Raw genomic sequence first — 67,420 nt, 5'->3', positions numbered from 1 at the left:
AATAATATGAATGGAATGATAAATTACAAGTACAGACTCATCATATTTTATACATTCTAGATAGGATTTATTCGGCAAACTTTTGAGCTGACGTCATCAGTTTTTTGGAGAAGATAACCAAATATATTTAGAATAAAAAAAATTATTATGCTCTTTATAACCTTAAAACATCTGCAAGATTTTAAAACATTCGGTTTTGTAGTTCCTGAGTAAATCAGTAAAATAAATTTACGTATTCATTAATTTTTTTGAGTCACCCTGTATATGCAAATTCAAAAAATATGAATGGAGTGATAGATCACAAGTACAGACTCATCATATTTTGTACATTTTAGATAGGATTTATTCGGCAAACTTTTGAGCTGACGTCATCATGTTTTTGGAGGGGATAACCAAATATATTTTGAGTAAAGATTTATGATGTTCTTTATAGCCTTAAAACATCTGCAACATTTCAAAGCATTCGGGTTAGCAGATTCAAAATTAAATTGCAAAATGTTGTTTTATAATTTTGATTTTTTTTCCAAAAATCTGGACGTTTCGGGTAAAAACTCAATTCGAAGTCGTAAACTACATGTGTAGGACTATGTTATTTTATACAATTTAAAACCCATTTACTATGTACAATTTTGAAGTGACGTCATCGCATTAGTGGTGGGGATGATTAGAAAAATTTTGATTAGCGTTCTACCATCTACATGATATTCCTATTATAAGTACAAAATTTCAGTATCGGTTCAGTACTTTCGGAGATTATCTGTCTAATAAAAATCCAGGACGGCAGACAGACGGACAGACGGACAGACGGCCAGACGGCCAGACGGACAGACGGACAGACGGACAGACGGACAGACGGACAGACGGACAGACGGACAGACAGACGGAAATGGCAGACCTATTTCTTCGTCTTCTAGGGGCCATGAAAGATCGAAAAAACGTAAAAGTAGAGAGTTGGTCGACGGACTCGATTACAATACTTCCTTTGCTTACGCTCGGGAAGTAAAAATTGGTCGAAAGTTGTTTCGACAGAACTTCCCTCGCACCTAAAGTACAATGAAACATATCCAGCATTTTGGAGTTGAGTTTTTCTTTGCACAATTTTGTGATGACGTAATTTATTTTTGCAAGGACGCGTATACCAACTTGGATTGGTGCCTCATTCATACATTTTTTTGACCCACTTGTTTAAGCAAATCTAAAAAATATTGAAGTAAAAATTCAGCATATTTTGCACATTTTGGGTAGAATTTTTTCGCCAACACTTTGAGATGACGTCATCAATTTTTTGGGGTTGATAAACAAATACATTTTGATTAAAAAGTTACCATGCTTACAGTAATTTAAAAACGTCTGCAAGTTTTCAAAGTATTCAATTTTGCAATATTATTGATTTAATCAATAAAATAAATTGACTCGGTCATCACTTTTTTTGAGACACCCCGTATTAGCAAATCTAAAAAATTGTAATGATAAATCACAAGTACAGATTCATCATATTTTGGACATTTTAGATAAGATTTGTTCGGCAAAATTTTGAGCTGACGTCATTAATTTTTTGGAGGGGACAAGCAAATATATTTTGATTAAAAATTTATCATGCTTATCATAACTTTAAAACATCTGTAAGATTTCAAAGCATTCGGTTTTGCAGATTCAAAAATTAAATTGCAAAATGTTGTTTTATGATTTTGATTTTTTTTTTCAAAAATCTGGACGTTTCGGATAAAAACACGGATTCATACACTACATGTGTAGGACTATGTTATTTTATACAATTTAAAACCCATTTACTATGTACTATTTTCACATAACATTATTGGTGGGGATGACTAGACAAATTTTGGTTAGCGTTTTACTATCTATAGTGATATTCATAATACACACATAAAATTTGATAACAATCGGTTCAGTAGTTTCGTAGATTATCTGTCTAATAAAAATCCGGATGGACGGCAGACAGGCGGACATACAGACAAACGGAAACTGGATACCTATTTCTTCGTAGTGTAGAGGTAATGAAAGATCGGGAAAACGTAAAAATAGTCGGTCAACGGACTCGATTACAATATAGAATGGTCAAACACATTTAGCTTGTTACTGGTACTACTTATCTATTATAGTTATTTGTTTTAATATATAAAAGTTATCATAAATAAAGGTTCGAAAAATCTTTTTTTTATTTTTCGAACTAACGGGATTTGTTGGGCTGTAGTTCAGGGGCGAGGGAAGTCCTCGAAATAACATTTGTCCATTTTTATCACGCTTTTATTAGCTTGGGTTGTATGTAACGGAATCTTTGAGCTTAATTTTCATCGGTTTCTAAAAGTCTGATCATCTTGAAACTTTGCACACGTCTCAAGGATCGATGACAATGCAATAATTTGATAACAGTTTCCCATTATCCTTATTAGGACCGCCAGGATTTATAAATTCTTTTATGGATCCTGTGTAGTGGAGTAAAAGAGATAAAGCTAGCGCGCGATCTGCGCATGCCTGTAGTATCTGGTTTACTCTTCGTTGTAATAATTATAGTCTTGATTACAATACAAATAACGGATATTAAATGAAAAAAACAAGAACGGACTTTTAATTAACTAAACGTGTGCAAAAATGGCTGATCGCATCTTAATTGTGTCAGTATATACCACGGTTATCTCTCTCCGTGTCGATTATACCGATCTATACCGATTATTTCTGTTTCAAGGACAATTTCTGCATAGCTTTGGTTTTACAGTCGGTAAAGAAGGAATTAATTATAATTAAAACATATCTAATCATGAATTCTCACCAACTTAAATAAAGATAACAAATTTTGATTCAGAAATACAAACATGGAGGAAAATTAACTATTTGGGGGGTAAAACTAACCACAATGATGAATTGTGTCCCGTTGGTCCGTGAGGGCGATTGATTTCGAACTAATTCCCGTTGATCGATCATACGGAGACCACTGAGTGGTTCTTTCTAGAAAAATCTAAATAAGTAATTAATTCCCCAATTTATGAATTTGTCGCAGACTAAAAAATGAAAAATAAATAATAGTTTAAAAAACTAAAAAAACACGCTTTTATTGCTAATCGAACTAAAAACTAGAAAATAATTTTTAATGACAGAGTTTAATATTACAGTAGTAGAAGATCAAGCAATCAATCATAATAAATCACCTCAAATTAAAATTATAATAAAATTTAAGTTATAAACAGAATAATTCAATTCAGAGTAAAAAGCGTGGGGTGCATTTTACTGCGGTTCATAACTATCCTCTCATAGATAGTTGCCAATAGAATGATTGTAATATTTAAAATATCAAGCACCCCACACTTTTTACTCTGAATTGAATTATTCTGTTAATAACTTAAATTTTATTATAATTTTAATTTGAGGTGATTTATTATGATTGATTGCTTGATCTTCTACTACTGTAATATTAAACTCTGTCATTAAAAATTATTTTCTAGTTTTTAGTTCGATTAGCAATAAAAGCGTGTTTTTTTAGTTTTTTAAACTATTATTTATTACTTCCCGAGCGTAAGCAAAGGAAGTATTGTAATCGAGTCACTTCAAAATTGTACATAGTAATTGAGTTTTCAATTGTATCAAATAACATAGTCTTACACATGTAGTTTATGACTTCGAATTGAGATTTTACCCGAAACATCCAGATTTTTGGAAAAAATTAGGAAACAACATTTTGAGATTTAATTTGGAATCTACAAAACCAAATGCTTTGAAATCTTGCAGATGGTTTACAGTTATGAAAAGCATGATAAAATTTTAATCAGAATATATTTAGTTATCCCCTCCAAAAAATTGATGACGTCACCCCAAAATTTTGCTGAATAAATCCTAACTAAAATGTACAAAATATGATGAGCCTTTTTTTGTGACTTATCATTCCATTCATATTTTTTGATATGCATATACAGGGGTGCCCGAAAAAAATTAATGAATGCGTGAATTTATTTTATTGAATTAATCAGGAACTATAGAACCGAAGGCTTTGAGATTTTGCAAATGTTTTAAGGTTATAAAGAGCATAACAAATTTTTATTCAAAATATATCCCCTCCAAAAAATTGATGACGTCACATCAAAAGTTTGCCAAAAAATCCTATCTAAAATGTACAAAATATGATGAGTCTCTTCTTGTAATGTATCATTCCATTCATATTTTTTGGATGTGCATATACAGGGTGACTCAAAAAATTTAATGAATGCACATATTTATTTTATTGATTTATTAATCAGGAACTACAAAACCGAATGCGTTGAAATCTTAGAAATGTTTTAAATTTATGATAAGCATGGTAAATTTTTGATCAAAATATATTTGCTCATCCCCCCTAAAAAATGGATGATGCCACCCCAAATTTTTGCTGAATAAATCCTATCTAAAATGTCCAAAATATGATGAGTCTCTTCTTGTGATTTACCATTCCATTCATATTTTTTGGATTTGCATATACAGGGTGACCCAAAAAAATTATGAATGGGTAAATTTATTTTATTGATTTAATCGGGAACTACAGAACCGAATGCTTTGAAATCTTGCAAATGTTTTAAGGTTATAAAGAGTATAATAAATTTTTAGTAAAAGTAAAAATATGTTTGCTTATCCCCTCCAAAAAATTCATGAAGTCAGCTCAAAATTTTGCCGAATAATGCTATTTAAAATGTACAAAATATGATGAGTCTCTTCATATTTTTTGGATTTGGATATACAGAGTGACTCAAAAGATTTTATGAATGCGCAAATTTATTTTATTGTATAACCAATAACTACAAAACCGAATGCTTTGAAATCTAATGCGAAAAAAAAACATATAGGTATGCAGTCGTCACGTTTCCGCCAGCGAGGGAAATACTGTCTAAACTCATTAAATCAATTTTTTAGATTTGCTTAAACAGGTGGATTAAAAAAAATTATGAATGAGTCACCAATCCAAGTTGGTATACGTGTCCTTGCAAAAATAAATAACGTCATCACAAAATTGTGTAAAGAAAAACTCAACTCCAAAATGCTGGATATGTTTCATTGTACTTCAGGTGCGAGGGAAGTTCTGTCGAAACAACTTTCGACCAATTGTTTTGATCTGTGTTAAGATATTTTATTTTAATTTTAGTACATTTTATTGGACACACTTCTTCACACCGAGAGGGGAATAAAAACACCATCAAAAACAGCTATGAATGTTTGAAGGTTTGTTTTTGTTCGTTGCATTTTCAACTCAAATTTTCAAATTGACGATAATCTGACAAAAGGAAAATTCTATCAAAGACCAATCTTCAAAGATCCATAGCTGTCTTTGATCGTGTTTTTTATCGGTCTCTCGGTTTCTAATTCGTGGAATAATCACATTTTCCTATAATACTATTTAATAAAATTTTATTTAGGAAAATATTTTGTGTTTTAACATAATCCCTCATGTGATGATCTTCTTGGCTTTCTCAATGCGAACTTTAATTTCGTGTTGCCCTAAACCTTTTCACTTGAAACATATACATAGTATTAGTATGGTTTTTTACAGCTGAATAGTCTAGACCGTGATCCACACATACCTTTGTTTTAACTTAAAGCAGGTATAAAAAAAAAATAAAATTCGTAAAATCTAATTTTATAATTTTTCTAAGAAACTGGATTTGTTTGATTGTACTTCCGAGGCGAAGAAGGTTCTGTTCAAAGAATCTTGGACCAGTTTGCATATTATTGTATTTAGTTTCTATATATCTTCACTCGTTTCATGTTGCTTTTTTACTTTATTAACTTAATGAAAATTAGATTTATAGAATATATGTGTTAAATACCTAAAGGTTTAAGTTCTCTATGTACTTCAAATTCTACATTTTAAGTAGTGCTGCATTACAAACATCAAATTTAGTTGAAACTTTACTAAAAACTTGTAACTGGATATGTTAGAAAAAAGCTGGTCTGGTTTTTTCTCATACATTTCTTGATCACGAGGAGACCACGAAGTATTAGTCACGCTTCAAAGGACAACAGAAGTACTATTTAAATTGTTTATATCAAACTGTTTGAGCTGCCCAAGAGCACCTGATTTGTATTTTGCGTTTATTGTCTGCGAATCGTTTGAGTTATAGTTATTTTGTCAACTACATTTGAATGTGTCGGATTTAAAACTTCAAGTTTGCATTACCCGAGTTTAAGAACCATTAAAGATAAAACTGCTAATTTTTCTATCAGTTTCCCAGAAGAGACGATTTTTTCTAAATTTGTTTATACTTCATATGTCAAAAATATGTCAAAATTGTTCAGTTGATAAGATTATGGCACCACATTCGTCTTACAAGAAACATGTAAAATTTGCCAAGTCCAGATCCCCAATTCCGAGGAAAAAGGCACCAAATAATGCAGATAGTTATGCCAATATTGTCTTACACTATTTGTCTAAATTAAAGGGATTATTTCAGTCACCGAGAATCTACAATAAAGATCTTGCAAACTATTTTACTAGAGGGAGCTTCGATAATATATCCAAACCTATATTGAAGAAGGACCCTAGAAGAGTCAATTCTTATTCAGAAAGTGAATCAGAGTCTAAGCAAAAAGCCTACGACATTGTCACCGCTGCAATTCAGTATGGATGCGCCAACAATATTATCGAAAAAGTGGGGAACTACTTCTTGGTAAAAAACAAATCGGAGCAAAAAGTTTCCACGAGGAGACCCACGCCAGGACCGGACTACATTAGGTGTGCGAGTTGCAAAAACTTGGCAAAGTATTCCAAAAGGCGTAGTGTGACGAATATGAGGAGCAGAGACAAAATTTCCAGTAGGTATCGAAAAAGAAGTGGCTATTACGACGACGACTACGGACGGACTACTCCAAACAGGCGAAAACGGAGCAGTTCTAATACCTCTGTTGTTAACTATTGTCCCAAATGTTACGCCAGAATGAGGTCCAATAGAAGACTATAATTTATAATGCGTTCTTTCTGCAATCAAACCAACAATCAAAGAATAAACAAATATAATCATTCGTCATGGTACAATAGTGATTCTTAAAACTATTAACAAACTAAATGTATCTATTTATGTAGTTTAAAAATATTCTTTTATCTTTTTCGTATTCTTCAACGGGTTGTTGATCGTGTTCGTGGTTCAGCAAGTGAAGATAAACTGAACCATTGTCAGCCGCAATCATCTAAAAAATTTGGAATAGTTACAAAGTTTGTAGTAAAACTATTAACTTACCATGTAAGTTTCTTCATGGGTGCCATCACTGCCACTAATTATTGGCGACAGTTTCATACACACAATGTTTTCTTTGAAAGGAACAGAATAAATGGGAAACATATCGCTAACCTTCAAGTTCCAAACGTGTATGGTGTTTGTAACATCTTTAGTGTAAAAAACTGATGGGCGGTTGTGTGACCACTGGATTTTCTGTATTTGGCATTTGCCTTCAGTAGCATCTTTGTTAGATAATACCTTCAAAGGTTTTTCCACATTGCGAGAATACAAGTTTATATTGCCATTATCAAATCCAGCCAGGACATAGTCGGAAGAAAAGGGACACATTTCTAGGCAAGTTGCTTGTGACTGGGTTTCTGGAAAACAGTAGTAAAACACCTTATAGATGTTATTTATTTAACAAATAACACCTGGTAGTAATTTCTTTACGCTGGTTTTCCCTCCGTTCGACAAACAGTGAATAATTATTCCATAACTGGTTGAAATGTACAAATCGCTCGAATTCAAAGGACTGAGAACCATATCGGTACAATTGAAATCGTCAATTTCTGGATATAATTGCTTCAAAGATATTTTAGTGTTTATGGTTAATATCACAGATCCCCAATGAGCTAAGCCTTGTTTTTCTACCACTTTTCCTTCATTTTTATGTTTAAAAATGACACTCCACAATATAACATCTCCATCTATGTCCAAACTACACACCTTAAAAACTATTATTAGTATTTGTACAAACACCGATTTAATAATACCTCAGTAGCTTTATGGACGGTAAATAGATGTTTCTCGGTCGATTTGTTTGTTATGGGTTGAATAGTTACAATTTTCTGATAATGGCCATATTTAATTTCACTAATTTCCGTGATGTACGTTGGACTGCGGTAAACAACATCGTCCTTATTATTGCCATAGACATTTTTGTGGTATTTTGAATTCTCTGTGGTATCCCAAACGACTAATGATCTGTTAACTTACTTTGCTAAAACTGTGGCCAAATTTATTGCAAACCTACCCGTTATTCAAACCTCCAAAAAGTAAATTTGGACATTCCAAACTGACAGCACAACAAGTAATTTCGCCATACGCAAACAGCAACATTTCAGGCACTTCAACATTAGATATATTCCACAAACAAATAACACTTTTTTGAAAATTATCTTCACTCTTCTGTCCGTGAACAGTGAAGATTTGATTAGAGTTACTTGACGAAAAACAAACATCAACAAGTGGCCTGTCTTTGACTATATCTTGAATTTGGGTATTGTAACGAACACAACTTTTACTGAAAGGTATGTTGCTGTTATTGTTAGTTTGAGCATTAACTTGTACATCCACTTCTGCTTGTAAATTAAGTATGAGGTTTCCTGCATTTAGCAAAAATTTTTCCAAACTGTTTTCATTGAAGATATCTACACGTTTTTGTCTATCCACGGTATCCCCACCTACACCTAAGTAATTGCACTTGTACACCTCCCAAAAATCTTCACTTTCTTCAAACTGGGGAAAGCAAGGCGGACACTGCGTCCATTTGTTACTGTAATGAATTTCATCCGTTTGTACTTCTTCATTTAGATCGTCTTCTCCCGTTTGGACCGAAGCTTGTACACTATTGCTTTTACCGTAGCTTTTTATGAAAACGTCGTAAGGCACTGGCGCTGAATCATATAAAGTAAAACTATACGTGTCCAATCTAATCATACTCAAGATTTCTTCGCCACGCTTCCGTCTTAGTTCCACGCTTTTTCGATGCTGGTACTTTTTCTGAGCTCCGAGAAAGTTAATGAACTGTAGCGACTTCCCATCTTCGAAACCCTCGTCCGACAGTGACCCTAAATTACTCCTATTGTGTTCATGATTCAAATTTGCATTTTCTTTTTCTATGGACTCCTTAATATTGTCCAAAATTTGTCGATGTCTTGATTCGGGTAATTCGTAATTGCCTGAATCTAATTTTTTTTCGTCGTCAGTACCGGCCGAGCTGACCCGTTTTGGAGCAGATTTGAGCTCCGCCGACTCACTTTCGCTGCTTTCAGTGGACGTAGTACCACTTGACAGGTGTGTACTAGTACCTGAAGAATCATATTCGTCGAAATCAGATTCGTACGAATCGAAATCGTCTTCGTATTCAATTGGTGGTTCTTCGACTTTGACAGCGAGAGGTACTTTGATTTTAGGAACCACTTTGGTTTCTGCAAGTTTAACAGGCAAAGTCACTTTTGTTTTGGGTACGTCAGGACCAACAATATTTTTGTTGACGATACTTCCTTTGCGTAGGGTGGCGGTTCTAGGTCTATCGGACATTGAACTGGTGTCTGGTGACACGTCGTCAACTGCTTTAGGGGTGGGTACTTCGTGTATTAGTGAGCTTTTCGTCGTACTTATCTTTTTACTGCCGTCACGCTTAAGTGCATTTGAGTACATTTTTTTACTGGGAAAAAATTGCGATTTTGTGACCCTAGTACTTGGTGGGGTGGCAGGCCTACTTGACGGTGGTTTGGCAGTACTGACTATTTTTTTACCGGGTGCTGGCTTACTTACTTTTTTATTAGAACTGTGACTAAGAAGTGGCTTTGTTGTAAGTTTTTTAGCTTTTTCGTCTTCATCTTCAGTTTTTTTGCTGCGTATTCTGGAAGTAGTTTTAGTTTTGGATGTTTCTTTTTTCGTCGTTTCTGTTGGTTTCTTGGATCTTGTTGTGGTGGTAGGCGGTGGTGGTTTAGGCGTTCCATCTCTTACCTATTATTTAATAGTTATTATGGTGTTAAGTTAGTTTATTAAATTACCTTTCTCGTAGACATAAATGGGGAAACAATGTCACTCACATTTATGTGTGTCAAGTGAACTGCCAACTATACGGGGAATTAAAATATCCCTGAAATAATCAATAAGAGAACGGAATGTATTTCACGCTTTGGTGCTCCCACAGTGAATCGATATTAAACAGCGGGAAAAATAAAAAGCCTTTTATAAAAACAATATTTAATATCACAGTATTTTTAAGTACTTTTACACGCTTTCGTATTATTTAAAAATGTAAATAAATAAATAAGACGTTAATATTCCTATGACTAATGGGACTTTTATAGACGCCGAAGACACACATTCATCACTTGTGGGTAAAATATCTTCTTGATACAAACGCTGCATGGTATCAAAATTCCTACTTCGTGGGACACTCCTCAGTCTTATAGTGCTATCATGGAACAAAATGTTTGATTTTCCATTGTATGGTCCAAACAGTTGCAATGGTGTTGTAAATGATTTGTGGTTTCGTCCAAATAAGTTATCTATTTGCAAAAACACATCCAAAGTGTCTTGGAACCAAAGATCGGTAGTGTTAGCTCGAATCATTGCTTGACCAGCCGGAGCCCAAGATAAATGACAACCTTCCGACTTCTGTTCACACATGACGTTGAATGTGCTCACTTGAATACTTCCATAATAATTTAGAATAGGACCTACAACTCGTTTGATTAAAACAGAGCCTGCAAAAATTTAGTGTTACCTACTGTTAATAAAGTCAGGGAGGGAATTTTTGGATATAAACGCTACATCTCCTTTGCGATCAATTAAACATTGTAATGCCCCCATATCACCCCTGTATGAATTTCCGTCGCAAACTGCTTCGTTTCCCGGTAACCCAGGAATGCAGCTTGCTCCGAAGAAATTTTTAACTGCTGCAGACACAGGGCAGGAATTTAAAGCCTTTCTTTGGTGTAACGAATGAGCTACTGTATTCCACGCAACTCCATCATAACTGGGAAAACAAGCTTTGTAACCTTGAAGATCGGTTAATTTATTAACGGTAGTATCGTTTCGGGTAATTGCAATAGTAAGGTATTTCCCGTCGTCATTGACGGTTTCGTAAAAGAGAGTGCTCAAATTATATTTCTTCATAGCTGGGTTCAATAGATCTGGTGGCACCATTACAATATCAGCAGCATTATTTGCCACAGCATCCATACAGTGGGTAGTATTATCGGCTTTAAGACACTCCAAATCCGGCTCAATTCCATACACAGCAGCTGATTCTCTTAGCCACGCGCATTTCGCGTTTTCTATAATTGAAGTGGTGCAGACTCTTATTGTTCTAGGAGGATGGCAACCAGAGAAACTGTTTGCATTCAAAAAACCAGTCGCTTTTTCTAGGAAAGTTTCAATTGGTTCGATCGGTTGCAATTTAGTGATGGTCAGATGAAAATTTTCGATGAGGTGAAGTACTGCGCCTTGCCAAGAGTCGCTATCGACATTAGTAAGAGTTGAGAGAAACTCTTGAATGTCTTGAGCAGCAGTTCTGGAAAAATAGGAATTAAAATTGCACGAAGGAACATATGAGAAAAGTACCTTTTCGTGGCCACCACTGGCCAAGGTTTCACCACCCAGACGCACGGATTTGTACTATTAAGAGGTTTCGAGGTGCCATCTGGGCACAGGAAGCTGTAACCCTCCGGAGTTGATTCGTTGTTTCCTGGCACTAAACCAAAATGAAGCCTAACATCATCTAGACGAGCCCAGCTAATATCGCCAGCACCATCGGTTAAACAAAACAGCGAACCGCGTCTTCCCCAATATTTATCACTTATTTCACAAAGGGTTGGATTATCACAAAGAGCGCATAAATTCGGGTATTTAGATTCTAAAAAGGCGTATGTCAGGAATGTTTGTGGGTTTTTCTAAAGACTTACTAAGTTCCAGGTTGAGTTTAGGATTGTTGACCCACGGTCCTGCTTTGCAGGCACTGTTGAAAAATTCCGATGATGCTTTGATTCGATTTTCGGTAATAGTGAGCTTAGTGTTACACATTTGAGGAATGATGGAAGCTTCCAAATACTGAAAAAGTAAAGGTTCTAACATTCAGTTATGACTGGTTAGTACATACATTTGCCAAAATCCTGGTCCAGTCAGTTTCATAGCCATACCCAGGGTGACAAAATCGCTTGCCTTTAAGATCATGTCTGCTTCTAATTCTCGCAGAATTTTGTGTGACGGCGACTACCTCGTATTCGAATTTATCTGCAACCAGTAGGTAAACAAGACGTTGTGTGTTACTTGTGAATACGTACTATCAGTGTAGCGTAGTTCGTCCGTAAGCAAAACTTCAATTTCAGAATTAGTTGCTGTTACTAAGTCTTCTGGTGTAAATACTGAGAAATCGGCTTGTCCTTTGGAAATTTTTCTCAAACAGTCTAATCTGTTAATAATGGGTTTTAATGAACATTTTATGCTAAAACTTTGTCGCTTACCTGTCTATTCCAAGAACGCATTCTACTCTACTGTCTGGTTTATCCAAAGTTGGACAGTACTTTCCAGAACGTTTGAAACCTCCTCTTCCGTCTACTACGCATAGTTTATCTAAAAATAAACAAAAATAGTGGTTATGAAATTTTCTATTCTTGTAGAATATATTGGGATTTCACAATTTTTACCACGAGAGATCAATATTTAAGAATCACAGTAATTACTGTGAAAATAAAGTTAATAGTCTCTAATGAAACTCGAACTCTTACAGTTTTAATTCAAAGATTAAGGGACCAGTAATGTATACAACAACGAATTTTTTATATATATTTGGTAGTAGCACTTTCATCGGAAATAAAAGCAACTTTGATTAAAACCAATAATCTTTTGAGGGGCAACTGCAAGCCGTTTTTAGTACGTAAGACTTTTGCTTCTTTGACTTCCTTGACCTTCGATCAAATTATTCTAACTTCCTCTATTTTGATTTTCTTTGGTTTCTTTAACGGACCTTCATTAACTCACGCCGTGTTCACGTGACTTCTAGTGATTTCATGTGTTTATTTAACTTCCGTTTAATTCTTTTGTCAGGAATGTTGAAAATCTTAGGACGTATTAATTATGTCAGTTCTACTTCGCGGAATAAAGATACGATCTACAATCTTATTATACTTTTTGTATTTTACGCTTTTTATGTAACATTATAAGAGTTTTTTCGGTGAATGTTAATATATAATGTATTTATTAGAAGCTGATTCATCAAATCAGTAAATTAAAGTTATTTAAGTAAAATCTAAAGTACAGGAAAACGCAACATCGCTAATTCATTGCGTGACTGAATGAAGAAAATTGTCCAAAATAATGAAATTACTTATGTAATAATGGAAACAAGGAGAAGAAAACAGAATCCAAATTTAAAAAGAATATTGTGCCACATAAAATTAAAAATAAAAATTATATTTCAAATTTGACGTTTAATTTAAATTTTTTATTCACGACAAAATGAAACATTGAACAAAGTAAATATTGTATTAACAACAATTAATAAATTATTTTTATTTATATTTATTCCCGAAAAGAAAACTGATGGGCTCACTCCAGTAAATGAAAAAAAAAAACTATTGTAAAATATGCTCGGATATTTAAATAACGTCTGATAATAATTAATCATTTAGCAGAATTTTTGGGAAAGAGTAATGTATTCTCCATATAGTAACACAAAATTTATTTTTTTCACTAGCAGCCTGGACGCATGCAAATGTCGACTCATTTAGTGGTAGCAAATTCAACTTTTGCTACCACGGGTTCAAAAAGAAAAATTGAGGTTATGTATGCAGTGTTTGATTTGATTATTTCTTAAAAAATGAACAAATGTGTGCTCCAAACATTACTTGAGTATACGCATGGTAGTTGGTAGACGGTAGAAGATAAAATGATTAACTCGGGACAAGTATAAACGGTTTTCTTTGTGTTGAAGATTTAGATCAAGTTTGATTAGAAATCAAAACAAAATCATGTTGCGTCAAAAAATTGAACGTTTATTTTTCAGTTTATTGTCTTATGGTTTCTACTAGTGAAAAAAATAGTATATTAACCACGGTTGCAAAGCCACTTCTAGACCTCGCGCTTCAGAGCCCTCGACGCTGCGCGTCTCGGGTTCTAATTTGCGCTCGGTCTAGAATGCTTGGCTTTGTAACCTTGGCCAATAATATACTATATTTTTGAATGCAGCATGAAAACATTTATTTATTAGTGTTTAGTTTACAAACAGGAAAAAATCGAGTAAATACGAATTAAAACTTATTTTTTAAATACTCGGCATTTTCAACACAAAGTAATCACCGTTGAACAAAAAACGACCGTTATAACAATATTTGTTAAGTATGATCGTTCTTGAAACACATTTTGCAGCGTCCAATTATTGATTTGTTTTTAATATAACCTATTACAAATTGTGTGTTCTTGTACTACGGAAATAATAATTATTTTTTTCAAAAAAATTGGTTATACTTAAAAGAATTAGATTATTAGAGACATCCAAATAACAACCATCAGCGGCGGCAGAAAAGAGAATGAAATTTGATTAATTTTGTCTTGTCAAAACAGCAAAGGACAGAACTAATTAATTAATTATGCTATAATGGAGTAAAACAATCCGAATATTATTTTAAGTGAGTAGCCGTTATTTTGATAATTACTATGCTATTAAATGGTATTCCTGATTTGATCAATCAAATAAAAAATAGCAATGCATATACATACAAAATTTGACAACAATAAAAACGATGCCGACCACAAACAAATAAACAGACACACAAACAAACAGACAGCAGAAATTCGCCAATGGACCCTATTACAATATTAATAGCTTACGCTCGGAAAGTTCTAAAGGTTAGAATAAAAATAACTAAAAGTGGTGTAAGTTAATTTGAACTTAACTGGCCGATTTTGGGCTTCACTACACACTTCACAACTTCATTTAACGGCTATATTTAAATTATCAGAAACAGAGAGCGTCTCATTTATTAAAAAAAATTAAATTATAAAAATGATTGACAGATGAATACAGCAAATCCATTGGTTTTACCATGTCCTTTCGTAAAAATTACCAACAACGGATCAAATCAATGTAAAATAGAGTGTGACCAACACCATATCAGTAGCAGGAAAATCCGTGTCTTCCTTAATTATTCAAGATAGTTCTTTGAAATTTCTTACTTGCAATATTTATTGTTTAAGATAATTAATTCTTTCCATTTTTTAACTAAAATTGGATACAGTTTTTAGTCTTAAATTACAATTAAATCCGATAAAAGTGCATTATATATTTTGTTGCAAACAAACTATATTATTAAAAACTTAAGGTAAAGTCGCATACAAAATTCAACTACAAAGAAACGTCATTCGTGTCAAAATTTTCGGGAAATTAATATACCGAGTGACTATTAATGTTTCTATTTTTTTTTTGTCAGATTGGCAACATATTTAAAGTTTTATGAATGCCTATACCTAAATTAGATTAAAATTTTGGGCACCATTTCAGTAGCTGCCATCTTCTCATTGGTTTTTGAGACCCGCTCATGTCAAACTGACTACTGTAAACTGACATCGTACCAATAATAATTGAATTGCCAATCCAAACATTAATGGTCACCCGGTGTTATAAGCTGTGAGCAGACGTAGATTTAGCCACAATTCGTCAATGTGGCAAAAATTTAGGTGTTACAGTTATACTTACACGTCAAGTGAATATTCAAATCGACAATAATTAAGATTGATGATGACACATTGGTTACTGTATTGACGAAGTTTCTGTATTTCCTATTGGTGTTGAGAATGAGTCAAAATTTTGAACTGTTCATATAATTTTCTCAGCAAATAATCATATAGACTACTGTAACAGTGTTTTAGATCTATCAGATCTAGAAGAAACTGAGAGACCTCGGCTCCATAGGAAATGTAACGTTAAAGTTTTATGACTGTGTAAACCTCCGCTCATTAAGGATATATTAAGTATTACAATGCTTTGTGTGATAATTAGAATTATTTATTTTAATTATTGTAATTATTCAACCGTATCACAACCTATTTATTCACTGTTTTTTCCTTCATCTTTTCAATACTATTACCACAACCTTTCCAGGCTATATTATAATGTTGCAACTTCGTTCGTTTGACGTAGCGATTTTTTTTCATTTGTATTTGTAGATACAATGAAAAAACAGAGAAACAGTAATAGAATTGATAGAATACTAGTTATACCTACTATTAAGAGTAAATTTTTGAATTATATGTATCCTTCACCTTTCCGTTCATTTTGAAAATAATATCTTATTCTTTTGTCTCATCATTTGACCCACAAAAAACCTTCAGACTCGTTACAGGTTCCTGGAAGGTATACCACCAAACCACTCTTCAAATTAGCGGAACATCAAGACGTCAACAGATTTAATATATGTATGCTAATAAACGAGATTTAAAACAAAATGAAACAATTAAACAATAAAAATTGCAAACACACCTATTCAAAATTGTGAAATTGTGTATAAGGAAACAGGATTTTCGACTTTAGTATTACTTTAAAAAAGACGTCATGCGACCAACTACGTAGCAAGCTTTTATGAAAAATAGCGCGATAATTAAATCTGCAAGGATTAAACAGCCATATTCTTTTTGTTACCGGTTTTGAAACATTAACATTTGGAGTAGTGGTTATAAACGATAAACAAATAAGTTGAGAACCTGTTTTCTACCGCCCCTTGCATATGCGAAAACTACTACCTGAACAACTTCTAGCGACCAAGCGAAAATTAAAATGAAGTTTAACTAAGATTTTATTTTATAACAATTTTGAATTGATTATTTTTATCTTCTTCCAACCGTAGCCAAATGCATTAGATACACAGAAATAAATTATTATTCAAAATACATATATATTTTCGATTAATAGTTCCACAGCACCATCCACACTTTGAAGAAATCGTTTTAAGACGAGTAATGCGATTCTATTATTTACTATTGGCTACAGTTTCAGCTGACTTAACTTTATGGAAAAGTAAGTGTTTTGTATAGGTAGCTAATGAGTTTTGTACAACTTCATGTTTCTATTACGTACAATATCATTTGTATTTTAAGCACGTTTTCAACGTTCCAGCTCATCTTTCACTTTCCTTTAAATACATCAAGTTAAAATGTCATCTAATTTAATTACCACATACAAGCTTGTAGCATGAATGTCACTCCTTCTTAAAACCACACTAATTAGTAATTACCCTGACGTCATCATCATTGTCTATTTTATATTTTTGCCTAGGTCAGTATTTTTTTGTAAAATTTCTTTGACGTACCTGACTGTTCTTTAAATAGTTTTTAAAAGCTTGGTTTTTGTTATATATTGTTTATTCTTCACTTCCAAACCTTAATTTGAACCCAAATCAAAATAAATATTTAGATTTGAATTAACACTTTCGTCAATATCTAAAAACGATACAAGAAATCATGTGGTCAACGTTTCCAAGTAAAAACACATTTATACTCGTATTTGTTTCGATAAGCAAAGCTGGAAAAAATAAATACGAAACGTTTTTTATCAATATTTGTTAACAAAACACGCACAACACATCATTAAAAACGGATTTAAAACATTATCAACCGAGCTGAAAGTTATCACAATTCGTAGCCCTCAGCAACGCACTTTTGCCGCATTCCTGAATTTTGACGATTTCCTTTTCTGAAACTGCATCAGACGGTTTTGTGTTAATAGGACTACTTTAGAGTCATTAGGTTCAAGGTAGCTACAAATTTGACCTTCATGTCTTTATGATCATCCCAAACAAAAAGAAAAGTCGGAATCTGGTCCGAAAGCGATTTTCAAACTCGTTTTCAACGAGAATCCTTTTTCGAAATTGCGTTTTAAAATTTGCTGTCGAGACCCTGGCATACTTACATTTTTCGGCATAAACAGCAGTCAACAAAAATAAAGACAGGACTGCCGTGAAAACGCACGAGGTTCTTTGGATGTTTGCGCACATGACACTAGCTTACTTCTCGGCGGTCTGCACAGCACTGATATTGGTTAATATTTTATGGATGTATGATAGACGATATGTTCTTAATGTGTGAAGGACGCCGCTGCTGTAAGATTAAGTGAAGTGCTTGAACCACCTGAGTTTACACCGGTGATGCGTGGATTTCCCGCTTTGCACTTTACATGGGGATTTACGCAGGTGGGAACAGTGGTTTGTCCTCAGAAGAAATGGGAGTAGCTAGTTTATGAGTCGAATTTCGTTGTTGCTAAATGATATTGATTCTCCGAAACACGATTATTATATGCGACTGGGTTTTTCTGATATCTGAGCTCCGCGAAATGTTGCCCTTTTTATTTGAGATTATTAATTTGGGTTTTTGCTTATTTTGATGAAATATATATCGGGACTTTGGACTTTCATAAACAAATAATTATATTTTAAATAATTGCAGCTAATAATATTAATCAGATGCTACTTAAGTGAAGATAGACCTTCAAAACGCAGGTGATTTGCTGCTATTATTAGGAAAATAAAGTTTCTACTGGTGAAAACAAATTTATTTAACAATAATTATGCTCATTATATTATTTATTACACATATATAATTTTATTTACACAGGAAAAAATATCCGTAACTGTAATTAGCTACTGTAAGGTTTAACTCAGAGGAAAGTGGGGGAATTGTGTGTATTCACAATTAACACGTAATAATTGATCAACAAAGTGCATTATGAATACGTTTTTTTTTTGCTATACCTTGCAGTATTAACGTGATCACATCAATTTCCATTTTCATATTAAAAAAAAAAGATGAAAATAAATCGACACTTAGTCTTTCATAAGAAGTCATATTTTCTACTTCGTCATGACCACACTATTCGCTTCTTTTCTTCCTTGTCTAAGTCAGCAAATGTTTTTCTTTCAAGCGAATAGTTTCACCTCTTGTGTGGTAATAATGACCTGCTCTTTTTTTCTCTTTCAATCATTTTCTTAAACCGGTTAGTCTTTTATTCTTTTTTTTTTCTTCGTGATGATAAATTAGCTACTCTGACATGCTGTGGAGCTCAGTTCCAAGAATCATTGCCACCACTTGAAAAGTGGATTGTTCGCGTGGTGCTATTCGCTTTTTGTTTCTGGTTATTCAAATCGTCATTATTTTAATGTAAAACTATTATTTTCAACTATCTTAGGTCGACAAGTTCGTCTTTCGTCACAACGGAAGTAGAATCACGAGAAGATATAAAATCATCTGATGTGATTTGATTAAATGGAAAAAATGCTCGTGGTATTGAAACCGGAAATAGCCTTATCTATTGTAACCACTCTAGCGTACTGGGAGGGGAGGGAAGAGGAGGAGGGATAGACAAGGTACTTAACGTTTAAAGCGTAAGAATACTGAAGTTATTATATCTATTTTTATATTCTTTTTTTATTCACGTTAGGAATATTTGGTACATAATTAGATTATCATATATCAAAAAGTAAAAAAAAATTTGCCCCCAAGGTGTGATAAGATGAGCAACAAGGTGGGGCCTACAACAATTAACTTATGTTATTGTTGACAAAATTCACATATGAATGGATCTTCAACGTCTAGAACACGCAGCCTAGCCTTCATTTGACGCCGAACAACGACCGTTGCAATACGCTGAAACATGTTTATTCCACTTGATTTGTACCTCTTTCTGCAGAAATTGCGGACCTTACATGGTTTCGACCTTTTTATTTCCCGCGCGTTAACTAACAAATCATTGTAATAGGGTTCATCCAACGAATGGCTACTTTTATGTTTTCAATAGGTCTCCCGTTTCCGTCCGTCTGTCGGTCTCGCTGCCATCTACCGTCTGGCCGCAGTGCGTCGTATGTGTCGATTTTTATATCTTTATACATTCACCGACACGAAAAATGGGCCACCCTTATTATTATTTTTTTAAGATCCGACAATGTGCAAAATAAAGTACGATTTCGGTTGCAATACTTTGATGTTGTTATGCAACGCTTATTGTAATATTTCTATCCCAAAAGAACTAAAAAATATATTATTTTAATAGAAAATGAAAAAAATTCAATAATCAAACAAAGCTGAAAACAAAAGTTAAAGTTACGGCTATTTCCCCCACGAACCCTAAGACTGCTGCCATTCTCCAGGACATCCCATGAAATAAATTGTTTATTTCTTCTTGTTGGATATTCTCTCATTCCTTTAAAAGCATATTCTCATGTAAAGTGTGGGGTGCAGGTACACTCAATTAATATTCTGGTCAAGAAACAACATCAAAAATAAGCGTAATTAAAACGTCGAAGCACTGTACTCAGAAAAATATTAGCTGGTCCGTTTTTCATGCCGATGAATGTACCTATGTATCTTAAAAATGTCGTGTAGATGGTAAAACACTAGCAAAAATGTTTCTGATCATCCCCACCAACAATGTGATGACGTTATTCCAACATGTTTAATAGGTGTATTAAAATATTATTTAAATTTAAAAAAATAACATATGCTGCAGATGTCGTTTATGAAACCTCTTGATTTTTTACCACAGGCATCCAAATTTTTGGCTAAACAAATCACATTTAGTTAATAACATTTTGCAACTTTGAAACTACAAAGCCGAATACTCTGAAATGTTGCAAACGTCTGAGGGTTGTCGCAAGTTTATTATATATACTACATTTTTATTTTTCCAAAAAAGATTTTCATGTAAGTATAATACTGTTACGTTGATTGGGTGTTTTATAATCGGCGTGGGTAAAACTCAACAATTTATTTCTCAGTAGTACTAATTTACACGACTAACTATACAGCGATTATGTACAGAATAATTCCGACCCGACTGGAATGGATTTGACTAGACCCATATTCTCTCAACATTGACTGGACTCGACACGTTGACTGAATGAATCGTTGCCGAATGTGGCCTGTATTTAAACCCATACTCCCTTTCTAGATATTCGGCAATCGAGGTTTTTCTGGAATAAGCATCGTGACTTCTGCTTCCAGACTTTTTTTTAGCGAACGCCGTGCGGTCGCCGTCACCGACGATGAGTCCCCCATCATTGCCGTGCATACTAGAAAAAACCGATAGTCGTCGTACCCCGGGCGGCGCCGGCGTATGAGTTCATGTCGTAACAATACATATAATGAGAATTGTTTACATTTATTATAAAATCAATTCGCCTGTTTTGTTTTTGACTAGCAAAATAGTCAGTTACTTGCACGTTAAAATTAAGAATGCTTCTGATAAAAGATATTTCAATATTCAATATTGCTAAAGAACTTTATTTTATAGTCCCGATTCCCCCATTGTATTGGGCAAAAATGTTTTGATTCGTTTTAGAGTTGGTAGAGTTTATAAAATTTCAAGTAACTTTACATTCTCTGAACATGTTTCGACAAGATTCATGTTTACAAACAATTAAAATCATCTCGGTTTATAGGTAACTTCTAGTTAATTCAAACCAACGGATTTTTAAACTGAATTTGGAAATGTTTTTCTGTAATTGTGAAGCTAAACTTGACTGCTGTTAAAATTATGCTGATAACTTCAACTAGCATCAAAGAAAGTGATTAAATGAACAACTCTTACCAACTTTTCTGTCAAATTCGTGTCAAACACATCTTTGAAAATGCCTAGAATTCGACAACCTGCCAAGTATCATCACCTAAGTCAGTTTGAACGAGGCCGTGTAACGGTATTAAGATGTTGGTTGAGAAGGTCTGAAGAAGGACCTCATGAGCGTCGCCGCGGATCTGGACGTCCTAGGACTACTACTGCTCGTGAAGAACGTTACCTAAAAACTTTAGCACTAAGAGACACAATACCTGCTATGGAAAATCATTGGTTGGAAACTCTAGAAAGAAGACTGTCAATGGCATTCATATATCGCCGAATAAGATCTTATGGACTTCGTTCGTACCGAACATTTTGGTGTCTACTTCTTACTCCGCGTCATCGCGCTCGCAGACTAGAGTGAGCAGGTGAATTGGGTGCAGGAATGGCATAACGTGGTGTTCAGTGACGAGTCCCGTTTTTGTTTGTGGGCCCATGATAGGCGTAAGAGGGCCAGATGACTACGTAGAGAACGCAGAAATTTGGACCTTGCTCTTGAACGTCACACTGCTCTTACATAAGGCGTGATGGTTTGGGGGGTATATTAGTTATGGTATGTAGTAGATCACCCCTAGTTTTCATTGAAGGCAATTTAAACGCTACCGGTTATATAGCAGGTTAATTAATCCCACGTTCTGACAAGATAATGCCCGCCCACACAGGGCGAGAGTGACAACACAGTATTTGGACGAAGCTAATGTGGTGGTACTTCCATGGCCTGCGCGGTCGTCTGGTCTGTCTTCAATCGAGCACGTCTAGGATATGCTCGGTAACCGACTGAGTAATTTACGCCATCCTCCGGATACTTTAAATGATCTTCGGCTTCGTCTTCAAGAAGCTTGGCATGAGCTACCACAGGCCGAAATTAATCATCTGATTGAAAATGTACCTCGGCGAGTAAATGAGTCCATAATTAATTAATCGCGGTGGGGCAACACATTATTAAGTAACTTTGTTAATTGTTACCATTTCTTTTTCAAATTGTAATAATTTTCTTGTCGTACTACATTGCAACTTCTGTGAAAATTTGAACAAAATCCCTTGACGAATAATAGGTGTTGCGCACTTTTTATTCAAAGCAGTACATAAATTTGGTGTCTTTTAAATAATAAGTGATTAAACCAATGCACTATTTAAAGTACTACAATCTGATTCCATCTCCAACGTTCCAACAAATACATGTGAGTTTTATGTAGACCAGCACCTCATATTTTGCACGTTCACATAACCATCAAGATAAAACCAAGTTTCATCGGTAAAAATATTATGTTTAAAATTTCGCCCTTTTTGAAATTGACCAAAAACTAGTTACAATACAATCATAAAATTTATGCAAGATTGAAACTTTCGAGGTAAGTATATAATTTGGTCCCAGACGCTTAAGGGCAAACTAGGTACTGATAGTCTATCTAGAGTACCTAAATAATATTTTAATATTATTATCTATCTGTCTATTTTGTGTATATTTGACATTTAATAAATAATTATTTTTATCTAAGACAAGCGGTTTTTCGTACATGACCAACTTTGACTTTATACTTTAGCTCTTTACATATGATACGAAATTGGAATACCAATTGCTATTAACTTCAAAAATTTCTCCACTGCTCCATCTACTAGAACATTTTCAAAATCAGCCTTGATTATAGAATGTTTTTGTTTTTTCGTTTCGATAAAAATGTCGATAACGTATTAATACGTTATATTTTTATCTATTTGATGTGGATAAATATACGCAATATTTCCGCTGCGGTCATCTTTGAAGTCAGCAGATCTTCCATAAATATGTACTTACAACAAACAACTAGTAACAGCACTGATTTTAACACAAATATGTATATTATTATTATCATTACTATTATTATTATAGATACAATAAATGCTTATTACAATAAAACTCTTGACACTAGTTTTGAACGACAAGAAAACAAAAAGCAACTTCAGTATCCAGGTGTGTCATTTTTTCTCCTAAAAAACCTTATGAGAAATCTACATACAACAGTAGTAAGCTCAGTTGTGTATACCATCTTAGCGCAATGAAATATTGCAAACAGGGCAGCATAACCACTTTTTTTTTAAATCTAGACCTTCTAAAAAATGCAGTTAATACGTGCACTGTTATTATTATCATCATCATTTTGGTTTTCAATTTTTCATCTGGGACTCAAGTACGGTGGTAACTTAAGTGTTGTTATGAAAATGTTGACATCGTACGTAGAACAACTCTATACTCTACCTCTTAATTTCACATTTTTGTTTTCGTTCACAAAAAATAATTGTAATCTACTTCCTTTGAATTATTCGCTTTATTACGTTTCTGGAAAAGAACTATAAGCTTCTCTAGGAGTAAGTTTAGCTTGTAAATGGGAACATATCTGGTTCAAGGTTATTAGCCCCAGTGTTCTAAGAACATGTTCTTTTGTTCCAATCATACAAGGTTTTCGAAGGACTAAATTTTGTGTGCAATAAATGCAGCGGCAGGAAAACACGTGATAAATAAATCCCGACCACAAACACTTAATAAATCCACCTCTTTCCTCCGAATGCAAATTCTTGTATTGGTTTTTACACAGTAAACAGTTTTTTTTAGTTTGTTTTATAAACGCGACTGTTGTTAGTGTTTTTTATAATAACGTCATTTGCATTAAAAAAGAATTCAGGCTGAGAATCCAAGAAAACAATTATATATTTCAGATGCAATATGACTCATTTTCATTCATCAATTCTATATTAATATCTTCACTTTTCTTCGTTGTTTAATTGCATCTCTGTCTATCCAATGGTACGAATTTTAATCATCTTGAATTAATGTTCAACCCCAGTGAAACGCATTGTTCAAAATTTTGTTTGAAAAATGGCAGTTTTTCATTTTATGGGTCCAACCATCCAACAAGCTATAAATGCCTCTGCAGATACGAATTTATTTTGGCACGAGCGGAGCGAGTTTTTAAAAAACGTGTTACATGCTATGACTTGAAATTAAAACCACAATTATCCAAACTCTGAAATTTATTACCCTACAAAAAATAAAATACTAACAAAATGAATATCATCAAGGATTTATTAAACTACTTATTCTAAAAGATCAAACATATTTTTAACACAATTTAGCCTGCAGTACTGTACCATTCCGCATGTTGTTTAAGGGTAGTAAATACAGTGGCGTAAATAGCACCCCTGCAGATCCCGCAATGCGGGAGGGCGCAGCGCCAAAAGGGGCGCAGACCGTAACGTAACCGATATATTTTTTTTAATGTGCAAACGAGTAAGTACATATTTATATCACTTTTTAAATTTGGTGCATGGAGGTGCTTACTATAAACCGGGGCCGGGGGTGTGGGAGGGGGTTGGGGGCATTGAAAGTTAGCTACGCCACTGAGTAAATATCAGTCCCACAATCTATAAAATCAGTTGGTTTGGTTATTATACAAGTACATAAATATATTCTCAACCGCTCCTGTAAAATGACATAAAACTAAAACTTTAGCACAAATTTTACAATTTGTGTTCGAGTCAAGGTTTAAAATTGTGCCCAAAATTATAATTTCAAGGCATATCTATAGGTGCAGTTCAAACTTTAAATTCCACCACTAGACTTCCGTCAAAGCAAAAATGTCAAAAAAACGCTCTGTGTTATTCTAATTGTAGCTGTGACATCGAAAAACAGTTTACACGAAGTTTTGGCACTGACATTACTTCTTTCGTCTCATATGCATATTATGTTATGGTCAAAGGTGAAGGCTTAATTTAATAAAAACTCAATTCTCACCTTTGGAAATTTCAAACGACCAAATAAAATGAAGAAATCTGGTCTGAATTGAGAACAATGACGTAGTTGAGGTACAAATAAACATAGTTTAATGAATGACCTTGATTACAACAGCAATTGCGACACAACAATTTTAATCTCCAGATTTCGATTTTGTTATTATTTTGACGAACGAACAGGATACTATTACTGAAAATGACCAAAAATTTGTGGAGTGATCTATACTTTTCTGTTCTTCACGTCACTTGGAGATTCTGAAATTATTTAGACAGAATTTCCCTCGCCCCTGAAGCACAGTACAACATATCCAACTTTTTCGAAATTTATAAAATTTGCTTTCGCAAATTTCTTTTGTAGGATAACCCCTAAAATTTACAATATTGACATGTGCGTAGTGTTACAGTAAAGGTAAAGAAACATGATACGCGTACGTTTCAGATGAGTTTTTCCAAAACAAAAATTCAAACAGCTCAATACAGTGGTGATGTGACCAACTTAGATAAATCAATTATTTAGGTAAATAAATGAGTGTCGAATTTAAATGTTGTTAACACAATAAAGACTTATAAATTAGTCAATTAACTTTCCCAGAATATTGTAATATGTGTTGCCTATCAACAAGTTCAAATAATGCATTAATTCATTAAAGGTTAATAAGTCTTCTACAAGCACATTTTATTGAACAACATCGCATGGAGTGTTTTGTTAACATTTTTCGACCCTAATTTTTTATTTTATAGACACAAAATTGAAATGCCATTATTTTCTAAACGAAAGCACCACTTTATGAACAAGCTTTCTCAACTTCTTGTAGTTAAAACCTATTTCGTCATACGGCCCCAATACCGATGAATATTAGTTATTACAAAAACATTTTTTGAAATCAACATGAAGGCGTTTGACGTAATAACCTCGAAATAAGTATTCCACAATTTTTAAACTGGAATTAATTAACAAAATAGGTCAGCGCTGTCAACACGCAAACCAGTCAATTCAAGCCATGTTTATCAACAAATGGAAGAGAAAGTCAAAAGTTGGAAGAAAATTTTTAAATTGATGTGTGCACAACCCGGTTGTGGATAAAGGTTTTAAATAAAGCGTATTTATTTATCATTACTTACTTCCGACGATAATTATTTTTAGCTGCACGATGGTGAACTTATATTCTAGTGTTGCGTGGCGCATACGTATTTATGTTGCTAGCCGTTTCAACCAACAATATGTTTTTGATATCAGCAAAAGAACACGTTTGTGTGGAAAATAAGTGATAGTAAACAATGTCGAGTACTTTACAAGTTAGTAAGAATTTAGTGAATATAGTGGGAAACTGATGCGACTCGTTGCGCCTGCACAGTGGCAGTGATTTTGTGTCCAATAAAAATACCTCCGGGATACTATGTGGTGGTTTTTTCTATAAAATTTAAAAGCACATAGGTGAGTAAGTATTTAAATGTATTTAAAATTTATTTAAAAATTAAGAAAATACTCATTACATAACATACCGTGATAGCTGATTTATTAAAAATTTATACTTAGAACGGAAGACTACAGCACAGTTCCAAAAGAATCTGACGAAAAGAATGTGTATTATAAATTAAATATTTCCACGAAATCTGAAGTATGTTATCTATTCATAACATTCCACAGCAAAGACGAATTTAGTTTAAATATGTAACTATAATTTAACAATCTTGTTTATTTTTTAATACAGACTGCTTTATACTCGATTTTAATGACTTTTCACATCTGTTTGAAGTGACAACTTTAGACACAAATAAAATACATAAATAAATAAAAATAAAATGTAGGTATCAAGTTTAAGAAACACGAAATAATAATTAATACAATGATAACGAATGTGTTTGATGATAATGATATGTATAAAATTAAAAAGTCTTTTTTATAAAATTGGTTAAAAAGTTGTTTTTATAGTACTGGTACCTATTTAAAAGTCACTCGAAAAATTGTATATCCTTTGTTTTTCTGCTATTATATCTACCTGAATACATATGTCATAGTTATGTACGTTGTCGCGCATCAACAAAAGGAAAGCATTTCAGCTTGATTTATTGCCATAAAGGTTTCAGGAATATTTTTCATTATCGTCAGAAAAAAAAATATACGTGTCTAATCTATTTTTGTAGATAATGAATCTGCTTTAAGCTGTTTTATTAACACGTACATAAAAATTGGTTTAAGGTTATTTAAATAGAATTTTCTTCACTCTTGAAGTATCAAACAATTTTTCGTCAGCGTTTTACCAGCTAGACGATATTCTAAAAATGCACAAAAAATTTCACAGAAATCCGTCCAGTAGTTTCGGTAATTATGGTCGAAATGGGAGACATATTTTTTCATCTTTCAGGAATCAAAAAACGTCGAGCTCATGCTCGGAAAGTAAAAAGAATTTAGATACATGAGATAAGAAACGAAAATTTGTTTGTCTCGTCTTTTCAATATGTGAATTTTTTGCATTTTTCTTTGATCGGAGAAAAACTAGTATGTTGTAGGTAATGTATATTTTCGACTTCTGGTAGTTCCTCGGTTACCGCCTCGGGCGGAATTTCTACCAGCCAGTGTCTGAAAATGTTTCTAACATTTTAGGCAAAAATCATCAAAATTACGACAATTCAGCAAAATTGCATTGAATTCCCAAAATTTTGGATTTTCAATAACGCCTTCAGGTGTCACCAAGTTGCCTCATGTACCCAACGTATAATTTGCATGTTGGAACGATTATAATAAGTTGGAATAACAGGACTGAATTTCAGTATGGTTTCCATCGGCTCCTATACTTGCTATAGTTTGTGTTAGTGGTTAGCACAGACTTGATAAAAGATAACACAATAATTTAAATACCATAGTTTTTCATATAAACAAAATGAATAAAAAGTTTTAGTTTGTAGAATCGTTGACTAATGAAATTATTTTAGGACAGATATGAAACATACAGTAAAGCAAATTTTATTTGTGATTTTCTAAAAAAATGTCAAAGGAATAAAAATTATTGCTTTGCTTAATGAAACTAATTCTGCAATTAAAACTACAGCAACGAAATTTGTTTAAGTAAATTTTCTGGATAAAAAATAATTTACTTCAAACAACCTGCGTTATTTAAAAGTGTTATATGTTAAATATTTGTTTTTGGCTAAAATAACAAATAAAAAAATCCTGTTTTAAACTTAACCGTGGGACATATTGTACATGAAGGATGTTCTAATACTAGCCAAAAGCAAAATCTTCCTGTAGTGTAAACACCAGACCTAATGATTTTATTATTTCTTGCTCATTTTATTCTCATTACTAATTCTTTCAAAATGACATGTGTTTTTATTCCTACCAGAGACACTTGTTGGTGACAAGATACCGCAGTGTGAAAATAGTATATTAAAAAACATGTTTTATAAAGTCTGTTACTAACACACGAGTTCAAGTGTGTAAAACGAGCCGCTTGCGGTAAGTTTTTTTTTTTACTAATTTTTCTACCCCGTATTCATAACCGAGCTATTAAAATATGCAAACTGAATTCTTTAATTATGTTTTCAAGACTTTAGTTCTAAATAACCAATAAAATAAACGTCAAATGGACGAAATTATATTTTTAATTATAATTAAATTTTACATTAGTCGTAACACTCGATGTGTCTTGGGCACTTGGATTAATATCAAATAAGCTAATTGTCATATAAATATTTTATTAAAAATTATTTTCACCGCTAACTGTTTTACTGTCACGTGATTCATTTAACTGCAGTTGTGTAGCTCTGGGGCCTCCGGATAAGTTTAGATTTAGCCCAAACATTTGGGGGTCACTCTGAGCAATTTTTTGTATTTGAGGGGGCAATAAAATTTTTCAAAGATTTTAATAACGCCAATTTTTATTTTAAAATCGCAAAAAGGTACAACGTAAGATAATTTAGACTCCACTCCATTTTCTATTCTCATTTTTCAATATGTCGATGTCTCAATTAAAAAAGTAAAAAATCGCAATAACTATCAACTTTAAATATTGAAAACTGTTTCGTACATATGTTTATGATTGCGGGGAGTTAGGCAAACAGCAATTCCTGTCCACCCTCTTATTGCCTACCCTTATCTACCTCCCTAAGATTATCCCCACCCACACATGAAAGCCGTCATCTAGTACCAGAAAAATTCAAAAAGAGAAGAAACGGTTGTTGTTCGTTAACCCTCAAGGCTGCAACACCTCGTGGTGGCCTTTTTTGTCGGTGTTATTTTTGTTGGTGCAAGGGGCCCCAGCGCCTCCTAATCGTGGAAGCAAGTAAATCGTGGTGGAAGATCGGTGCAATTAGAGTGAGTCCATTGTCCATTTTCCCCATATTGTTATTCGTATATACATAACTTGCGTCGTAAACATATGGTCCTTCGAGCCGGATTGTTTAATTAGCTCATGGTTTACAGTATTTTGTTTCGTGATACACTGCAAAAGCTATTCATATATTTCGCGTGCACACTTTTGCGTATATTTCTTTGTTCAGTAGAATTGGTTTTATTGGTAGGGTTGCTTGACCTTGAACAAGGGTGCTAACGGAAGCGAAACACGTTCGTAAGCTTTGCGTTGTCTTGAAACAGGTCCGTAAGATTTGTAATGGCGGTAAAACTGAAGGAGGCTAGAGTAATGCGAGCCCTTGCGTATAATCAAATGGTAGAGACCCATGACGTGGCCTCCTCCGCGTTGCTGCAAAGTACGCTCAAGGGTTTATTGTCATTTCGGTACCATCGCGTTGAGGAAGTTGTGCAGGATTTTCGAAAATATCACGCGTCGGTTATTTTTTGCCTGTCTAGTTCAACCGAACCGGATTTTAAAAGCGAAGATGCGGTGAGGAAAGAATTTGAGCGGTTATATTGTGAAACCGGAGTCGCATTGAATACTCCCACTCCTAGTAATCATAATCAAACAACGAGACAAAATAATATTCGATTGCCAAAAATCTCGTTGCGAAACTTCGATGGCGATTTTGTACAATGGTATTCGTTTATTCAAACATTCAATACGGCCATTCATAATAACGAATCATTACCACCCGTTGACAAATTTCAGTATTTGTTAAGTTGCCTGTCCGGCGAAACGTTAAACCTGATGAAATCGCTGACATTATTAGGGGATAATAATAAACTGGCTGCTAAATTTTTTCACGGGATTATATCCATTCCAAAGTTAACAAAGGAATCTGCAAAGGCACTTCGCTCAGTTCTCGATAGCTTCAAAGAGCATCGCGGGGCCTTGGAAGCGTTAAAAATTGCTGACAATTTAGAAGATTTTCTGTGGTTTAGCATTCTGTTAGGTAGACGTGAATACTAGGAAAGCCTTTCAGGCCGAATGTCGGACTCAGAAGATTGATTTTCCAACTCGCGAGGATCTAGAAACCTTTATTGAGTCACATTGTAAGGTGTTAGATTGTTGTCCGGATCCCACAGGAGTTGCTCGCCTAAAATCGTTTAATTTAGGTGGCCCTAAAGGTCACAACAAGGCGTCATTTGTTGTTACGTCGAATCCAGTAAATAAATGTCCGTTTTGTACAAAAGCTCACAACGTCATAAAATGCCCAAAATTTGTACAAGCGTCGCCCTTTGATAGATATTCATTGATAAAACCCAGCAGGACTTGTTTTAATTGCCTTAAAAATGAACACGCGGTGAATAAATGCCAATCAAAAGGGCGCTGCCGTGATTGTGGTGGGCGACACCATACGTTATTGCATTTTAAATCTCGTAAGTCCTTGCATGCGCCTTCGGAACCTGATACCACGGAGGCAGATACAGACAGAACTTCGTCAGAGTCCCTCACGTCTTGTATTGTTGATTCACTTGTCAGTCCCTTGAGTTACAAAAAAAATATCTTGTTAGCGACCATAGTGTTGGAAATTCGCGATAGATGTGGAAATTTCCAGTCTCAATAAATTGGGCCTACTCAAAACCAGATCGACTCAGATACGACCGCGCAAAATTCGGCAGCCGACTTTAGATTTGGAATTATATGTTCTGCCACGTATTTGCGGCAAGCTGCCGGCGTCACCAATAGACCCGTCACAATCTCGGCTTCATTTTTCTCGGGGACTCGATCTCGCGGATCCCAGCTGATATAAACCGGGTCCCATTGATGTACTGTTAGGGGCAGACATATACTCGGCGATTGTTTGCAACCACGTAGTTGACCATTCCGCAACACCCGCCCTGGTTAAGACTATCTTCGGGTGGGCCTTGCTGGGTCCGATTCAATCCATGTCGTTACCGTCTACGCAGTCGTTACATATACCGCTGGAGCCTTCGTTGAATGACGAATTACAAAAATTTTGGTCCGTCGAAGAAATCCCACACAAAACAATTCCATCTGACGAACAAGCTGAGGCAATTTTTAGACAAACTATTTCTCGAGACCACGGTTGTAGAATAGATAGGTTGATACACTAGCATACATTTGCATATCCCTGGTCAGCGACGCCAATTGCCGATCGCGTCGCCTGGTTTTTGACGTTTTAGGGACACAGAACTCTATAGGCATCTGTCTATAACCGATGTAATTAATAAAAGAAATCGTACTTATCGACTCCGATCAAATGTCATTTACAAATTTTGTATTGTTCATAAAGCAATGTAAACGAAAATCCCCAAAATAACTAGAACGATTTCCGCTCGACAAGATAGAGGCGCTAGCTGTCTGTGTCCTTTCCATGGATATAGGGATCGAAAAGAAGCGTCGCCATCCCAAGCCATTAGTGTACAAACCTATCTATTCTACAACCGTGCTCGAGACGCAGTTGGTAGATTTGGCGTCGCGCTTCCATTTAAAACCGACGTCGTACCTAATTTTGTGGATTCTAAAGCTATCGCAGATAGACGACTTCTTGCCCTTGAACGTCGTTTAAACAAACAACCCGACATTCGTGCGTTGTATTTGGACTTCATGCGTGAGTATTTGACGTCTAATCACATGTCGTTACTTACCGACGAATCCCCAGAGGGTGATTCGTTTTACATCCCTCATCATGGGATAATCAAGCCGGAAGGAAATATGAACAAGATTGGCGTAGTGTTCGATGCCAGTTGCAAGGCGTCTAACAATATTTCCTTGAACGACACAATTTTCATTGGCCCCAAGCTACAGGCAGACATTGCCCAATTATTGTTAGTTTTTTCGAATGAAACCGGTGGCCTTTACCTGCGACATTCGTCAGATGTACAGACAAATCTTGATTGCTCCTGAACATCGACGTTTTCAATTAATCCGCTTTCGATTCGATGCGTCGGACCCAATCCAATCGTACCAGTTAAACACTGTTACGTACGGAGTTGCTTCTGTCCCTTTCTTAGCTATTCATCCCTGCTGCACTTGACAGACTTGGGCCACTCACAGTTTCCTTTGGCTTCCAAGGCGTTGAGAGAAAATCTCTACGTCGACGATCTTGTCTGTTGTTCTGAGTCTCTAGAGGAAGCGACGGAAGTAAAGTCACAATTAATTAAGTTATTGTCGTCAGCGTGTTTTGAGCTGAGAAAGTGGGCTAGCAATCGTGTAGAATTGTTGGAGGATATTCCCGAGGGCCACAAGCAGCTGCAACCCTCCAATTTTGATAGGGATTCGCAAGTCGCTTTAAAGGTATTAGGCTTACAATGGAATGCTCCAAGTGATAGCTTCTCGTTCTCCGTAAAACCTAATGATTTATCTTGTACAAAAAGGAACATTCTGTCGGAAATTGCTCGGATCTATGATCCTCTGGGATTCTTATGTCCTGACTCGTTTCTGGTAAAATATATTATACAGTTGCTCTGGAAAGCCGGTGTTGACTGGTATCAAGAGGCCCCGACACCGATCAGTCAATTGTGGAATCATCTAAAAGAGCAACTTTCCACTCTATCGTCGGTAAAGATACCACGCCACGTACCACTCTTTGTCACAGCAGATTGTCAATTACATGGGTTTTGTGACGCATCTGAAAGCGGATACGGTTGTGTAATTTATTTGAGAACAATTACACAGGGCGTACCAATAGTTCGGTTGTTGACGGCGAAATCCAAAGTTGCGCCTTTGAAATGTGTCTCCATTCCCAGGCTGGAGTTGTGTGGAGCAGTACTGCTGGCCAAATTGATTGATTTTGTTAAAAAAGCACTGGATGGCACATTGAATTTCAGTCGCATATTTGCCTGGACGGATTCGTCTATCGTGTTGTCGTGGATCCGTTCCTCACCTAATCGTTGGAAGGTGTTTGTGGCCAATAGAGTGTCTTATATTCACTAGTTGGTGGAAGCACGTACCCACTTCTGATAACCCCGCTGACGTGACATCACGCGGGCTCTTGCCGGAGGATTTTGTCTCAAGCTCCCTATGGTGGGCGGGCCCGTCATTCTTGAAACTTCGCGAACAGTACTGGCCTCAAGAATCACATGTTGGATCCGTCGACGCGGACTTAGAAGCTCGCAAGATCGAGCTACTTGTTGCACAAACCAAAGAGGCCACTGTTGGTGAAACGTTGATCGGTCGGTTTTCCTCGCTTAGGAAAACACAAAGAATTGTTGCTTACTGTCATAGAGCGGTGCAAAAGGAGAAATGTTCTTCATTGTCGTTGACGGCGGCTGAACTCTTTGAGTCACTCTTGTACCTTATAACCGAGGTTCAAAAAACTACTTTTGCTCAAGAATTGTCAAGGTTTCAAAGGAGAGAGCCCTGTTCAAAAGGATTGTTAAGTTTGTCGCCTCCAAACCCCGACTTATCTCATTTGAAAATTTCAAGGTTGTCTCGATGGCAACTAGTGCAACATATGCAGGGGCGGACTGGCCAGGCGGGCTACCGGGCATTCGCCCGGTGGGCCGTCGAACCAGTGGCGTAAATAGCACCCCCGCAGATCCCGCAATGCGGGAGGGCGCAGCGTCAAAAGGGGCGCAGACCGTAACGTAACCGATATATTTTTTTAAAATGTGCAATTTTTAAAGAAGGGGTGGTTTTCATTGGAATTGAAAATGAGATCAGGTAAATTAATAGCTATTTAACGAACAAGTTTGTTAATAAAGGTGATTAATAATCGAGATATTTTAACACGCGAGGAACGAGTTTTTATATATTTTCTTTTTCTCAATTTGAAATTTTTCAGTTTTTGGAATTTTTTAATTTTTCGGTCTTTGAATGTTAGTTTTTGGACTTTACGAACATTTTTCGATTTAATTCGTTCTTTGATTCATTAATTTTTTCTCGATTTCTAGTTTTTCAATGTTTCTATTTTTCGTTTCTTCAGTTCTACAATTTTGTCAAATAAATGTTATATAAATTAAAAAAAAAGTAACAGTGTACCTATGGTCTATGAATCCGTGTTGAATTTGTATCTTCGACATCGAAATTTTTGTGGAAAAATAAAGCAAAATTGAATTACAATTTTTCGATTTCTTGATTTCTCGATTTTTAGTTTATTAATTTTTCGATATTTCAGTTTTACAATTTTTGCAATTTAAAAAAAAATCATTTTTACATTTCTCAATTTCTCTATTAATCAATTCTTTCATTTTTCGATTTTTCCTCTTTCCAATTTATCGATTTTTCAGTTTTTCGATTTCTCAAGTTTTCGTTGTTCCAATTTTGGGATTTTTCAATATCTCCAATTTTTTAGTTTAAAATTTTTCACTTTTTTGATATATGGATTTCTCGATCTTTCGATTTTTAAAATTTCTGATTTTTCGAATTTTGAATATTTTGATTTATCGTTTTTTTTAAGTTTAAATATGTATTTCAGTTTTAAATTTTCCGGTTTTTCGATTTCGGCCTATTTCGATTTCTCCATTTCTCGGATCTTTTGATTTCGATTTCCCGGCTTTTCCATTTTTCAATGTTTTATTTCTTAAATTTTTTTAGATTTTTAAAATTCTCCATTTTTCGATTTTATGTTTTGTTATGCTTCGATCTTCCGATTTTAACCTTTTTAACGTGTATTCCAATTTTCGATTTTGGAATTTTCGATTTCTTACAGCTCGATTTTTCGTTTTTTCGATTTTAAAATGTTTTTACTTTTCGTTCTTTTTTTCGATTCTGGATTTTTCAAGTTTTCGATTTCTCAATTTTTCAACATTTCAATTTTGAGAATGTCTATATTTTTCAGTTTTTTGATATTTTCATTTTTCAACTTTTTAAATTTTTATTTTTCGACTTACCGGAAATCGATTTTTGGGTTTTTCAATTTTTCGACTTTTCAGTTTTGGGATTTTTCAATTTGTCGATTTTTTGGGTTTTCATTTCTTCAGTTTTTCAAGTTTTCGAATTTTTAAATTTAAAATTTTTCAATTTTTCGATTTTATTTTTTTTACGTTCCGAATACCCGACTTTATTTTTTTTATGCTTTGAATTTTTCCAATTTCTCGATTTTTCGACTTTTTGATTTTGTGTTTTTTTTAAATGTTAAATTTTTCGTTATTGTAATTTTTCTATTTTTTAAATTTTAGATATTTAGATTTTTCGACATCTTGAATTCTCGATCTTTTTTCAGTTTGAATTCCTCGGTTTTTCGATTTTCCAAAATTTGGATTTTTCAAATTTTCGATTTCTCGATTTTTCAGTTTTTGATTTTCCAACTTTTAGAGTTTGCAAATTTCACGTGTTTACAGTCTTTAATTTCGTCAATTTTTCGATTTGCAATTTTTCCTGTGGGTTTTTAATTTTCTTTATTTTTTCAATTTTCTGTTTTTTTAATTTTTCATTTGCAGTTTTTCTAGTTTTCATTTTAATTATATAACACTCCTAATAATTATAATTTTTAAAGTTGTTCACTTTTTCAGTTTTTCGTTTTTGGAATTTTTCAATTTTTCGGTGTTACAATGTCACAGTTTTTGGACTTTACAATTTTCAAGATTCTATAATTTTTCGATTTTACAATTTTTGGATTTTCCAATTTTTCGATTCATTAATTTTTTTTTTAGATTTTTAAGTTTCTCGGTTTTTAGTTTTTCATTGTTTCCATTTTTCATTTTTTCGAGTTTTTAACTTTTCGAATAAACAAAATCGAAAAATTATAAAATAGAAAAATTGTAAAACTGAAAAAGTACAAAATGACAGCTTCGAAATATAAAAAAATTGGAAATCAAGAACTTAAAAAATCAAAGATTGAAAATGTAAAAAATTGAATAAGCAAAAAATTACAAAATCCAAAGAAACATTGAAAAAATAAAGATAATGGAAAAATGAAAAATTGTGATATAAAATCAAGAAAATGAAAATTACAAAATCGGGAAAATGAAAATATCGAAAATCTGAAAAATATAGAAATTGAAAAATTCCCTAAATTGCGATGTTTAAAATTGAGATAGCGAAAACTTAAAAATCGAGAAATCGAAAAATTTTTAAAATTGGAAAACTGAGATATGAGAAATCGAAAATTCCAAAAATGGAAAAATTGAAACACATTAAAAAATTAAAATCGGGAAATCGAAACATAAAGATTATAAAAGGGAAAAATGAAAAATTTTAAAAATCGAAAATTTAAAATATATACTAGAAAAATCGAAAAACCAAGAAATCGAAATCGAAAACTTTCGACTTCAAAAGATCGAGAAATCGAAATAGGCCGAAATCGGAAAATTCAAAAATGAAATATTTACTTAAAAAAAAGATAAACGGAAAAATCGAAAAACTCAAAAAAATCGATAAACCTAGATATGAGAAACAGAAAATTCCAAAAATCGAAAAATTGAAATACAGATTAAAAAGTTTAAAAAATCGAAGTTAAAAAATCGTAAAAACAAATTCCATTCGATTTTCCGTTTTATCGATTTTGCAATTTTTTGTTTCTTCAACTTTTTCCAATTTTTTAATTTTCCGATTTTTCAATTTTTCAAATTTTCTACTTTCCGAATAAACAAAATGGAAAAGTTATAAAATAGAAGAATTGTAAAATTGAAAACTCAAAATGAAAAAACGCAAAAGTATAAAATGAAGGCTTCGAGAAATCTAAAAACTTGAGAAATTGAAGAAACGGAAAATTCAAAAATCGAAAGATTAAAAATTGAGAAACTTAAAGATCGAAAAATTGCGGTCGAAAACACGAAAATTATTGTAAAATCTAAATATTGAAAATTGGAAAATCGAGGAATTGAAAATGTGAAAAATTGAATAAACGAAAAATTGTGATATAAAATCCAGAAAATGAAAATTAAAAAATCGGGAAAATGGTATAAAAAAATGAAGAACTTGAAACAACATCATGACGCCGAATATGTTCATTGTGCTACACATAACCTCAATTTAGTCCTTAATGATTCTGTTAAGAATGTACCAGGAATTTCCGCATTTTATGATTTAATAAATGCTATATACGTCTATTTCAGTGAGAGTTTACCGAGATGGCAACGACTTAACATTGAGATGAAAGAAAATGATAAGTGTGTTATAAAAAAAAATAAAAAAGTTATGCCCCACCAGATGGCCATCGAGATTTGATTCTATAACTGCCATTAGACATAATCTCTCAACAGTTATGAGCTGAAATTATTTTAACATCAAAAAAGAAAAGTGAAATAGATAAAGCTGTAGCTCTTCGTAAAAAAATGGATTCATTTGAATTTGTTGCTCTATTAGTATTTCAATGCAAAATTTTAGAAAATGTTAATTTGGTCTCAAAAACTTTACAGAGCTCAAATATTACTTTAGATGAGGCTTGTAAATGGATGGAACATCTAAAAGACAAATTTCAAAGTATACGTGACAATTTTGAACAAATAATGGAGGAATCAAGGAAATGTGCTGATACCTGGAAAATTAACAATTCTTTTTCAAATAAACGTATAAAAAAAGTAAAACTGTTTCATGACGAATTATGTGAAGATACCATTTTCAAAGATCCCACTGAAAAATTGCCGTTATGGCCAAATTATTAAAATAATCTGTATAATATAGGTATATATATGCATATAAATAATAAAATTGCTACAACTTTTTACTTCCTGAGCGTATTTCTAAATAAAATTAGTTATTTTAACCGTATTAATTAGTAGATAAATGTAAAATTGTTGATTTTACAAAATATCACAGAAAAAAATTGCTATAAGTAGTAAATGAGGGTCGCCTCCAGGGCCGGTTAAATCTTTTGCCCGGGCCACTTTTAAAGTGCCAGTCCGCCCCTGAACATATGCAACAAGTATTTTGGCGTAGGTGAAAAAACGAGTACCTTCATAGCTTGTATCAGCGCGACAAATGGGCAGTCTCCAAGCATATAGACAATATCGAAGTCGGTACCGTACTCCTCCTCAAGGACGATAATACACCTCCCCTGCAATGGAGGATGGGTCGCATCGTGTAGTTATTCCCTGGAGCTGACTCTATCGTTCGCGTTGCCAACGTTAAAACCAGTCACGGGACGATGAGACGACCCCTTGTCAAATTGTGTCTGTAGCCCAACCAATAAAACCAATATCAAATCTTTGAAACCTTTGTATATGTTAGTTTTAGTTGTTCTCTTTTTTTTTGTTGTCTTTTTTCTTACTTCGTAGTTAATTTTAATAGCTGTAGCTCATTGCAAGCGTAACTTGTAAATAAAATACTGGATCCGTATTTTGGTGGGCGGTATGTTTCGTACATATGTTTATGATTGCGGGGAGTTAGGCAAGCAGCAATTCCTGTCCACCCTCTTATTGCCTACCCTTAACTACCCCCCTAAGATTATCCCCACCCACACACGAAAGCCGTCATCTGGTACCAAAAACACTTAACAAAAAAAAGAACAAAAATAGAATAAAATACAGTAATAAAATATAGGTTGTTCTAATATTGATATTTTTGCAATAATTAAAAATTTTGTATAAACACTGTGTATGAAGATTCAATTTTATTTATACCACAAAAAGCACATACCTTTATCTATACCTATATAAAATATTGACATATTTTAAAAATAACCCTATATAGTCTTCAAAGAATCGTACAGTCATTTTTGTGTTTACTTCCTGAGGGTAAGCCAAGCAGTTCTTTAGTAACAGAGACCATCGGTCAAATTACCACTTTCATATTTTTTCGACGTGTCATGACCTACAAATAAAATGGTATCCCGTTTCCGTCCGTCTGTCTGTCCGTCTGTCTGGTGTCTGTATCCATTTTTATTAGACACGTAATCTTCGAAATTACCAGACCGATTGTTGTCAAATTTTGTATATGTATATATATTAGGAATATCATCAAAATTTAACTTTGAAAGTGCAAAGCGTGGTTAAGGTTATCGTAATTATGGTAAATCGTTAACCAAATTTTATTCATTTATCCCCTTTCAAAGTTTGTCCGAATAAATCCTTTTTGAAATATGCATTAACATGCATAATAACTTATGACTGCATACTTGTGGTTTATCAACGCACTCATAGTTTTTGGAATTACTAACTTATACAGGATGACTCAAAAGATTAATGAAAGAATTAATTTAATTTACTGATTAAATCAGGAAATGCTTTGACATCTTGCAGACGTTTTAAACTTATCGTGAGCGTGGTAAATTTTTAATCAAAGTATATCTGTTTATCCCCCCTCAAAATATTGATGACATCATCTCAAAATTTTGCCAAATAAATCTCATCCAAAATGTACAAAATATGATAACTCTATACTTGTGGTTTATCATTACATTAAAAGTTTTAAAAATTCTTATACAGTGAATGAGACAATTAATTTTACTGAAATCGGGAACGGCTAACTCCATTTTTCCGAAAATTTGGGAATAAAATACTGTTATATTAGTATCACGCTGCACTTATCCAAAGTGATATACGTGTGTTTGTAAAAATGTTGATGACGTCATCACAAAATTTTGTTACGGGAAAACTCATTTGAAACGCACGTGCAGCACGCTTCTTCACAGTTGTTTTAACATAATTATAAGGATTCCCATAAAAAAAAAAATAAAATTCGCATAATCAAATTTTATAATTTTTCTAAAATGCTCGGTTTGTTTCTTAAGTTCTGTCGAAATAACCTTCGACCAATTTTTTTAGAATGGTCATGATTACGCATACAAAAAAATATTTATGAGTGTTTTATGTCTACAGATATGAAAATATCTGTAGACATAAAACATCATGACAATAAAAAAACAGTTTCAGTCAAAAAGTCAACAAAATTTATGCACAAAAATAAAGTACAACTGAAGTGTATCCGTACACAGTGTATCGTTCCTCTTCTATCCAATAAATAAGTTAAATTTGGATAAACATGGATTTTGTGGTCGTCAGTTGTACGCAAATGTTTTGAGCCTATGGGCGGATCATTTTTGCCGGTCGTCACCGAAGGAGGCGGTCCAAATCCTCCAAGGGCAGAATTTGTAGGTAGGCTCAAACTACAATGAAATTTACGTGTTGACCAAATTCTTACCCTGAATTAGTTTTAATTTTATAAATACGTACTTTGAATTAGTTTTAATTTTATAAATACCCTACCTAAAATGTTCAGTCTATACTTGTGATTTACCATTCCATTAACATTTTTTTGCATTTGTTTATACATACAGGGTGACTCAAAAAAAAAAATGACTGAGTCAATTTATTTTATTGAAGAAATCAAGAATTGCAAAACTGAATACTTTGAAATCTTGTCAATTAGTTAGAAAAAAAAAACCTGTCCTGCTCTAATAACATCGAGAATATGCTCAAAATCACACTAATATTAGGTCTAATTGTGCCGACCATAGTTATAATTAGAGAGCGGAAAATATGCAGCAAAATTTTGGGAAATATGATCATATGATATGCACCAAATTTATGCAAATATGCAGTAACTTTCTTAATATATGCAGAGATATGCAGTTGCATATGCTCCAAAAATTAAAAAAAAAGCTCAATAAGCGAACTAAATTTATTTACAAATCACAAAAACAGGTTTCCCGAGCTTACGTTTTATTACAAAAAATACATAAATCACATTGCAAAGTGTTTAATTACATCTCACTAACACATAAATCACACTAACACATAGATCACACTTTTACTAAAAAATAAATACAAACAGAACAAATTAAAAAATAGTAGTAATCAACTGTTTAATTACTATTTTGGTAACAATTTGTTTTTAAATATGTTTCGAAATATTGTAGCAAACAGTTTTTCCTGTGATTCTCTAGTATGTATTTGTAAATAGAAAAACTGCGTACTTACCGGTCTAGAAAAATGAAAAATAATAGGATAATGTCCTTCCGACCACCACAAAGCATACCATTAATACACCGAAGGAACGAACAAAAATTTTGGGAATGAACTTATTTCCAAAAGTAATTAGGGCGCGATTTTATCTGGAAGGATGGCTTAACCACTGGGTGTTTCTCCAAACTACCATAAAATCCAAACCTTTCCTAGTTATTTGAATCTCAGGACAATATTTGCAATATGATTCATGAAATTTCGTCTTTCTAGATGTAAATGTAGATAGAATGACAATCATTTTTTTTTTCAAAGTAGCACAAAAATTGATAAAAATGCAAAATATGCACCCGTTACGTAAAATATGCAGCAGAAGGCCAATATATGCAAATATGCAATTTTTTTATAGCTGTATTCATTTTTAATTAGCATGATTCGTTCACAAATTAAATATCAAGACTTATATGCAAAAAATAACGGATATGCAAATTTCATAAAATCCGCTCTCTAGTTATAATATTCACATTAAAGTAAGTCACGGACATTTTTTGAAGTGTACTACATTTCAAAAAGCAAAAAAAATGTTCTGTTTATAAACTTCATAATTTTGGTTTAAAGTTTATCAATCGTATTTGACGCTTTATTTTATCCGTTCCATTTGTTATCCTTTACTGCGGTCTCTCTTGGGTCGAGGTGTAACACCGGACCGAACGTTCTTCGACCGATAGGATAATTTATTACTTCCGACATCTTTTCGGTGACAAATTTAATCTTCGCATACTTCAGCGTAGTTAGTGAACTCGTTGTGACCACTGAAATATACAAAGAGTAAATTTTGAAATGGAACGAAAGTCGAAGAATACTTTCAAACCCACGATCAAAATGTATTTGCTTATCTTCGCCAAAAAATGCATGATGTCATCGTAAAATTTGATATGATGAGTCTAGTCTATACCTGTGATTTATCATTGCAGTAATATTTTTTAGATTTACTTATACAGCCTGTCTCAAAAAAAGGTCACTTCGATTTTCGATTTTTCGTTTTTTCGACCAACAGTTTCATCGAATTAGATTTTTCAGTTTCCATTTTTCTATCAACTTTTCGATTTTATTACTTTCTAATTTTCTGGTTTTTCAAATTTGCGGTATTTTGATTTTTCGAGTTTTCAGTTTTTTCGTTTTTCGATTTTTTAATTTGCCATTCTTTCAATTTTCGATTTTTCGTCTTTCCATTTTTAGATTTTTTGATTTTTCTGTTCGTCAGTTTTTAGACTCTGCAATTTTTTTGCATTTTTCGATTATATTTTACTTTCCGATTTTTTTTATTTTTGAATTCTCGATTTTACGTTTTTAATCATAAAATTTTTCGATTTTTCGGTTGTTTTATTTTTCGACCTTCGATTTTTCAACTTTCGATTATTCGATTTTCCATTTTCTGATTTTACGATTTTTCGATTTTCGTTTTTCCGCTTTTGTGGTTTTTCGATTTTTCTGTTTGTTTCAGTTTTTAAGGTTCTGCAATTTGCAGCTTTTAGATTTCAATTTTGTTAATTTTCCGATTTTCCACTTTTCGATTTTTTGATTTTTTTTCGATCGTCGTTTTTTCGATTTTCATTTTTTCGATTTTTTGATTTTCCAATTTTTAGGCCTTGCAATTTTTTTACTTTTCGCTTTTTCGAGTATTTGTTTCATCGAATTTTCTATTTTTCGAGTTTTCGATTTTCGATTTTTCGGTTTTTCCATTTTCCGATTTTCCATGTTTGGATATTTTTCGATTTTTTTTTATTTTTCGATTGTTCTGTTCGTCAGTTTTGAGACATTGTAATTTTTACTTTTCCACTTTTCTATTATTTTAGTTTCGAATTATTCGATTTTTGAATTTTCGTTTTTTTTTCATTTTTCGATTTCCGATTTTTTAATTTTTCGATTTTTTGGTTTTTTAATTTGTCGATTCTCGATATTTCGATTTTTCGATTTTCCAATCTTCGATTTTTCAATTTCCAGTTTTCGATTTTCCACTTTTTGATTTTACGATTTTTCGGTTTTTCTGTTCGTCAGTTTTTAGGCTTTGCAATTTGTTTACTTTTCGATTTTTCGATTATTTTACTTTCCAGTTTTTTGATTTTTGAATTGTCGACTTTTAGAGTTTTCAATATTATGAATTTTCGGTTTTCCTATTTTTCGATTTTTGATTTTTCCATTTTTTGGTTTTTTGATTTTTCAATTCTCGGTTTTTCAGTCTTGCAAATTTTCGATTTTTCAGATTTGTGAATTTCCAGTTTTTCGATCGACCTACGTATTAGATTCATTGAATTTTCGATTTTCGGTTTTTCCATTTTTAGATTTTTGATGTTCCAGTTTTGCATTTTCAGATTTTCTGTTTTTCGCATATCTGATTTATCAAATTTTCGATTTTTCGGTTTTTCTTTTTAAATCTTTGAATTTTTCGGTTTTGATTTTTCGAATTTTTGATTTTTAATTTTTCAATTCTTCGGTTTTTAGACTTCAATTTTCTTTCTTTTAAATTTTTCGATATTCTATTTTCCGCTTTTCAGAATTTTCGATTTTCAGTTTTCAGACTTTCGATGATTGGAATTTTGGATTTTTCAGTTTTATGATTTTTCGAAAATTTGAGTGGTCGAATTTTCGATTTTTTAATTCATAGATTTTTCTATGTTCAATTTTTCAATTTAAATTTTGCGATTTTCAATTTGTCCATTGTCGATTTTTAGAATTTTCGGTTTTTCAATTTTTCCATTCTCAACTGTTAGACTTCAATTTTGTTACTTTCCGATTTTTTGGTTTTCGATTTTCCAATTTTCAGAATTTTCAAGTTTATTCAGATTTTCCATTTTCCACTTTTTCGATTTTAGATTTTTCGAATTTTTGTTTTTCCAATTTTTTGCTTTTTCGATTTTTCTGTTCGTTTCAGTTTTTAGACTTTGCAATTTTTTTTACTTTATATATTTTGATTATTTTAATTTCCGATTTTTTTAATTTTTGTTTTTGATTTTTTTAATTTTCAATATTACAAATTTTTGACTTTTCGATTTTTTGGTTTTCCCGTTTTTCAATTTTCGATTTTTCGATTTTTGAGGTTTGTGAATTTCCACTTTTCGATCAACCTAGGTATTTGATTAATTGAATTTTCGATTTTTTGATTAGCTATTTTTAGATTTTCAATTTTTACGATTTGTATTTTTCGATTTCTGTTTTTTGCATTAGTGAATTTCAGTTTTTCCGATTTTTGATTTTGCGCATATTTGATTAATCAAATTTTCGAAAAAGTTACCATGCTTACAAAAACTTCAAAACATCTACAATATTTCAAAGTATTCAGTTTTGCTATTCTTGATTTCTTCAATAAAATAAATTGACTCAGTCATTAACTTTTTTGGGACACCCTGTATAACCAAATCTAAAAAATATTAATGCAGTGATAAATCACAAGTATAAAACTCATCATATTTTATACATTTAAGATAGGATTTATTCTGCAAAATTTTGAGGTGACGTCATACATTTTTTAGAGGGGATAAGCAAATATATTTTAATTAAAAATGTATCATGTTTATCATGATTTTCAAACATCTGCAAGATTTCGAAGTATTCGATTTTGCAAATTCAAAATTAACTTGCAAAATATTGTTTTATAATTTTGATTTTTTTTCCAAAAATCTGGACGTTTTGGATAAAAACTCAACACGGAGTCATAAACTACATGTGTAGGACTATGTTACTGTATACAATTTAAAACCCATTTACTATGCATACATTTGAAGTGACGTCATCACATTATTGCTGGGGATGATTAGACAAATTTAATAATTTTGCGACATTTATGAAAAAAATATCAGTTAACAAAAATGGCACGTTTTTATTATTATGCCAGTTACATGTCACTCAACGACAATATCGTTTTTTTTAAGAGTATTTTATTTGAAAAAGTGATGAAATTTTGTATACGGAACAATTGGTCGAAAGATGTTAGAAAGCAAAGTAATTCATGTCCGGACCATCGTTACTCACGAACGAAAGTGACCATTATTTTATGGGAACAACTAACTACCTGCTAAAGCTTGGTGTGAGCCATAAATATTTCTTACCAAATGTATATATAACTACTGTCCGTCCCGTTATTGTCAATAAAATTTTATAGGGTAAAATGTGAATTTCGTTGTAGTTTGAGCCTACCTACAAATTCTGGCCTTGAAGGATTTGGACCGCCTTCTTCGGTGAGGGCAGGCAAAAACGATCCGCCCATAGGCTCAAAACATTTGCGTGCGATTGTACTTCATTATTCCCGATTTCATTCTAAATGGGTAAAATCACATTTCGATTAGTTTTTTAGCAAATATTCTATTTAAATGACTTTATTAACTTTCAAACCTAATATACAACATTCGTTGTCACAGTTAACTGAATTTTAAGACCAATGGAAAGATCTCAAGCAAAGATCGAACAAAAAGAACTTCTTAAAATGCTGAGTGGCACGGTGGGATGCTTGGAAAAATAAGGTGAATCGAACTTGAAAGCTCCTTTAACCTAAAAAATTGTATTGTCGTTAGATGTTTTAGCAGTGAACATTTTACCTCAATTGTGAATAATTCTTATTCATAATTAATTAAATTAAATAATACTGAATTTATATATACTACCCCAAAACCTACTACTGTAAGATAGCAGTACGTATTTTATTAGTTTCAATTCGGGAAAACTTGTCCCACCAGACACAAAGAAGGTGGAAAGTTGGAGGAGTATCCTAAGATCATACAGAAATTCGGAAACGTAGATTTTGGGTCGTTGTAATTAACATGTTTTCATAACGTGTTGTCAAGTTGAACACGATGTGGTAAGAAAGAAGTTTGCTGTAAATTAAATAACAACCTAAAATGTTTCATATCTTTATAAAAATCAAAATATAAACTCTATATCTAGAACTGAAAGTTCGAATAGATCTTCATAACATCGCAAAGTATCAAATTTATCTCACAGAGAAGTTAATACTTACTGAATAAAAATTATTATAAAAATGGTTAATTATGTCGCTGAAATAATCTACGCACGTTTGCATAAATGTTGCTATTTATTGAGACCTAACCAAAAACGTCGTCCTTTTGTTCCAATTTGAATCATCTTAAATGCGAAAGACGTGGTGCTAGATTTTTGTACAATTTCAGATTAAAATCGACCATTATACTGTCTGCTTCTTTGGTGTTCTGCTTTTGAAACATTACGATATAGCATTCAACAGAAATTAGTCATTACTGAATAAATCTGAAAACCAGTTTTTATTATTCAATGTGTTGACAAAACGCTCATCGTACTTCTTGCTAATTTCCGTACAAAAAAAATTGAAATATTGTCTGGAAGTGCCAACTTTTGTACCTTTTAAATTATAGTCACAGAAACTGCATTATACGAAAAAACGTGTGCATTAACAGTGATGTAATCGCAATTTAAAATATTCTCAAAAGTAAGTAACTATTTATTTTACTGCAACGTTTTATCACCTTGAGAGTTTGTACAATATGAATACTAGTACAGAGTGGTTATAAATGATTCTTACCGATATTATAACTAATTATAAGTAATGAACGCTGATTTTTGTCGCCTTGTTTGTACAGAATCTGTAGTCAAATTGTCACGATACGTAGTAGTTTCTGACAAATAGTGAAAATTTATAAAATTGAAAGGTAAATAAAATTAACGATAACATAATTTACGTTCCTAGTGGAAGTTTAATGGACCAACCATTTACAGACACATAATGTAGTGACTATAGAGGTTACCGTTCAACAGTCTCAATAAAATGTGAATACTAATTAATTTTATAATGATAGTTGATTCATTTCTCTGATACCTACATGATTCATCGATATTGGAAGAACGAAAGAAAAAATCATGACAAAAAGCTAAAATTTTACTTATTTTCAGTTTTCAAGTTGTTGGGGTTTGAATATTTTGTCAAAAATATGTTATTATACTAACTGTTACAACAAAAAATCAATATTAAGGTACCCTACGTTGCTGTTGCAATAATATTTGCATTTTGTTTTAGTGTATTTGATATTTGGCACCCCATCCATAATAATGAAAAACATATAAAATCAATACCACTTACTATTGCAGTAGTAAATCACTTTTATTTAAAGAACAAAAGATAACAAAGTACATTCGCCTGTGTAACCTTGTCTGACTATACATACATGGTGCAATAAAGGATAACACAAAGTCGCTTTAATGGCAAGAACAATTTTAAATAAACATTCATAATAGTGTTTTTATTATATTTTTTATGCTCGCACTAAACATTTTTAATCTCCACTTGGCGCCTTTGTAATTTTAAATCTAAATAACTTACTACAAATAAGTTATCGAGATCGTGTAAATTTTACTTGTGCTTACACCCAAAAGCACACTTAAATTTAAGCAAAAAAACGAACTTTTGTGTGAAACCGTTTTCAGCACTGATTTAATAATATTTTGTGTAAAAATCAAGATACAACGTTTGAGGTATGGTTTTTTGAAAATTAAACTGTGAAATTTATAAGCTCACATCAGGATTCATGAATTTCAAAGCTTTTATATTTTTTTTACTTACTAATAAACTTAGTCATAATTATTTCAAGGGCGTAATAACAGAATTAAAAATAATTATTAAATTAAAGATTACAGAAGGTTGGGTTATGAAACACCTGCACGTTTCCCCCTTTGTGAGTCATACAGATAAAAATAATCAGTATTTACTTAATTTGGAATATTTTAATGACAAATTTGATATCGCTTTATGTACAGTGTATCCTTAGGAAAAATGAAGTGTATTGACATAACAGTTACAACTTAATTTTTATCATTTCTGAGGTTCAGTAAGAGTTAATTCTACCTTACATACATATGATAAACCAGTCTGCTCGTTGACGATCTCCTACAATGAGATTAATATGAACGGGTACAGATAAATGTTATCTTTTAGGCTGATAATGTAATAAAAAAACGATGATACTCATTTTGTCTGACTTTGTATTTATTTCAGTTAATATAGTTAATTCTGCAGAACAGCATTCTCTCATGTGAACCATACGAACCTGAGCTCTGGAAAGAATGGCCATAAACAAGAAACTGTTGCCTATAAAGGCCCACTATTTTTTCTTTATGGCAGGTGAGCATTTAATTAATTTATTTTAGCAAGTATATTTGTATATTACCTTCTACTTACCTTTCTATTAAAAACAATCGCGTAGACAAACACGCTTCCTTGTCTTAAAAGAAACAAATTTTGTGTAAATAGTATTAAATTTGAAAAAATAGAAATTATTTTTGTTTCTCTAATTTGGCTAAAACTAGTGTCTTTTACAGTTCAATATTTCAATTTGTTCTTAAGGTATCCATCTGCCCATATAATTTTGTATAGATTTATTACTACACTTAATTATGCTTAATTGTTAAATAAAATTGTTTTTTTAGCAATGGGTCCAATTTTACCACAGCTTTCGGTTTATGGTAAAGAACTAGGTATATCATCAGTCGTTATGGGAACCATCACTGGAATCCTACCCTTCGCTTTCCTTTTGGCGAAGCCAGCATTCGGCTTATTGGTGGACATTTATCGAAATTATAGAAAAATGATTTTCATGTTGTTGATAGTTGTGATGACCGTATCATACACTGTGATGAATTTTATTCCTCCACGACAAGTGCTGAAACTGGAGTTCAGGAATTTTAGCGCCACTCCGGACACATGTAATGTTACAGTCAGTAGTTTAATGTGCGCAGCTTAAATAAAAAATAAATGATAGCAATACATTAGAGCACAACAAAAAGTTGTAGCGCTTACGTCCGTAAAATGATGTTTCCAATATTTAAATTTGACGCACCTCTCTTAAGCGTGTTCAAGACTTAAATTAGAACAGCAGGTCAGAGGTTTAAAGTTTGTGCACATTTAAATTTCACACTTTGAACTAGAGAAACGTCACCTTATGAAAGGAAATTTATCGCTATCGTTTATTTTTCTTTTGGTGTTGTCTATATTACAAAAATATCTTAAGATTTTGCAGACATTCCGCTACTAATAGCAAAATCTATATTAAATTTGTCTTGATTCGACAAATTTAACTAACTGAGAAAAACTAGCCCACGATTTCATACTTTTATGTGTTTCTTATAGGAACTGAACAGTTACGTGGAATGTTCTAACCACACTGTACGGGTCAACTGTAAGTCAAAATGTTTCCTTCCTGGAAGTTTTCTTGCCATCCCCGATAATTCTAGTGAAACAAGCTACAATATATGTACTTTTTCAATTGGTACTCCATCCACTTCCAACTATACTTCAGAAATCTCTTCAGAAAACTCTTCAGAATCCATTCTCTGTGACATATATTGCAGCAATGAAGACGTTGAAATTGATAGTGGCTGCTTGTATAAGTCATTATCATTCTGGAGTTTTGTCGTACTTATGTCTGTAGGAACAATAGGCTTCAATGTCATAAATTCAATTAGTGACGCAATATGTTTTGACGTAATTGGTAAACAAACAAGGCTTTAGAGACTTGGCATTAACACAAAAATTTTAGGAAAAGATGGCGACTATGGAAAACAACGAGTATGGGGCACCATAGGGTTTGGCGTAACAGCTTTAATTTCCGGATACGTCGTTGATCTGTTTTCTGACAACACAATCAATTATACTCCTGCCTTTCTGACAATTTTGGTGTGTTCAGTCATAGATCTGGGAGCATGCATTAAGCTTGAGGTAAACATAAAATCCTTGAAAGTTAAACATTAAACGTTAAATTTTAGCTTCCGATTATTCCAGTGCCAGAAAATATTTTTAAAGACTTACGGCGACTTCTAAACAGTAAAACCGTAATTACGTTCATTACGTTCGCAGTATTTGCAGGAGTCTTAGACAGTCTAATAATTTATTTTCTCTTTTGGTGGGTGTTAGTTGTTACTTGTGGTTTTAAAATTAATTAATTTTTGCTTTCAGGCATCTTCAAGAATTAGCTACAGCTACTAACACAGCCAATGTGAAACTAATAGAGGGTTTAGTAGTGGCTGCTGAAACTCTTGGTGGTGAAGTAATTTTTTTCTCAGTGGCTGGAAAAATTTTGGAACGAATCGGTCACGTACATTGCTTTAGTATGTGCTTTATTAATTACGCTCTCCGATTGGGGTTAATATCCTTGGCACCCTCTCCTTGGTGGATAGTACCGATCGAGTTCTTTATGCAAGGACCTACGTATGCCCTCACCTACACTACAATTGTTGCATATGCCAATGAGTTAGCGCCTCCGGGGGCATCAGCGACCATGCAAGGAATAGCGGCAGGAATGGATGACGGCGTCGGTACGTTTTTCTTGTATAATAATCGTGCAAATATTGAAGTTGTTGCTTGTAGGATATGCCATTGGTAGTATTCTTGGAGGAGTGATGTTCGAATATCTTGGTAGTCAGTCTACGTTACAAGTTTTTAGTGCATTTGGACTACTGTGTAGTATTGCGCATGCGTTACTTCACAGGACAGTATTACGTAAAGAGTTGCTGGAAAAAAGTGAAGAAATTGTTGAATACAAGAGTCCTGAAGAGGCGTATAAAGCGACTTACCCGGATAGTTAATGTTAATGAAGAAATAATTTTATAAATAGTAGTTATTTAATTTTCAATTGATATATTTTTTCTAATAAATTTTTTAATACAATGCAGTCTTATTTTTGCTAAAAAGCTACGACGGCCATTTTTGGAATACCTAACTGTGTTAATGAAACTATAGAAACATCATATTCTGTTGTTTATTTTTTTGTTGTTTTTATACAGTATATAGTCATTATGTAATAACTAATTTATCACTGATATAAGTGGTGAAATTTATTTTATCGTTGTTTTTAGAGACACTGTAGATTGTAGTTAATTCCAAAAATGATCATCCATTAAAGATAAGTAAAAAGTGACGCAAGAGTATTTACAGGAGACTGTTAACAAGTCGAAACTTATTGAGTAACTTATAATACTATTCATATCAGAAAAACATGACAATTATGTGTGATGTGCTATGTGTGTTTTTTCTTCAAAGAAATTAGTCGTGTGATGTGATTAATGGAAGAAAAACTGACTAAAATTGAACCACAACATCCCAAGAATATTTGATTATTACGTAATAGCAAATGCATTTTTTTTCTTTGCTAACAAAAGTAGTGCAACCATGTATCGTCTGTTTCGATTATTATACTTAAAGTAAGCGGAGAAAAATGTTGTGCCTCGGTGGGATTCGAACCCCACGCCTCTCGCTCTCCGGGCAAGCATCCTAACCACTAGACCACAAGGCCACTTATCTTTCTCTGCTTACCGACGTGTTATGTGCCGCCACAACACTATTACTATCCAACACCGAAAACACGAAAACTGTCTACGCGTTTCGCTAACCCCGTTGACAGTATCTAGACCAAACTAATCTAAAATGGAATTACAACTCCGTTAATTTATATCATATCTACACTTCTCCTCCTACTCTCTAACTCCATAAGGGTGTAGAGGGACGAGTTCAGGATGGACCCGCGGTCTGAACTACATAATTACATAATGTAATTGATCAATATATTTTTAATTACAATGTTTTCAGCTTATTTTATAAATCTTCGTATTTTCATCAGGCCCTACTTTATCCTTAGAGTTTCCGAGAAAACTCTGAAGGCTCTGATCGCAGCCGCTTTTGCCCCTTCAGTATAAATGGGCTAAAAACAGTTTCCAGAGGACTCGATATTAAGGTTGTTTATACATCTTAACAAAATGGGCACTGTTCACTTCTCAGCAAGTCCCAAATCTATTTTATGGCGTATTGGAAATTCCGTTCTTAAAACAAGCCAATCACCGCTCATTTCTTTGTATACACTTTTTCCAAGAATTTAGTCGAAACACATTCGTTCTCAAATTTTCTGTCCACCAATCAAATCATTTCAATAGCAATCCACAACGTGCTCATTTCTTTTTCTAGATTCTTCCAAGAAACAAGTCAAAACACATTGCGTCCCAAATATGGGCAGAATTTACTGTCCACCAACCTGATCATTTCAATAACAGTTAAACTCTAAGAAAGTCCAGAGTTATGGGCAACACCAGTGCTCAAGGATGTCTGGTCTGACCGTTTTTTTTTTGATAACCTGCATGACCTGGCGACGACAAACCGTGAGAAACGTGTTCCTCATCCCGCCTCCAGGGCCTAAAACTCCTACAAATAGGAAACGGAATTAGATCTTAGCAGTTGAGTAATTTCGATTCAGTCGTTTAGTCGCGGTACCCAACATTCGCTGACGGGTAGAAGTTACCTCTACCACCAGGCATCGAGCACCTCCTCGATTCTTTCAGTTGTCGAGACAATTGCATGATGATTTAAGTTATCAGTGGTCTAATTAATTTCGTTTCCACGCAGTATATTTCCCTCACAATGCTACATTACCAGCTCATTAGATGTTGTTTACTTTTAACCGCCATGAAGCAAGAGCATCAGATCATAAAGCCTCCGTATTGGGCTAACTTTTACTTGCATATCTAGGGCTTGCTAAATTCTGCCCCCGTGTCTAACTTATCCACACATTTAACCTACAGCACGTAGAACTTGTGCCTCGTTCGTTAGAGGGATTACTTGATTAGATTAATAGACTACTCCCCCTCGACTTCCCATGGCCCTATTCGATTAATGTACCGCGACTAAAAAAAAACCAACAATTCTACTCTGTTATATTGCCGTTATAAAGGCACACAACACTACTAATTTCTTTTAAAATAGCTTAATATTCACATTTATTGTCATTTATTGTTCCCTTAAGCACCATCATTTCATAACCTTAGTTAAGATGTATTACTGGGGTATCAATAGATTACCTATGGAGTGAACTCACCTCGCGTTTTAGTTTACCGTTCTCACCTTCCAAAGCAGTCTTTCATAGGTCTGGACCTAAGGAGCAAATTTTTGCAAAGGCCGTCGGCAAAAACTGGAGCAATAAGGATTTAAATAAGCAAATTTAGAAAAGAATCGTGAAGACCATCACAAAATTTGGCACTGCAGACAGGATGCAAAAATTCGGGGAAAGGAAGGAATAATTTTAAAATTCAAAAATTTAGAAAAATAATAAATCGGCCATCAAGGTCTCTCACTCTGACACCAAACATTTAAATGAGCAAATTTAGAAAAGAACCGGGAAGACCATCATACAATTTGGTGCTGCGGACAGGATGCAAAAATTCGAGGAAAGAAAGGAATAATTTTAAAATCCAAAAATGTGGGAACATTTTTTAGAAAGGAGACAAAAACAAGGACTTTTGTACTTTTTTTTGTAAGCATGTAAAATTTTTGAAAAAGCTGTAATGATTACTTGAGATAAAATAGGTTTTCTATGCTGAGATGTTGCCGAAACTCACGTTTGATTGTTACAAAGATTTGTAATAACAGTTCCTTCTGATTTTAGTTCATAATTGTTATGACAGTTTGAGTTATGTTCCCATAATACTAGTAAACTAATAAATGTAGTTAGAAGTTAAAAAAATTGTGTTTTATTACTTTTAGTATAAATCTTTACCTAAATCTACATTAAGAAAAGATTCAGTTTACAGTATCAATTTATGGTTTTTACAGTTTAACCGTCTTAACACTTAAATTCTGCACACGGTTGAAGGTTAAACGTAGGAAATCCCTGATCAGGAATCATTGTTGCTTCTTTCAAAAACTTAACGTCCGTCGTCTCAAATTTTGTTAAGTAAATCTAAAATTATTGTGTCACATGGTCCTTTAATGGCGGATTAACAATATCTCACATTAACATCTCTCAAAAATAACATTTCTACAAACATGTTTACAATTTGTTTTATAATCTGCAGATTATTTTGTAATTTTGAAAAAGTGCTAACATTCATCCAATGATTGCAGAACAATTATTAAAAATCCTTTATTCATCCTCTCTAGAATATTAATGACGTCATCGCAAAAGTTCATAAAATAAATGTTTGTTAAAAAATATATTTCGAAGCGCCACACTGATTGTTTTAGTTTTAGTAATATATTTTTATTTTTTAGAACTGTTAAATACAAAATGTTTAATAAATTAACTGATTTATAACTTTAAAGTTTAAATAAAAAATAATTGACTTAATTTTTTCAAAGTTCTATTTTATAGGCTTTATCAATAACTAATATACCTAAAATTCGTCTAACAATAATTGAATAAAATAAAAAACATTGTTTACTTGCTTACCCCGACAAAAGAAAATGTTAAGAAACTATATCTCTTTAACAAAATATAAATTATTGTCAAGATAATGATCCCTGTCTAATTGTTACGCACAAGCTAAGCTTTGTTTCTAATTTATTTTAGTACACTATTCTATTTAATTTGCGTATCAGAGACTACCGGCATGCAGAGATAAAAGTTTGACATAAATTCTCGTTTCTTGTTAGTATTTGTGTGTTCTCAAAAGGCTTATTAGTCGATATCTACTATGTATGTGTTCACTTCGTGTAGTAAACAGTCCATACATAAGTAAGTGATAAATCTATAGAATGCATTTAAATGTCTATTGTAAACAGATGAACGAATTCAAATTCTCGGCACACGTGTATAATATTACAATACCTTTTTAAATAAAGAATAATGATAAGATTAATCTGTAATAAGAAATAAACTTTGTACCCATTTGTCATGGCATTGTCTTCACGCACATGTTTGTGAATGAGTGGAAGAAGGAAGTTACTTAAGTTAAGTTAAAATGAAAGTAAACAGAAAACTTTTACCAATAAAACTTCATTATTTTCTCTTTATGGCAGGTGAGTTGTTTATAAAGCTATCATTTACAAAAATTAATTGTTCCTGTTTCTCTAGCTTTGGGTCCAATTTTACCACAACTGCCTCTTCTGGGAAAAGATATTGGAATATCAGCTATAGTCATGGGAACAGTTACAGGCATTTTGCCATTCACATTTTTATTGACAAAACCTTTTTTTGGTCTTTTAATAGACGTTTACAGACAATGGAGGAAACCGATATTTTTATTTCTAATTTTCGTCATGACTTTAAGTTTCTGTGGAATATACTTCGTACCGTCTCGTCAAACTGCAAAATTTGAGTTTGATTTTATTGATTACACTTTTTGGAACGCGTGTGGTAAAACTGTTTTCCCCGTGGTATGTAATTCCAGCTGTTTGCCAAAATCGCTTGTTTTGATGGCTAGTGTTAAAAATGAACAGTCCCTTTACCAACTATGTTTAACCCCTCAAACACATTTTTTGGCGAATTTGTCAAAGTGCAGTTTTGTTTGTGTTGAAGATCCAGATAATGGATTGTACAGCTCATTCACCTTTTGGAGTTTTATCATTTTTATGTCTGTTGGAACAATAGGATTTAATGTGGTTAATTCTATTAGCGACGCTATATGCTTTGATATAGTGAGTATTCTTCAATAATAACTTGACGCAAAAACTAAATTTGCATTTTTTTAAATGCTAGGTTGAAGATCAGTCCAGTTACGGTAATCAAAGATTATGGGGATCTATAGGGTTTGGTTTCGCTGGACTAATTTCTGGATACATCATCGACATGTTTTCAAAGACTTCCGCCAATTACGTACCAGCTTTTGTAATAATGACTCTTTTTTCAATTTTAGACCTGTTTGTTTGCGCAAAATTTATCGAGGTAATGATGCTTATAATTTTAATTAAAAACTTATATTTTAATACAACGAATCATTTAAGCTACCGGTTATGGAGGCACCAAAAAATATTTTTAACGATTTGAAAGTCCTTCTAACTAATGTGCACGTAGTCACCTTTATAACATTTACGGTACTGGCAGGAATGTTAGATGGATTGATAATTTATTTTTTATTTTGGTACATCAATTAACTTTTTTTATTTTCGAAAATACGATAAAACGATTTCAGGTATTTAGAAGATCTAGCGGTACAGACAGGTACAACACAAGTAAAATTAATAGAAGGATTAACATTGGCAGCTGAAACTATTGGTGCTGAAGCACTGTTCTTTTTAATATCAGGTTACCAATTCCCTCACTTAGTTTAACAAACAATCAATTTTATATTTTTGTAGGAAAAATTTTGCAACGTTTAGGTCATGTTCATACTTTTACTATGTGTTTTATGAGTTATGCACTGCGTCTAGCGCTAATATCTGCGGCACCGTCGCCGTGGTGGTTTTTACCCATTGAATTTTTTATGCAAGGACCAACTTTCGCCCTTACGTATACCGCAATTGTGGCCTATGCTAATGAATTAGCTCCTCCTGGCATGTCAGCTACCATGCAGGGGATTGCATCTGGAATGGGGGATGGCGCTGGTAAGTATTTGTTCAGGATGTTTATATTTTTTGCAAATCTATGAAATTAATTTTAGGATACGCCGTTGGAAGTGTGGTCGGTGGTTTGTTTTATCGTTATTTAGGAGGGAAAGCTACTTTTCAAACTTTTACATGGGTGGCTTTATTTTGTGGAATAATGCATTTTATACTTCATGCAAGTGTACTTAAACGTAAAAGGAATGCTATAAGGCCAGATTATGAAGAAATTGATTAGATTTTGATTAGTTTAAGACTGCATTTGGCTAGATTAATTAGGTACACGTAATTTTATAAAATCAACAAAAACACAAGACTGTTGAAGATGACTGATACTGGTTATTGTGATTGTTTAAATAGGCAAAAATAAAATTATTTTGTGTGTTTTTATTTTACTTTTACAATAATGTAGTTGGATGCAAGTTCTTCCTAGTTAAAAGCATCCAATCATGTTTCGAGGTAAAACCAGTGTATTTTCACCATTTTTTTTAGAAAGACACTTTCGATTCTTAAAAGTTCCAGAATTTCATGTTTAGTATTTAGAACTATTTCTGTACACTATAACATCTCTTATTTTCGAACAAAACTACCTAAAATGTAAGGTAGGTATTATGTCTTCTTTTTTTCTTGTCACTGGAATGAATCAGAAACAAAGTCAAATTTTTTTATGAAAATTTTAAGAATCCTTTATATGTGACAATCTACTTAAAATCGTGAGCTCCTGATACAGGGTCGAGAGATACAGAAAAACCTATTACTGAAAAAGTTAAAGTACAACAAGTCGAAGCTTTAACCTTTTCTCAAATGTAATGTTTAGTACAGTTATTATAACAAAAATCGATTTCAGAAAATATTGATTTCATAATTTCTTTTGAAAGAACGCTATAACTTTTATGACTAGGACGAGCAAATGTATTTTAGTTAATTTTTGACACTCTTCAAGCCAGTCTTTATATTTTACCAAAATTTTGAAAACTCATACCCCTGACAAGAGTTTTTAAATTTAATCCTCCTAACTTCACATGCTGCACACTTGGTGAGATTTATTTAACAATATTTTAAAAGGACAGCATCAATTTTTGGAGGGCGTAAAAGACAAATTTTAGATAGTCCCTACTTTTCCGTTTTCGTGATCATTTTGAGAGCACTTAAAATTAAAGAATTTGGTATCAGACAGAGATATAGATGGACGTTACCTGCATTTCGGCATTACTTAACCTGTGAAACGCCGACAAAATATTAAATTAGCTCGGAAATTATTCTGCTGCAATATCGTTCGTGACAAAATAAAAGCAGTAGGTATTATTAATTCTGACTAATTTCAACAATAATCCTATTTGAAATTAAATCTTGTTTTTATACAAATCGTTGTCCTTTGAAGCTTCAGTACGCGGGAATTTATCTCACCGCTGCAATCCTCCAGTTGAAGTAAGGTGTGTTTTACGGCGACGCCTTGATCTGGTCCACAAGGTCGTAGCCAGTGCGTCGCTAGGAGTGTTTACAGCTAGTAAAAAACTACTTCTATATTACTATATTACTTCAAATAATAATACTTGATGCCCTTTTTAATTTTTCAACCACAGGACCACAGATTTGTGATCTTGAAATGTTATATTATGTTGAAATAATCCAAAAGAAAAATATATTTGTAATGAAACTATCGCCGCGACAGCACTGGTTCTAGCGCATGAGATACAATTCCGCGCACACATAATCTCGATAATATAACTTTCATATTTCGTCCCAAATAAGACAGTAATTAAATGGGTAAATATTTTTTCCACAACTTGAAATACGAGATATTCACTAATCATTACAGATAAGACCCTATCATGATAAACTTTATTGATAAAAATAGTAAATAGTTAATTTGATGTTTCATTTAAGACATAACTACAGTAAATTATATTCAGGAGCATCTGATACAGAAATAGCCAAACAAAAACTTTGTCAAAAAATTAACATCCAAAGGTTCGAATGCTGCCTTCATGTTTAACGTTGACGCGGAAGAAAATCTGACACAACAACTATATAATTCTATAAACTGGCCTAAAGGCATTATGATCAAACTATATAGGTTTTTTACATTAACAAGCCAGCATCGTTTCAACATCCAGAAAATGAATTTCTTCTGGAAATATTTCACACAAGACGATTCCACAAACTGAGGAAGATAAATCACCAAGCCAAGAGACCACATTTAATATATTAGTGTTTAATATACCGTCCATCCTCTCAAAGCTAGATGAAGTTGAAATGATGCTAACCGATGAAAAATGTTCTTTAGAAGGTATAACAGAGCATTGGCTGTATGATCAGGAAGTTGAATTTTTAAAAAAAATTTACAAATTTAGGATGAGGTCGCATTTCTCATGCAACTTAATGAAGCACGGAGGTTTGCTTATATTATCTAGAAGTGATATACACTGCTGCAATAATCAACAACTAGTTCAACCCTCAGTCGAAAATCAGTGTGAAATATCGGCCGTAAGTGTTTATAATGTAGACATTATCTTCATAAATATCTATAGAACGCCTTTCGGTAATTTGGGTACATTCTTGGATATACATATTATTTGAAATATTTAATATTATTAACGGACGAGAAAAAAACATTATCATTGCAGGTGACTATAATATCAGATTTGATAAAGAGATACCTTCGGTAGTTGCAGAATTTTTGAACTTGGGTAATCCTAAAATGTACACCGGACATTGTTTCCGTCGGACACCGCCACCTTACTCGCCGATTCAGGAGCTGACTTAGTAACTTTAAAACGCTTGGATGGTTGGCGTTCTTCTGCAGTGGCAGAAACTTATATTGAAGATTCCGTGGAAAAGAAAAAGAAAGTGTCAAAGTTAGTCATGGGAAGAGGGGAAATTTTGACGTCAACATCTTTATCTTATAGTAAAGAAACCTGTATTGCTACTACAGTACTTGATGTAAATAGGAAAGAAATGACTGAAAGTGGCGTGTCTTTTTCCGGAGACTCTTAAATATGCTTCTAATTGTAGTTTTACGTTTAATATCTCCAAATAGAGAATTGATAAATTGATGAAGTCAATATGTTTTATAGAAATATTTCTGTCTGCAACTTCGATTTCATAGCCTTATCAGAAACGTGGTTATTTGAGAGTATATCAAGCAGTGAACTTTTCACACAAGATTATGTTGTCTTCCGTAAAGATAGAAATTATAATGTGCTGAATGCCTCAATGGGCGGTGGTGTTTTATTTGCTGCAAAAAATGTGCACACTTGCGTACAAGTAAACCTTTCTTCAATTACTGATACACTGCCTACTATTGATATTATTTGTGTGACGATTTCTTCGACTTATAAAAGCTTCTTCTATGTACTTGTAATCTATATTCCACCTTCCACTTCATATGAAGACTATGAACTGCTTTTAGATCTCTTAAGTAGTTTGAAAGAACTTCATAATAATAAGGTATTCATCGTTGGAGATTTTAATATTCCACAATTTTCTGCAAATTCCAATGATCGGTTTTCATCACTTTTACACAATTTTGCGAGCTTCCTAAACTTATCTCAATTTAATCACATTCTTAATATCCTTAATCGTACTCTTGATCTTATTTTTAGTAATTCAACAGTTCTTGTTTGTAAATCTGACAACCTTTTAGTTGATGAAGATCGTTACCATCCAGCATTGGAAGTTCAGTGTCAAATTGAGGTAAAACCAGTGAATAATTTCCAGATGAACCCGAACTCTAAACAGTTCAACTTTAAAAAAGCAAATTTTTTATATTTATATAACACTCTTTTAACCACGGACTGGTCGGCCATCTATAACTCAAATAATGTCAATGAGGCATGCTCTACTTTTTACGACATATTATATAAAACATTTGAAGCTTCAGTTCCTACTTTTAAGTTTAAAAATAGTAATCCTCGATATCCATGTTGGTTCAACCAAGAATTAATTAACTGTATTTGTCAAAAAAATTATTTTCATAAACAATTCAAGCAATACAAAACCCAGTACTTCCTTAATAAATTCAAATTTTTCAGATCATTGTGCAAAGTTCTAACTATTAATGCTCATAAATACTATATTGATAATATTCAAGCCCAAATTTCTAACGATCCGAAAAATTTTTGGTCCTATGTACAAAATAAGAGAGGCCGCTCGAGGATCCCAAGTTCTACGAAGTATGAAAACTCCGAATTGACCTTACCAGTTGATATCGTCAATGACTTTAGCACCTTCTTCAGCAGTGTATACATCGGATCAAATCCCAATAGTCCACTTCAATTCACGGGTCAAGAAATTTTGAATTTAATTGTAGCAGTCTCACATGTATCTGAAGACGAAATTCTCCATGTTCTAAAAACCTTTAAGGATTCTTTCACGTCTGGTACTGATATGATACCAAGTTTCCTACTAAAAGATTGTGCCTACGTGTTCGCCAAACCTCTATTTTACATCTCCAATCTAATATTGACTTCATCTGTTTTTCCTGATGTTTGGAAGAGAGCATCAATTACACCAATTTTTAAGAAGGGAGATATAACTTGTATAGAAAATTATAGACCTATTTGCTTATTGTGCAACTTTGCCAAAGTTCTTGAGTCCGTTTTATACAAAAGAATTTATTCGAGCATAAAGTGTTACATAACTCCTCTTCAGCATGGCTTTGTCGAAAAAAGATCAACAGTCACTAACTTGGCATCTTTTAGCCAATATGCATCCGAGGCAATTGACAATAAAAATCAAATTGATGTCGTTTATACCGATTTTAGTAAAGCCTTTGATCAGATTGATCACTATATCTTATTAAAAAAGCTTGAATGCTTTGGCTTTACTAAACCCTTATTATCTTTAATGGAATCGTACCTTATTGGAAGAAATTTGAGTGTTAAATATAATAATTTCATATCTAATTCCTTCTCGCCTACGTCAGGAGTGCCACAAGGGTCAAATTTAGGTCTGCTACTATTCTTAATCTTTATTAACGACGTAGTTGATGTTATAGCAAGTAATAAGTTACTTTTTGCAGATGATTTGAAACTTTTTCTCGAAGTAAAATCGCTAAGTGATTGCGTAAAACTGCAAAATGATGTAAATATTCTCTCCAACTGGGGTTACAACAACCGGCTGTGTCTAAATAAAGAAAAATGTTACATTGTTACTTACTCCAGAAAAGAAATTAACATTATTTACAATTATAGTATAGAAGGCAAACACTTAGTTCGATTAGATCGCTTTAAAGACCTTGGTGTAATTTTCGACAATAAGTTTTATTTTACACATCATATATCGGACTGTATTTCAAAATGTTATAAAATGTATGGTTTTATTTTCCTCAACTGTCGTGATTTTACGAACGCAAGTTCATTGATTCTGTTATTTAACTCACTTATTAGGTCTCGACTAGAATATTGTGCATTAATCTGGTTTCCTATTTATGGTGTCCACATACAACAAATTGAAGCTGTTCAGAGAAAATTTTTAAAGTTCGTCTGTTATTTAATCGATAATACTTATCCACCTAGAGGTTGTGATCATCAGGGGCGGCTCATGACTTGAAAAGTTGATGAGGCAAAGCACAAAACGCTCCAAAATATAAATAATGCAAGGATACTTAAATAGACTCTACTTAGTCCGTTAAACAAATCTGTAAACTCATTTAACTGTCCAGCAAGAACCAACGTGGAGGTGTAGAGAACTCTTGCCAGGAAAGGATGGGAATGACAGGACAAAAGGAAAGGAAAACATAGTCAGGAGAAACTAAATATAAATTCTAACAAAAAACAAAATTAAAATAAACTCTAAATAAAACATATAAAAAAAAAACAAATACAACATAAAATAAATCTAATATGATAATTTATAACAAAAAACAAAACGAAAAAAAATTGATAAATACTGTGAATCTATTTTAAAACTTTTTAAAGATCAAGGGAATTCTGCGATTTTTTTGTTCCGCGAAATGATCTATTATTTCTTCTGTGAAGTTATTATCTTGAGATTTTATAAATTCCCTTTCAATTGCAATTTTGGCCATGTTACTTAATCGCGCCTGCCCAGTGGTGTTTCTTATATAAGTTTTTATCCTTTTTAATGTCGAAAAACTCCTTTCTGTGGAAGCAGATGTTACTGGCAAGACAACAGCGACACAAAATAATTTGAAAAGTTGTGGCATGCAGGACTGAAGGTTATTCTAGTGGAAAAAAGCTAACATTTTAGTAGGAGTAGTACAATTGTCTACAATATTATTATTGTATAAAACAATCAATTCGTTTTTTAACTGACTCATGTCGAAAAAATGATATTGTTGTGTAAGCGTTTTTAGGAGTTCATCGGGAAATTGTTTAGCAAAAAATGAAAATTTAGAAACATTAAGCAAATCAAAAAAATGTAATTTTTCTATGTCAAAAAATCTAATTTGTATTTGATTAATTATAATATCAAGAATTTCGAAAAAGATTTGCCTTAGTTGCTGCTGTTTATCGTTTATTTCATTCCCTTTGCGACGTTTGGGCGGTAAATTATCAATGTCAAGTTTCTCATAAATTTTGTTAAAAAAATTGTCACTGCTTCTAAATTCTCGTAATTTATCTAATGTTGTTAACAACAAATTCCTGGCTCTGAGAATATCTGTAAATTTACTTTGTAAAATAGAAAAGACGGTATCGGTCTGTTGAAAAATTAATACAAAAGTTTCTAAAAAAAATAAATTTTGGTAATTTTCCAGAAATCCTTTTAAACCCACCGCTCCTCTTATAGAAGCATCGTCAAATTCACGACTATTTATAATAAAATCAAAAACCTCCAACAATTTGTCCTTATTATTGTGAACAGTTAAAACGGCACGAGAAGTGAAATTCCAGCGAGTTACTACATTAGTGGGCAGGCGCCGGCCACAAATTTCATCCAAGACATGGGTGCGCTTCGTAGATTTTGAAAAATATGAGGAAAATCCTGACAAAGTTGCAAAGAAAACTCTAATTGACTGTATTGAACTACAGGCTCCACTTAAAACCAAATTAAAAGCATGTGCGTAACAATGAGTGAACAATGCTTGTGGTGCAACAGATTTAATTTTTGATTGCAGTCCATTCAATTCGCCAGACATTACAGCTGCTCCATCATATGTTTGAGCTACTAATTTAGTGTTCAAATCAAATTTGTTAAATTTAGTTACTAAAAGCTGAGATAGTTCTTCCGCAGATCGTCCGGAACTTACATCAAAAAATCCCATAAATCGTTCAACAGGTTGGCCCTCATGTATATAACGAAAAATAATAGATAATTGTGAATGACAATTGATATCTGTGGTTTCGTCGACCTGCCAAGAAAAAAATAAAGATTTTGATATTTCATTTTCTATTTTCTTATTTAAAACAAATGCAATAGAATCTATTAATTCATTTTGAATTGTTTTTGACGTCCCAGAAAAAACAGATCTAATATCATTGTCCCTTTGCAAAAAAGTTTTTAAATCGGGGTTAAATTTACTAACTAACGTAACGAGTTCCTTAAAATTCCCACGATTTGAAGAATTTTCTGATTCATCATGCCCTCGAAACGGTAACTCTTGCATACATAAATGCATTGTAATTTCAATTAAACTTTTTAAAATTTGGCGGTTTTCCCGAACTTTAAGATTATAAGTTTCAATTTCAATTTTGCGTGCACTATCTAAAACCGTAGCAATATTTTGTTTTTTGTTCCTCATAAGAGCCAATTTACAGTTTGAAGAAATATGTTCTGTACTTTTGTTGTGCAGTGCTAAACCACGTGACAAGTTTTTAAGATCGGAAAATCCATTTTTCCACCACACTTTTTCGCTGTTATTTGCAAATAAGATACATGGCCAACAAAATAATTTATTCAACTGTATACTTCCGGTAAGCCAGTCGTACTTTTTATACCAAGTATTATTAAATGCTCGATTTGATTTTCCTCGTACGCGTACGTTAATTAACGATTTACTCAAATCTGGAACCGGCCGTTTTAATTCCTTAACAACATAGAGTTTATCATCGTAGGTGAGAGTAGAAAAAACACAATTATTTATCAAAAAGTCTACCACATCATTCGTATTCCTAAGAGTTACCTCGCACCCGAGTTCATGCACCTTGCTGGATTCTGGAACTGCCATTGTCGTAAAAAAAATTACGATTTAATAAAATTTACTAGTAATTTTAAATCTCGAATACCGAAATCAAACTATGAGAATCACAAAGCACTGACTCGACACACGCAACCGTAGGCACGCTTAACACAAAATTCTGTTCCCGAAATTTTGAATCAATTTATTCACACACAAATTTATCACAAAACACAAAACAATCAACTGCCTAATTTTGAATTCGCCTGCAACTGCACCGTGCATACAATCGCACATGCTGCGCGCGCATATATTATCGTCTATCATTATTGCAAGCACGGAAATGAGGCTAGCCTCAATTTTATCTTTTTTCAACTCATTGCGCTTATGAATGTACTGCAGGTTGCTTACATTTTAACGGAGGTCATTTTTGCATCTACTGCAGAGGCAAGCTTCAAGTTGGCCTCATTCGCATTCGCATCAGAAAATACATGTTGTGTCGAGTGTTGAAGCGCGCTGTTTAATTAAGGGAGCAGCGAGTACCTACCTAGATAAGAGTAACAGTCTAACAATATAATGTAACATATTTATTTTTAAAATTTTAAAAAAGAAACACAAATTATGGGCAGAAATGTATCGGAAAAAAATAATAAAAATACGAATAAGGCGCAAAATTCATTGGTGAGGCACTGCCTCACCTGCCTCATCGGACAAGCCGCCCCTGGTGATCATCCTACTTTATTACGTAGATTCAATTGTAATTTGTTAAATACTAGGCGCGTAATATTGACAATAAAATTTTTATATAATGTACTCAATAACCGTATTGACTGTCCATACTTGCTAAACAAAATTTATTTCTTAATACCACGCATAAACTCCAGGCATACGTTAACGCTTTACCCGCCTTATTGCAGAACAAATATTTTAAGCAGATCGCCGTTAACTTTAATGTGCAATCACTTTAACTTAATCAGTAAAGCATGCGATGTAAATTTTGATTGTCTAAACCATATATGTAGAATTTTGTTAGATAGGTTAGAAAATTAAGCAGTTAAGAATTGGAGTTATATAATGTTTGTTTATTTTTTTATCATTTTCTTTCATTTTTTCTTTTTTGCTGCACTAATGCTTAGGGAATAGGTTTGTTTATTGTTTTTTATTTAAATGTTTCCTGTAATTGGGTGTTTCTACCCGTTGGAAATAAACACATTATTATTATTATTAAACACATTAATATTATTATTAATTTTGTCGTTCAATGGTTCAAATTAATGCTTTAATAAATATAATCCCATAAAGGTTGCTATGATACCTTTAGAGGACTAATCCTCTAAAACAGCATTTTGTGGACTCAAATGTGTTTCCAAAGCAACCATTTTGGAGAGCGTGTACCAAAAAACACTGATATGTGATTACATGAGTAAGTAGGTACGGTCTAAATTATAAAATCCATTTTGCTACTAGAAATGACCCATGTCTAGACAACATATATTGTAATATCAATCAGAATTTTTATGATGTGAAACCATTAAATACGCACTTATCTGATCATCAGACTGATATAAAATTAGCATTAAAACAATTCTCACATGTAAATAACAACTTATTTATGGTGAGAGCGATTAGACCTATGTCCATGTCAGCCAAATTTCAATTTTATAATTTATTAGCAAATGTTGATTGGAGTTTTACAAAGAACACTAATTGGATATTAATATTATGCCGATTTTGCTTTTCCTGAGTTTACGGAAAAACTTAATGTCCACCACAAAATACACTGGTTTGATAAAGAGTTATCATAAATGAGAAACACCTTACAATTGATAAATACTGTATGTAACTTCTAAAAAACCGTGCAGCAAGCACGTAATGTATTTCGTAAATTATACAGAGAGACTATAAAAACTAAAAAAATCTTCTATAATGAAAAAACTATTGAATCCTCAAAAAATAAAAACAAAGCCATGTGGAAAATCACCAGTTGCAAACGCAATAATTATGCAAGTAAAATTTTATAATAGAATCTTCAATTGATAGTAATGACTTCAATCAACATTTCGCAAAAGTGGCATCTCACGTTAAACCTACTATCCCAAATTGTAACATTAAAAATCGTCTAAGTTTTTTACAACAAAATACTTCCGTGCCAAACACCAACATTTTTAGATTTAATGAAGTATCTTTTGTGGCAGTTAAATATATTATCGATAGTTTAAAACGAAATAACTCAAATGACATATATAAACTAAATATGAACTTGATCACAATTATAAAAAATATAATAATTTCCCCATTATTTATAGTGGTTCCTATATACAAGAAAGGGAACATGAATAGTCCAGGTAATTTTCATCCAGTTGCTCTTCTTCCAATACTTTCTAAAATTATTGAAAAATTACACTAGTTTACAAATTTAAACTTTTTTTCATATCCAAAAATAAAAAAAAATATTTTTTACTTCTAAATTACTTACTGATAACAAATTCAAAAACGCATAAACCTTATCACGTCAGGTTTTTTCATAAATCCAAAATAATGAAATTTG

The 67,420-nt window shown here is 32.9% G+C and overlaps 4 protein-coding genes and 1 non-coding gene across 8 annotated transcripts; 2 read left to right on the top strand and 3 right to left on the bottom strand.

The window, feature by feature from the left end:
- Window positions 1-6,999: 6,999 nt before the first annotated feature.
- On the bottom strand, window positions 7,000-10,075 carry LOC135129250 (cytoplasmic dynein 2 intermediate chain 1). Its single transcript, XM_064056403.1, has 6 exons — window positions 9,992-10,075; window positions 8,224-9,944; window positions 7,964-8,174; window positions 7,622-7,916; window positions 7,212-7,567; window positions 7,000-7,161 (listed from the first exon to the last, which is right to left on the bottom strand). The coding sequence occupies exons 1-6, from the start codon at window positions 10,004-10,006 to the stop codon at window positions 7,036-7,038; spliced, it is 2,724 nt and encodes a 907-aa protein (XP_063912473.1). The 5' UTR covers window positions 10,007-10,075; the 3' UTR covers window positions 7,000-7,035.
- Window positions 10,076-10,170: 95 nt separating this feature from the next.
- LOC135129251 (transferrin) lies at window positions 10,171-18,107 on the bottom strand. Its single transcript, XM_064056404.1, has 8 exons — window positions 17,890-18,107; window positions 12,452-12,560; window positions 12,272-12,399; window positions 12,088-12,221; window positions 11,894-12,038; window positions 11,553-11,844; window positions 10,718-11,502; window positions 10,171-10,666 (listed from the first exon to the last, which is right to left on the bottom strand). Exons 1-8 carry the CDS (start codon window positions 17,972-17,974, stop codon window positions 10,230-10,232), a joined length of 2,115 nt encoding a protein of 704 aa, XP_063912474.1. The 5' UTR covers window positions 17,975-18,107; the 3' UTR covers window positions 10,171-10,229.
- Window positions 18,108-26,472: 8,365 nt separating this feature from the next.
- LOC135129248 (major facilitator superfamily domain-containing protein 6-A-like) lies at window positions 26,473-51,158 on the top strand. 3 transcript variants are annotated; one of them, XM_064056401.1, is made up of 8 exons: window positions 26,473-26,785; window positions 48,513-48,617; window positions 48,923-49,209; window positions 49,623-49,983; window positions 50,032-50,210; window positions 50,258-50,394; window positions 50,448-50,806; window positions 50,859-51,158. In XM_064056401.1, the coding sequence occupies exons 2-8, from the start codon at window positions 48,560-48,562 to the stop codon at window positions 51,074-51,076; spliced, it is 1,599 nt and encodes a 532-aa protein (XP_063912471.1). In that variant the 5' UTR covers window positions 26,473-26,785; window positions 48,513-48,559; the 3' UTR covers window positions 51,077-51,158. The 3 variants fall into 3 exon arrangements, with proteins under 3 accessions (XP_063912471.1, XP_063912469.1, XP_063912470.1); XM_064056399.1 differs by having other exon boundaries at window positions 26,474-26,785; window positions 48,492-48,617; XM_064056400.1 differs by lacking the exon at window positions 26,473-26,785 and adding an exon at window positions 48,327-48,440 and having other exon boundaries at window positions 48,492-48,617.
- A 551-nt stretch (window positions 51,159-51,709) lies between these two features.
- Trnas-gga (transfer RNA serine (anticodon GGA)) lies at window positions 51,710-51,783 on the bottom strand. The gene has a single exon. It is a non-coding gene; the product is annotated as a tRNA-Ser (tRNA).
- A 3,084-nt stretch (window positions 51,784-54,867) lies between these two features.
- LOC135128954 (major facilitator superfamily domain-containing protein 6-like) lies at window positions 54,868-57,149 on the top strand. 2 transcript variants are annotated; one of them, XM_064056034.1, is made up of 8 exons: window positions 54,868-54,987; window positions 55,035-55,271; window positions 55,327-55,889; window positions 55,951-56,136; window positions 56,196-56,332; window positions 56,384-56,496; window positions 56,550-56,795; window positions 56,852-57,149. In XM_064056034.1, the coding sequence occupies exons 2-8, from the start codon at window positions 55,214-55,216 to the stop codon at window positions 57,028-57,030; spliced, it is 1,482 nt and encodes a 493-aa protein (XP_063912104.1). In that variant the 5' UTR covers window positions 54,868-54,987; window positions 55,035-55,213; the 3' UTR covers window positions 57,031-57,149. The 2 variants fall into 2 exon arrangements, with proteins under 2 accessions (XP_063912104.1, XP_063912103.1); XM_064056033.1 differs by having other exon boundaries at window positions 54,868-55,271.
- Window positions 57,150-67,420: the final 10,271 nt, after the last annotated feature.

Source organism: Zophobas morio, unplaced genomic scaffold (assembly GCF_036711695.1).
Source record: "Zophobas morio isolate AGI-343-1 ecotype UQ-CSIRO unplaced genomic scaffold, CSIRO_AGI_Zmor_V1 ptg000014l, whole genome shotgun sequence".
Lineage (NCBI taxonomy): Eukaryota > Metazoa > Arthropoda > Insecta > Coleoptera > Tenebrionidae > Zophobas > Zophobas morio.
This window is presented reverse-complemented; position numbering and strand designations above follow the sequence as displayed.

Coding starts and splice junctions, on each gene's coding strand:
- LOC135129250 (XM_064056403.1), bottom strand. Junction 8,175..8,223: donor TTTGGAGGTTTGAATAACGG/GTAGGTTTGCAA, acceptor GTAAGTTAACAG/ATCATTAGTCGTTTGGGATA. Junction 7,162..7,211: donor CCCATGAAGAAACTTACATG/GTAAGTTAATAG, acceptor CAAATTTTTTAG/ATGATTGCGGCTGACAATGG.
- LOC135128954 (XM_064056034.1), top strand. CDS start 55,214: ATGAAAGTAAACAGAAAACTTTTACCAATAAAACTTCATTATTTTCTC. Junction 56,137..56,195: donor TTTGCGCAAAATTTATCGAG/GTAATGATGCTT, acceptor GAATCATTTAAG/CTACCGGTTATGGAGGCACC. Junction 56,796..56,851: donor TGGAATGGGGGATGGCGCTG/GTAAGTATTTGT, acceptor AATTAATTTTAG/GATACGCCGTTGGAAGTGTG.
- LOC135129251 (XM_064056404.1), bottom strand. CDS start 17,974: ATGTGCGCAAACATCCAAAGAACCTCGTGCGTTTTCACGGCAGTCCTG. Junction 12,039..12,087: donor GGACCAGGATTTTGGCAAAT/GTATGTACTAAC, acceptor TTACTTTTTCAG/TATTTGGAAGCTTCCATCAT. Junction 10,667..10,717: donor CCTCCCTGACTTTATTAACA/GTAGGTAACACT, acceptor AACGAGTTGTAG/GTCCTATTCTAAATTATTAT.
- LOC135129248 (XM_064056401.1), top strand. CDS start 48,560: ATGGCCATAAACAAGAAACTGTTGCCTATAAAGGCCCACTATTTTTTC. Junction 50,211..50,257: donor GAGCATGCATTAAGCTTGAG/GTAAACATAAAA, acceptor GTTAAATTTTAG/CTTCCGATTATTCCAGTGCC. Junction 50,395..50,447: donor ATAATTTATTTTCTCTTTTG/GTGGGTGTTAGT, acceptor TTTTGCTTTCAG/GCATCTTCAAGAATTAGCTA.